Source organism: Glandiceps talaboti, chromosome 4 (assembly GCF_964340395.1).
Source record: "Glandiceps talaboti chromosome 4, keGlaTala1.1, whole genome shotgun sequence".
NCBI classification, from domain to species: domain Eukaryota; kingdom Metazoa; phylum Hemichordata; class Enteropneusta; family Spengelidae; genus Glandiceps; species Glandiceps talaboti.
In genome coordinates, this window is record NC_135552.1 from 23,397,629 (window position 1) to 23,469,717 (window position 72,089).

General features: G+C 35.6%; 1 protein-coding gene across 1 annotated transcript; it reads left to right on the forward strand.

Moving 5' to 3' along the window:
* The first annotated feature begins 10,285 nt into the window (after positions 1–10,285).
* LOC144434351 (G-protein coupled receptor 54-like) lies at positions 10,286–42,240 on the forward strand. Its single transcript, XM_078122802.1, has 3 exons — positions 10,286–10,756; positions 12,052–12,187; positions 41,471–42,240. Exons 1-3 carry the CDS (start codon positions 10,286–10,288, stop codon positions 42,238–42,240), a joined length of 1,377 nt encoding a protein of 458 aa, XP_077978928.1.
* The last annotated feature ends 29,849 nt before the right edge of the window (positions 42,241–72,089 follow it).

Sequence of the window (72,089 nt, forward strand, 5' to 3'; positions counted from 1 at the left end):
GCACTCTTGACCATGAACTTGAACGGTGAGAAAGACTTCAAAATAGCAAGGTTTGAGCCGTGACTAGCACAACACACGCAAAGCTTTAGAAGACTGACAATGAAGTTGAACTTGAAATTCCGAAATCCAACTGTTGACCAAGCAAGAACCATGAGAAGAGAAGAAGAAAAACTTAAGGAATATATCAAAGAAATCGAACGACTGACTATTATTATACGAACACTGAATTATTATGTGAACTCGGAGCTATTTAACTATAATTATATTATCTAACTTATTATGCTATTTTTGTCTATCCAATGACTTTAAAAATACCAAGGTTTGAGCCGGGAGAAGACACACACTGAACCCATGAGGGATTGCCCTCACTGGACTTCTTGAGAGACAAGTGTTTAATATACTTAAAGTAAAGAACTATCCAGTATAAAAAATAAAAGATTATTGATTAAACTTTGAGAAAAATCAACAAATCCACGCTTTTCTCAGAAATCTCGTTGCGTAGTGTTTAGACGAGACTTTTTCTATCTAGACTTTTGCTTTTTATGTTCAATGTACGTGGTCACTTAAATTAGTTGGCTGTCTCTAACTATATCTACCCAATGTATGCTGCTCTATATTACAAAGTGGTTATTTATATGGTTATTTTCCTTTGATATTTGGTCAATAAAACTCTTTTACTATGTTATTTTGCTTGACATATCTATGTGAAACCGCATATACAATGTCCGTATTTGTAACTCAAGTAACTCAAACTCAAACTCAAGTTATCACTACATCATTTTCTGTCTACGCATGGCTCTGTCGCTTCCCCGTTTATTGAAATATCACCATGCATGAATAGTTAGCTTGTGTTTATTTAAGACTAAAAGTTATTAATTGTGAATACCCGTTTTCTTTACAAGTCACTTCTTGTACCTATAACAAACTTGTACGCATTTCCTTTTAGTGTTTAGCAATACTGAGTTACAAGCACGGACTTGGGTTATATTGTTTCACATTCTACTTTCAAGTAGAAAAAAAGAACATAACAAATTTGTTTTAAATAATTTAACACCCACATAATTCCCTTTTCACATTCACATGATAGTGTAATTGTATACTTCTGATTGTGCGCATGCTCTTTGTGACTGGAAATGTTGTCTGCTAAGCCGTGGACGTCCTAAAAACCATTATTTAGTAATACATGCACAGTTGTGCTCCAAGCTAACAGTGTCGAAGAAAAACAATATATTGCTTAAGGAAATAGGTTATTATTGACTAAGAATGAACGTGTACGAGAGGGATTTTAGCAATAACACGTGATGAAATAATCTCATGGGGATTTGTAATGGGTACATGCGTGTTGATGAAAGACAAGCCCAACGGATATATTTAACTGCAATGGCTAGACGAACCTGTATATGTAAGACATGGGATGAACCAACAACATTTTAAAAGCGTGAAACATGAAGAGTGCAATCAAAGTGGATTTATCCTTCTCATAATTTACTAAAAGATACGTTCAGCCAGACACTGTCTGTCGTCAGTCAAAGTCTTTTGACGTATTAGTGTTCTTACTTTGGAATAATTTATAGCGAGGAATCCAAATTTAAATCTGTAGCAATGCAGCAGTTTAAAAGCATTAAACAAGATATATAGTTCATGTGGATCGAACGATAGTCTCTAAAATGTATGCCGCTTTAACAATCAAGTAAAACGTTCAATTCAATACTTGGTTCGAATTTGGCAACACGAAATGCCTCTATGACGTAGTCGTTGTATCTATTCAATGACAACATTAACACTTATTTAGGAGCAATGAACAGAACGTCGTTACTGTAATCGATCAGAATTCTTTACATTGTGACATGTATTTACAGAAGTTTTGCAAGACACTTCGGGATATTCATTTCTTTAGGTTTATCCGTGTTCAATCGTTAGTATATATTGATTGAACACATATTTTACCGAGAAATTAAATAATTTACTATCCTCAAGCAATTATGTAAATTGATTAAGTATGTTGTTGTCATAATGACATGGAATTTCTACTCAAAGATTCCTTGATAGTATAAATTAATGCAATGGTCAGATTGTCTGTACGTTTACACACAAATCAAAATATCGTAAGAGTAGTGTATACCCTGGTTGACTAATACTTGTCGTTACGATTTAGATGAATACGTTGTCAACCTGTCCACTCGCTGATATAACTCGAACGAGAGTAGCGGAGTTACAGATCGAGTAGGTAGGCTAATACTGCATGCAGTGTGATAGAAGTGGTTACGTGAGATTGGTGAATGTCGAAGTTATATGGTAAACAAAATATTGTATATGGATTCCAGATCAGAGCCCTGCCAGTTGCTAAATGCAATTCACGTGTGTTTGGCATATACGACACAAAAAGTGTGTTGGGGGTTGTTATTTTATTTGATAGATGTCAGCACTTTAACTGCTGGGCACAACAGGGTTCTTATAGAAAAAAAATTAATTGACATTAATTCAGTTATTAAGACTTTACTCAAATACAATCCTGTTGTGTTCAGCAGTAAAAGTGATGTTATCTATCGAGTAAAACGTCAGCCACAATTTGCTAAAAGGTCGGCTTTCATCCTTAAAATATTTGTTACATTTCCTTTATAAACCTTTTTATGTTGTTAGAGTATATGAAACGTTGTAACCAACAGAAACCATAATATTTACAGATTCTACTCTTTTACCTATTTCTTTGTTTTGGCGGCGACTAAGCAATCAAATTTTACCCTAGGCTGACATCATGTCGTGTATAAGTCTTTGATAGTGTATAAAACATGTAATATTCCGACGAATAAAGTATAGCGATCCATTTGGCTGTTTCTTTTCCCTCTGGCTAGTAGTGGGTGATAAACTCAGTATATGCATATACAACTGACAAGAAACTCAGTGGAACGTTTATCAACACCAATTATCAAGTGGAATCGGTCTGTAAGCGACGGTATTTAATCATGAGAAAGCAAACAATAACTTACTCTCGAATATATGAATTGCAGCTTGTTTTGTATTGTTTCGCTGGTCCTGTTCAGTAGGCAGTATATTTCAACACCTGCATGTGAGTCAGAGTGTATATGTACATCGCCATGATGAACGACCAATGGAATGATATATCCTACGCATGAGCACATATGTGAATGTGTAATATGTTATTCTCCTATGAGATCCACCTCTTACGGCTTGTAATTTGCAAAAATCTCCATAGCTCGAGTCTGGATTGGTTGCAGAGCAGCCTGTGTAACTTTAGGTAGGATTATTTTCTCTAAAACATGGTACTTTTATGACTTTATTCTTGGCTAAAGTAAGGGAAGAGGCAACAGAACAACAACATCAGTCAAAGAGACGATGCAGTCAAAATAACCACAGACCTTTGCTATCAAAGTAGCTCAGTGTTAAGATATTATTTTGTAAACCAATATCTTTCTTGTATCTTAAAACATGTTTCTACTTTTTTAATTGACAAGTTTAAACAAGCAATGCCCAAACTTGCTTTAACAAAACACGTGTATCTTTTAAGCACGCAATCTTGATTTATATCAAATGAACCACATATCGGAAACAAAGGTAGCATTAAGGTGCACATAATAATAACATTAGTAACATTAGACACGTACAAATCAGATAGATTGCTCCCTTTAATTGTTCTCAACCCTCAGGCGATGATAAGAAACCCCATGTAGCCCATTAATTCCTCGATCAAATGTCTACCCCTAATCTGCTCACCCGGTCAAAGTCAATGACATAAGGGTTACATGTACTTTATGATTACAAATAGTAAGACCATTGGTTTTTTTTTTTATTAGACATTGGTTGAGTTATTACACTTTTCGTACCATTTTATCAGTCGAAGTTTACTTAGTAGTTGATTGGCTTGCTTTGCCTGCCTACTCGCTAAGCTGTTGTCATCATTCCAGTTCTTTTTCCAACACTCACAATCTATTAAAAAGCCCACGCTCGCTGATTAGCATCTGATACACACCTGACCAGATGTTTTGATCTATACAGTACAATGTAACGCACAGCCCTTGCCCTCACATCAGTATATCTCACTTGCAACAGTCATGGCCTTGTTCATCAACATGTACATTAATTTACGATTGAAAGGGTGATGAATGAAGGACATGTTCAACATGCCTCTTTTACCGCACGTTTATAGAGATTATCTTCGGCATAATTAACCTGTCATTGTAATATCATTTGTAATTACAACAAAGCGTGGTTTCCAAACACTCCTATTTACATTTGCTCTGGTAAGTTTTGCCCCATGAAACTAGAAACTTACGATAGCTTCCTGTTGGAATCGTAAAAGTAAATATAGTTCTTTGAATTTTAAATTTGAATTTGAATTTGAATTTATTGGGTAAAAATTTAAACGAGTGCATATTAAAATACAAGGAATAAAAAATCAACGAGAATTAGACAAACAGATTTTTAAAAACACTTATTTCTAATGTGTTCCTCGTAGGGATATTCAAAACGCCGTGGCAACACTGGTATAGAAAATGTATTATAATAGAAATGATAGTAAACAAATAAGAGTTCTGCGACTGCGCTGTATGCACTTGTTGCGCTTTAATAACTTGTTTGCCGCTTGTTTGGCTGCATCTCTTTTGACTGACTGGTAGTTATGTTGAATGTGTGTGTGTGTGTGTGTGTGTGTGTGTGTGTGTGTGTGTGTGTGCATTTGCGCATGTGTTCGGGGATGAGGGTTGAAGAAGGATTTCTTTTTGTAAGTGTGTTGTATTTTTACATTGGTTATTTTTTGATTATTTATCCCTACTCACTTCCAGCAATTGTTAATTGACGAATGTATTCGTGCAAGGCGTTTGTTTTTGCAATTAGTTGTGTTGGGAGATTGATGAATTGATTTTCTAGTTCTTTCTACTACGTGCCCATTTGCCTAATCGATCGATAGACTAGTTGATTTGGCCATAAACGACGTCAACCCTTTGCTAGGAAACGTTGCATTGACGTAATCCGATGTTACATGTTGCCCAGAGGACATGTTGCCAGAACGCTAAGTTTGTTTTAGACTCTCCAAACCCTTGTTGTTGTGTAAATGTTAACATTTGTTGCTACTATGTCGTAGTGTATATGTACATGGCGTTCAACGACCCCCCCCCCCTCTGCTGTTTTGCCGATGTCATTGTTCCTTTTCAAGATATCGGTATTGAATGAACCGACAAATTTCACGGTTTAGCAGAGATCAAATCTCCCTATTTCATGAGACGTAAGTAGGTACTATTTACACGATGTAAATACACATAAATAATTGGGGCAGGATAGGTATTTATGTGAGCTGGTGAATATCGCCTCCATTCGACACGTGCTTCTCGTGTTTGAATTCCAAAAGTAGTGACTTACCCACCGGGTATTAATACTGTCATTTCAACTTGAAACCTGTGATGATTACGGTTTATTCTAATATGGCTGTAATCAGTTAGCTAGGTTTCTCAAAACTTCACCGAATGTTTAAAATCACATTGTATATGGTAGTCGATAGAATAAAATCAATCTATACACACTTATGAAATCTATGGAGTGCCATTGTTTCGCATTTGTCACTATGGTGTTCATATATACATGTGTACGGAAGACGCATACTCAGATCGATGATATCAATATAACGAAAATGAAGCTCTTATTCCAGGATTACTTCGAAGGACGAGAAAAGAATACCTATATAACAACAACGACACGTGTACAGTTTATAAATTCCACTGTGGACGGTCATGCTAACCTGACTGTTTCCTATACGTAACGCTTCCGAAGTCTCATTCTATTCATATAAGGCTGGTCGGTCGACCGGGCAAACTTTCTCTCTACTCAGCCTGTGGACCTTAGTGATTCAATTTAGTATTTTCATTGCTACCTTGAGTAGTCGAGTCACGCAATGCTTATATATTGATTGGGTGCCTATTAAAGTACGTTAATTGTGTCAAGTTACCCTGATGTGACATGTTTGGCTGTCTACACGGTTTTACAACCCATTTCAGTTTACTGTTCAGCTGTTCTGTATGATAAACCACGCAGAAGAAGCCAAAATGAAACTGTACATGCAACACTTTAAGATGGCGAGATTGAATGAATACAGTTTCTTGCGACATTTTGTCTAAATGAAATGACGTAAAGTGCCACTTTGCAGACATCAAATGCAGAAGTGAAAACATTGGCGCCTGTGTGTTTGTGTCTGTGTCTAGTTGTAGTACATTTAAATGGTTTATATCATGATAGATGTATCAAGAAATTACGATCTTGCTATCTTAGTGTAACATGCGGAGTTTCATATTGGTGTCTGCCTGGTTGTATCAAACAGGGGAAGCTTGAAACGGGCTGTACAAATAACTTCGACCATCAACAGCTAATATGCTAATGTTATGCTAATAGTTGCTGATAATACAAAAATACTGCAATTGATAATATAATACCGAGTTCGCAGGCTGAGAGGAGAGGACGTTTGTCAGCTTGACTACGCAGCCCTCTATGAAGGCTATGTATTTTCATCGAGCTTGCAACTGTTTACTGAAAACAAATTTTCCATTAACTGGATTAAGTTTCTAGATGAATAAGCTTAACGGTAATCTCTGTTTAACTGCAAAAAAATGTTAACTCATCAAGGCCTACGATAATGAAATAAATTCAGTCTACTCCCATTCTCATATTCTGTAAATATATTAAGTTTTGTCAACCTGTGAAATATAAAGGCTTCCTTCTTCATCGAATATGTAACATTTTCTTTAATTAATTAATTCAAATAAATAAGTTCATAAAATGCTGACATTTACTCATTTTGCTATTTTAAATTTGCATAAATGAAACGTTTTGAGTGAAATGGCGAAATAAGCGAAATTCAAACTTACAAGTAATTCGCAATGTCAATGTGTCTCTAATCTGTGTAACTTTATTTTTCGACAAGTTTTTGCAAGGTGACGTATTATTTTGTTGTCTAAAATCCCAAACACGTACTGTAGATATCATTTAGTTGCGTGATAAGTGCTTCAGAAACATACAATATAAAATCGAATTGTGAAATACTAAATTGATCACAGGCATTGTCCATGATCACCATAGAAATACATTGATGGCTGAACGACATATGAGATCTAATGAAAACTGAACTGCGGTAGTGAAGGCATAGTTGACTTCTCACCGAATTGAAAGGATTTTAATATCTATGGCTCCAAACATTATTGTGCTCATGTTTATGGAATGACGTTAGATTGTACATCTACACATTACGTCTTTAAAGCGACTTCGCCTCACACGTCGACAATTGCAAATTTGTTAATCGTTTGCATTAGGATATAGCTCTTTATCTACTCGTTGAACTTCTAAATAAGTGTTGAAGTAGACAGCATCCATGATGAATGATTCTCCCGTTTTTGTTGTTGCAATCCCGTTCTGTAAATAGCCCGTCTCAGTTGAAAAATAAAACCTTGCCAATTATAGGCTTATAGGCTCACTATCAAACCATTACACAAATGTAAACACTTATCATTGTTGATGTACTGTGGTACCATGAACCAGTTTGAAACCGGGAGTGATACTGTCTCTAGGTAGCGTTTAGTAAACACTGCAGTTTAATAGATAATATTGGCAAGGAAAGAGTCCTAAAACTCCCAATGGACATCAAGAGGATAAATATTGAAGAACCCCTTCAATAATATGTTCAACTATATGTTACTGACATATCCCGTTTTCATCACTGTCACCTTAGCTAAATTGCAATTTCAGAAAGCATTCACATCTATTAAAAAGTATCTAGACGTGACACTTCCCTTCACAAGACATCAATATTGGTTTTTAAAGCGCACCCATTGTGTTTACACACACGGGATTATCTGACCTTCTCACCCACACGTATTGTATAGCAAGAAGTGACATATTCACAGCGTCCCGGTGCTACTACGTTATTAGCAATTCTTTGCCTACGTTTCGGAATGTGTTAATTTTAGATGAATGAGTACTTTCCATTGGGACTGCACAACAGTGCTATTTTCCATACATTTCGCTGGCTAATTTGCGAATGTATAAGCAGTAAAGTGTGACGCGTTGTACTTGTCTGATCATTGGGGACAAACTTTGATTACTCTTTAAGAAGAAAAGTCTCGTTCGTTGAAGCATTTGAATTCAAGTTGTCATTCAGAGATACAACAAGGTCCTTCTGAGAGACTATTGGCAGCATGAAATACAGAACTTTAGCATTTTAGATATGACTTTGATTAGTCTTGATTGTTTTTTTATAAGTATACTCCATCTACATTAGTAGATACACGCCTTTCTGACATTTTAATTCAATATTTTATCTAATCCGTGTATTCTGGGGAGAGTTCTCGAAGTCAAGAAATTTATGATGACTGTTAATTCTACGGTGAGTGATAACACGTTATAACGAGTATTATTCGTTCTCCATGACAAGCTTATTGCAACCACTTAAAGGGACACAAAGTGAGTTTATACGTTTTGGGATGTATTTTTTGCTGCATATTTAAAATTCATTCTACTGACTAAATCATACGTAACCATCACTTTTTATTGACTGAACTCAAACCTGGTATTAAGATAAAACTGACCAAAGATCCGATGACGTAATTTATGATACGTATTAAAACATGTCGAGTAAATCCTACTATGCAACAAACTGTTCTAATACTGCTAGAAGATAAATTTTACTAATATTGCTACATTTTATCGTCTGCGTCGACAAAATAAAGTGCAACTGATAATCATTGTAAGGGTGCAGATTACCGAAAGATAGCTCACACAAAGAAAAATGTGTTGTCGCGCCAAATGATGAAATTGACGATGAAATGTAGCAGAGTTGGTAAGATATTTTGTTGAGTCAGACGATGTTTTGTTTCCAGTTAACTTGATGCCACTGTAACCTGTATCTTTATAGATGGCAAGTCTAACCCCAGTCTAATAACACTTGACGTAGTAAGTATATGACACGCAAGGCTATTTTTCTTCAATCTTTATCCAGATTGCAACTGTTGACGTCATACATGCGAGAAACCTACTGTAGCTGAGGCTTTTCGCAAACAACCGAGCCGTCCGAAAGTCCCCGGATGTCAGTTATGTCGACGTCATTGCAGCTATTGTTCAGGGATAAAGAGGTAAAATTGTATACTGACATATGTTTTTACTGTAAATGTAATTGTAAACATCATATTTTATGCATTCAATATTTTCCTAAATCCATGACTCTACGGGTAGAGAAAGGGTGAGAGAGGTAACACTCAATGCTTAACAATGTATTTGTTATTACCAATTGTGGCAGTTACTTTGTAGAATATTTGCGACATAAATACTACCATCAGAAATTTTTATCTTCTGTTCATAAAATGCGAAATGTCGTAAAAACGATGAATTCGAACAAGGTAAATATAAATATACAAAAGAGAATTTTTTTATTGAGTTAAAATGGGAACATTTGCTTCAGGAGTGATCACAAACCATATTGTATTGAGTTTAGAATGCAAACATCGTCCGTCCATCCGTAGGTTAATTATTGCGTGTGTATATTTTTTTAGGGTCGAATAGTGTATACTTTACATGCTTTTCTTACGTACTCAAAAGCATCTGTTTCAGTAAGAAAACATACGAAACCCGCTGTTTTATTCAACAGCTCACCACTGTCTCTTTTTTGACAGGTTAGAATAGATGCTGACTACGTTGATAGGATCACTAAATCTTACCTTGCAGTCATAAGAACGGACTACCAACGGCATCGTTTTACTTACGTCGTTTACTGATGACGTTAAAGGTGCAGATAACGAAACCCTATTTTAACATAACTGAGACCATTTGTGATGAAATAAGGGAAATTCTCAAAAATTGAAGACTTTGGTTACGGTGTTTGTTTAGTTTCACTGGCACGCCAAGTATAACAGATAACGCTACAACGTGTACATAATATATCGTGTGCGAGATTTCGAACAGCCAACTATAAACGTTACTGTATGTACGTAACATTCGATTGTGATTTTGGAGACTTATCGATCACGAACAGATGACGGAAGCATCAGGAGATTACTTGAAAAGAGAATTAATATCCAAAAGAAGAAAAAAATGCACTACGAAGAATCAGCCTCTTTAAAATTGATTTCGTCACATTGACTTTCATTTAGACGCTGTCGGTCATAAATCGGAGGATTTTCCAATTTTTCTTCTGTTATCAGCACCACCAACGGCCAAAACTGTGAAGTGGATGTGTACCCTGACTTCATAGACAGACAGCAAGTGCTCGGCACGTCAGTTTAGAGCAGATGAGAACATGGCATTGGTGAATAATACACACAATGCAGAAAACTTAGCCTATCAAGTACACGGCAATATTCCAGACGGGTCGCCACACAACTTTTCTTCGGACTTAAAGACAACTTCTCTTTTGGAAATTGTGAATGGTTTTTACCGAAATATTACCGTTGCCGTGAATGGTACGGAGGTCAATACAACAAACACTACTGCATATCTGCCTACGAGACACCCGTTGTTTGTGGAAACATGGTTACCGCCGCTCATATTTTCTCTTATATTCCTCATTGGAGTTACTGGAAACTTTTTGGTTATTTTCGTGATTTTGAAACATAAACGGATGCGGACAACAACCAATTTCTACATCCTTAGCTTGGCGATATCGGATTTTTCCTTCCTGGTGTGCTGTGTACCGTTCACTGCAACAATCTACACTACCCAGTGGTACTTTGGCAGTTTTATGTGTAAATTCAGTTTGTACCTTATAAATGTAAGTCCTTGATTTATCAGTCTCATATTTTTCCCACAAACATTTTTTTCATGTCAGAATATCATGTTCTGTTTCGACAAGCGTCTATCCATACTTAGACCGTATTACAGGACCATAAAGTCCCAATTACCACACAACCGATTAATTCAAACAGACATCATGAGCACATAAAACATTTATTTTTTACATCCGAGGCCTTATCTTTTTACATTAAACTGTGTATCTAGTGTACCGTCCGTTGTTTTCAAATGTATGAATTAAACGCATATAAGATATACTAATATTTTAATTCCAACATGCAATAAATTATTTTATTTATAATGTGGTTTGTTTAATACCAAGAATAATATATACATAAAACTCACCCATTGTAACACTGCTGGTAGGTACTGTTCCGAACACCTGATGCACCTAGGCCATTAATCATACACTCGGATCGAGCAATACGTTTTAGGAGTTTGACGTCGCGGTATTTTTAGTTTGATTGATAAAACTAAGAGTAAATGAAAAATATAAAATTGATAAAAAGTAACACGACTCTTTTTTTCGAAGGAGCTTATCATCAAACAAATAAATCTTATCCAACGTCTTACACGTTTTTAAAAAAAAAAAAGTTTTGCCCTTGGTATACTCTCACCTTAAACAGGTTTCCATAGTAACGCTTTCCTCTGCCTTTCGAGTGACGAATGCACAGAAATAATTGACTATAATCTTGCAACTGTAAAACCTGAGAAAAATTACAACCGCGCTCTCAAAAATGGTTGAAAGTTAGGGTTTTATGGCTCATCCAATCGAGAGTAATTATCCCTCGGGAAAGACACGTTCTCTTAAAACATCGGTGTGACGAACATATCCCATTACACAAGTAGGTGGAGAAGTAACGCTTTGAGTTGAAGTGTCACAAATATTTGCATCTTAACACTATTTTGTGTGTAATTGCACATTTGACAAGTTCGTGAACTCGAATGTGACTTTGCTATCCAAGTTGTAGGTAAGGCAGTGCAGAAAACGTACTGCAGATACATTTGCTAGTGGAATAAATATCAATTCCTATTTTGTTATATTAAAATAACCGATGTAACCATAACAACTTGTGTCTATTATTTCTATGGTCTACTGAACGTCAAACATTGACAGCAAAATGTAATTTATAGCATAACAGCAATATTCCATGCAATAGCTTTGTGTCGCTTTAATTATAATCAACCTATTCTGTAATACAAAGTGTATGTCTTGTGTGGTTAATTTTGAAGAAAAAATAGATACTTACACTTCAACATCTTCCCTGTTGCTAGGTAACTGTACAAGCGACATGCATCACTTTGACAGCGATGATGGTTGATCGTTACTACGCTATAGCGTATCCATTGAAATCTCTACAGAGTCGAACGCCTAAGGTAGCCTTAATGGTCAGCTCTGGAGTCTGGGTCGGTAAGTCATTTGAGATCGTTTGCATTGTATGTGGGAAGATTTAGAATTGATCGTTAAGGTTTGGACTGATTTGTGTTAACCATTATAGAGCTCTACATTCTCCAGTACATCAGCTTTATTATGGAAGCGTATACACAGTACACAATCGTATACACATTCATTACCAGTTGAAACGAAAACTAGTATTCGATTCGTAACGGTTACACTTGATTACGCCATGTTGGGTTATCATTTACTCTGAGTAATTAGCCACATTTCTTTTCCGAATATCTTTTTACATTTCCAGTTCAGTGAAATGTTGACAATGGCTTTCATACAATTCTTTAGAGCACGACCTTCGCTTGGTTGCATCACTTTCAATAACGTGTCTCTCTACCTCGGTACTTTATTTGTAGCTTTCATCTGACATACCTTGAAAATAAATAAAGGCTTTAACGAACCAGAGTCGTTAACCACGCTCCAGGTAGACAGACGTCGACTTTGATTGGCATGTATTCTCTGTTCAAAAATGCTTTAATTAGGCCAGGTTTTTTTCACGCAGGTACTTGCGTAACTAAATTAGCATGATTAACTAAAATTAACCATGCTAATATTCTTGACAGACTGTTATAGCGAAATATACACGTGTGAAGATAGTTACAACATATTCAAGCTGAGGAAACATGCCAGTTGTTAAACCGTGTATCTGTCCGTATGGGTTTGTGCAGTCGTTATAGTAGTCGTAACAATATGTAACGATAGCTGTCCATATGGTTTGTATCGCGTTTCTATATGACAGCTTTCGAATAGTCCAGCAGCTAATTTTCAAATAAGGCCTACAAATCGGAGCAAAGTGATCATTGAAACACAAAGACATTTTGTAGATGTAATCAAAAGATTGTAAAATATTCTATATCTAACCGATGGTTCTACCAGCAATGGACTCCGAATGATATATAATTGGGAGTGCCTAGCTAATGGTTATGAACTATGAAGTAACGGGAGACCTTTAGATTGTACCCACGATCCCCATGTTGGAATAATCAAGTCAAAAGACTTATGGTTTGCTCGGATTTAGTCTTTTGTGAGTGTTTATTTGGAACCGAAGTGATAAAATTGATGGTAAAATAAATTCACTGCTGCAAAAACTAACAGACATAGTTGTTCGTCACTATAGCAGTACTCAAGCTGCAACGGTTGAAACAGTTACACTGAACGTCAGTTAACTTGAAACAGACCCCCCCCCCCGCCTAGCTCGACAACAGTGTAACAACTAGCATTGTTACATTTTATGGTCTGCCAGATTCAATAACATTTTCAGTACAGTTGTTACATTTTCAATTCCTTTTAAGGGTGGGATCAACTAAATCCAACTCGCGCAAAGGAAATGTAGCATTATGGTAAGAATGTTGTTATTGCAGACGATGACAAGTAGCGATTGACAAGTCTGATGACGTTCTGTTTCAGTATAACTGGCATCTATTGTATGTAAAACTGATTGGTTAATAGCAGCTAAGGTATCAGCAACTTTGGTGGTACCGCCGGTATTGATTTAGAACAAGTTATCAAGTCTTTGCTTACAGATCGGCTTCTGTAGAATATCAAATTTGTTAAATCACTCATAAGTGCGTGATATTTTTTCATTTGTAACCCAATACTTAAAGTACACTGAGTAACCCTCACGTAGCGGTATATATTGCGTGTGATAGATTTTTCATTGAAAACACTTGTCCTTGGACCACCACGTCCACCCATGTATGTAGGGTTAAACACACTCGCTAATATTTAGCAGCATGGTTTAGTTTATCTACATGTTCTATCAGTTCTACCATAAACTGAACTATCAAACCAAGTGAACATTTAATCACACATGCCCAGTCGTGTTACATTAAACCTTGAAGAATGTTTGACTTTTGACCTTGTTATCTCAAATATTTAGTTTGCATACGACTGTCCTAACCAGAATTACCTACAAACTGTGGTCATCATAATTCAATTTCCGTTCGAAAGTGGACGTGTTGAAAACAGATCTGTGTAGATGAGACTGTCAGAAACCTTTTAAGGATGATTTTAAAATTTAAAAACCCTGTTGTTTTATGTTTGGCGATGTGCGTCTCGAAATTTCACTTTTTTTTACAGACGACATTGTAGTGAAGCACGATAATGGCGCCTTATTACCTCAGGTGAGAACAAGTGAAACTACAACAGACATACAAATGAAGCGCCAAGACGTGGGTTCAGTAAATGTCGCTTAAAAATCCCGTTGCTTCTCGTTATTTAAGAAAATACACATGGTAAAATTGGCACAAAACACCTTTTCCCTGGGTTAAAAAGTATTTTCTATACATTTATAAGAGCTCCAGATAAGTAGTTTTACCTGTACAGATCGTTTAGTGGTCGCGCTCCATGTATCACTCTAAATAATACAATGCAATTTATATCTGTATTAATTTGTTGAAACGTAGACAATTTGCGCTTCGAGGTCTGGCGTTGCAATCTCTTAAAACTTAATTTCTGTTTGACACTTAGCATTTGAAATTTGTGAACTTCAAATGCAAAGAATACGACAAACGAGCTTTTTGCCGCCGGGTATTGTTCGATTTAAATCCTAAAGAACTAACATAGCACCTCGAACTGCTACGTGTGTTAAACGGACACGTACGTATTTTCAGTGTGAGCAGTGTACTGTGAATTTTACCTCGATGGATATCATCATTAGTACTCATTTTCACCGCTTCATATATAATTTTTCGAAAAATCAACTTTTCTAGGGTGTTCTAAAAAACTCAAGTCATGCTTGAACGAACATTCCTGATCAAACCCCGTCTGTTATTCACACTTAATGATGCTGAAAGTGTGTTGACCGGTATAGTTATTTCTTATCATGATAAACTGAGTTTCAGGACACATGTCGAAAAGCGAGGATTTTTTTCCATCATAATATTGTTAATAGTCATTATATCCCCATTGGCTGTCTTCTTTTTGTTGACTCCATTTGCATAATGACTACTCTTACCGTTTAAAGAAAAGTCCATTCAGCCTTAATTCTGCCTTTCGTACATTTGTATTGATTACTGCCAACAAGTTATGATTCATGATGATGAAATTGCACCTCAGTAACTTACACAACTTTAAAATGTTTTAAAGAAGTTCTGCTGCACTTAACAGGAGTTCAGCCAACTCTGTAGATTCCTGCAAAGGTTTACGGGAAAACCTCTGACGATTATAGCGTCTCCCCGATGTCTTCGTTTTGACACGCTTTGTATTTGTCAAAACAAGGAGATATATGAGAGTAGTATGAAAGACAAAGACGGTGAACATGATATTTGCACAAGACAAGACTTAATCTTTCAAGATGTTTTTTAGATATGGAGTATGATGACATGTACACATGTCAGTCATCAGGTTGCACTCTTAATACTGTTTTTAATCAAAAACTAAGAATGATTTTTATATGGTCTGACGTTTCAGGCAGTCGTTTAACCTTTTTGCTACTTTCACACTTTCCCACCATTATCAATTGCCAACATTATAAGAATATTTTGACAGTTCAGTACAAAGCTATTTCGTTTTTTGACGAGAGGTTTATGGATTATCGATATCAATTTATGTTTAGTCAAAAGTCAGATCTAACAGTGACTAGATATTTTCTACAGTAACTGGATATGAAATGTAAGTCACCATTAAATTATGGCTGCACACCTTAAAACGATTGATGAAAGCTTCAACTTTCTAGATGAAAGGAGAAGGGTGAAGTAATCACCCGAACTCTTTCTAGCTAACTGTTATTTGATAATGTATATTTGGAATGTGCCATAGCTAATGTATTTGATATCTACAGTGAATTCCATGTCGCTTGAAACATTGTTTGGCTCGACAACAATCTCAGTACCATGACCTGATTGCTACACTTCATTGTCTGGCTCTGCAAAAGTCTTATTAACATACATTTTATTAACATTGCCACATTCCATTATTGTCTGGCTTGACACAAATCTTTCCCAAATTGTTACTTTTTATCGACACAAATCTTACCAACATCATTGCTACATTTCATCTTACTAACATTTTTACATGTTATGGCTGGCTCTCAAAATGTCTTTAATGAGATTGCTACATTTTCTCTTTTTTGTGTGAAATACCATTCTCTTGGCAGACCGTCGCCTAAACATTTACATTGTATCAATTTACAAATATTATGGTAATTCACCCGAAGGAAATGCAGTGATCATTTTGACGTTAGTAAGATTTTCGTCGAACCAGACGATACAATTGATGTGATGCCATCATAACTTTTTGTCAAGCTAAAAGACGCTTACTTTATTGTATTTACTCTCTCTGTTATGAATAATCCCACTAGCAACAACGCATACGGTATAAAGGGTCTGTTTATTGGGGGCTAAGATTTATCAGTGACGTATACGTACGTTGTGGTGATTTTAATATATGCTGATATGCACACTGAAGAGACATTATGGTCCAATTAATCACCAGCACGAAGTCTTTTCTTCCATGCACGCAATACATGCGTATGAGCTGTTTATCCGCCAGATTAAGCCAGGGGTCTAATTTTGAAACCGTCTAGGGGAAGACTGATGTGAAAATCGAAGAAACTGTTGATTCTCCAACAGATTAAATGTCCAGCAATTGTTAATACCTCAATTAAAAACCTAGGAGTACAGTTGCACCCTGATTAATTATGTTAGATGGCGTTTGGGTGAATACAACACTGCGGCAGATGTTGATGGCGGTTGTATAGCGAATGACCTGGAGCGGTAATAACAGTTCACAAAGTCGTAAAGTTGTAGATGAATGGGGAATCCGGAGAGAATATGTCTGACTATATGGCCTACATTGGCAAACCATAAATTGTGAGGTCACTTGCAACCAGACAAGCACAATTTTGATTGAATGTGTATCGAAAATGATACTTTTCTGAAGCAGTGTGACATTTGCGCGATATTTATCTAACCTCCCCGTCAGTACTATAATTTGATACTTAAACCAAAACCGAAATTGAATCAAAATGTCAAATGTTAATTTTTTTCTAAGTAATACAACTAGTATAATCATAATTAAACAAAAATCACTTTTTAGCAAATTGCTGCGTTGTTTGTTCTTTAGTAAAGTCCGGGTCTCTGTATCAACTTCACTGTTATGCTAAAGATAACACACGACAAATTCGGAATCACAGAATAACCTACAACGTGTGTAGTTTACATTGGCACATTCCAAATTTATATCTTCGCTAAGCACTATTGAATATATGCTAATAAATAATAATCTGGTGATAAGATTAAAAACCTTGGAATAAGTATTCTTTGTATGTTTGTTAATCATATTCTAATTACCGTAATACCTGTTATAATGGAATAGTTCACACGACATCTGTTGCATATATGCTGTTTTATTTACGTGTCTACGATCCGTTGAATAGGGAATTTAATTGGATATAGCCCAGTTCGCGTATTTGAAAAGTTATCAATCGGTCTTTTGAGAGTGTACACGTTCAATATTATTTTTAGGTAGTACGTATATCATATTTTACGATTTAGAATTTGGCAGTGTTTAATCCAAGCTCTAAACGAGACAGATTAATGAAGACCTAGGGATGGACTGATTCTGATGTATAATCTATCCATTCATACATTTCGATGAATTGTGGGTAAGTAGCATGAGTTCTAAACCCAGTATGTCATACAGTGAAATCCTTTAGATCTATACTGTCCAGCGGGGTATATCACACATATCGCTATTAAAAATGGATGGAAATGTGCATCATTCACAATGCAGAATACCACCAACCCCTCTAGATCGTTTTGTTTTGTTCCCAGCAATGAATAAGGGTCATCATGTCTACAATAATACATAGGTAATTCATAATTGAATTCTGTACTACTGAAGCCCCACCACAAATTACACTCTAACAAGTGCATTTTCGTTGCCGGCAAGTCCTACGAGTATATTCCAACTTTTAGCTTCCATGACCTTTCACCTCACCCTCGGGTAGATCACGATGTCGAGTACCAAGCAAACAAATTTTACGCATGGCAAGAGTAAAATGCATTCTTTATCTTTACCAATAATGATCTTTCTACCCCGGGGATTGGAATTACCTATTCCGTTCAGCAGGAAATGAATTACATACTATCCTAACTTTTTCACCAAAAGTAAAAAAAGTTTCATTGCTCAGCAAGCGGAAGCTTTTATGTTATAGTGTAGAGTTGACTTGGGGTGTTTTTCGACCTATATCTCAATGCAATCACGATAGCATTCATAGTCTATACCAGCAAGGGACGATTATGAATTGCGAAGTTTTCAAAATTTCAGCTATCGGCTACATACATGTGAGTATGAAACAAATCTTTACAGTAGGCAACATTGCTCTTTCTACGTATACCGTAAAGGAATAGTAAGCATTTAGTAAACATAAAATATATATTCAACATCAATGTTTTCATGTTTTTGAGTACCACTACATTACATATTTATTACATACGACGTTTAAAAGTTGATGAAAGACACCGATAATGTATAGAATCATTGATTGCAAAAGGGGAAGGGGTTATTTCATGACATCAACAAATTGAGACGAGATAGTTGACCTAAACTTTTTAAAGGTATACACATATTTCAAAACTTATTCTTGGGAAAATAGTCACTCTATTTGTAGCTCTTAGTGTATGTGAACGGGAACACAAATGTACCAGTTCTAAATCATCTTCATGGACCAGTCGAACTGAAAAGACAAATGTAACATAAGTTGCTCTATGACATAACCCAGGGGCATATAGGGATTACGTATTGATCGAAAATCCAAAATATCAAAGTTCTAACACGGGATTCACATGTGTATATGAAGCTTTCTAATCATCTGTTTTGCAATTGTATACATGCCTTTGATGTTTCTATACCAAATAATCTTGCTTCTTATCAATCACCTGAGCTTCAGTTCAGGGGTTATAAGGGGCACTTACCAGGCAAAATTACTGATTGGAATCAGAAACTCTAAGTATGTGTGTTTGTGAATGCCAGAGGAAAGTTGTCGACCAGTTCATTTATTTTCTGTCAATCAACCGATCGCAGTGACTAATACATCAGCCCAGCGTGAATCGGCCAGATCCTGTATAAATGTTAAAATAATCGAATTGTGCGACGAGCACTCCTCTAATAGCGGAATGTATAATAGTTTTGCTGTATTCACAAAACCTTTGGATGGAATGAAGCTTATCAGAGACGTACTTACAATCTGAGAGAGTCCTTTATGATCCCGGCAATCAATTACCTGTCTCAACCTGAAAGTACTGGATGGAAGTACAATTCTCCAATTTGACTGAGCTGGTTTAGGTTATTCTCAATACAAAAGAAGTTAAAAATATTTTTATATAGTTGCCTGTAATTATAACAAGCTTAAAACATATTTATTTCCCTTGTATTGTAAGTAATGAAGGTTGCAAGGTTAAGCTGTTATTTTCTCATCAATGAATGAATGAATGAATGAATGAATGAATGAATGAATGAATGAATGAATGAATGAATGAATGGATGGATGGATGGATGGATGAATGAATGAATGAATGAATGAATGAATGAATGAATTAATTAATTAATTAATTAATTGAGCGTAACCAATTAATAAAAATCTATTTTTATTTGTTTGTCATTAGCAGAGGCAGGAATAAAACCGAAATACGTTTAGTCTAAACAAAATACTCAGCTTTAGTTTATATATACTACATTTCATCAAAAGTGAAAAATAGATTGAAATCACTTTTCGAATATTTTTGCGACAGAAAATTATGCTAAATGACTAGAAACACACTTTATACAAAAAGAATGTTGACTGATTTTAAACAAAGCTGAAAAAAACTTAGCCATGAAAGAAACACTATAATTTATAATGTTAACAGCATCGACTAAACCATTGGCGATGACAACGAAAGCCATGCTTGGTAATGATGTCCTTGGTCAAATTATTCCGCAATCGTCAGTGTTGTAATGCGTAAATAATATAAGAAGTTCCTCCCTGGCAATTAATCAGGATTAACATATTAAACCTGGATGTAAAACTGAAACTGCAGACTAATCAGTGAGGTCACTAACAACATTTCAAGTGTCATGGATTATTTTCTAGATTTTTCTCACTTCATCGAATCAGCGTGATGCGTGTAGATGTCGTCAATCTCCCATTGGGGATCAGCTGTTCACATTGTTCAGGCAATTCAATGCATTGGCAAATGTTCAGCCCAGTTACATTAAGACTTAAACATCCATTTGCAATTTTGAACTAGGTAAACTTAGAAAAGCCATTCTGCTCTTCTACACTATAGACCTTTTCGACCTATTGATTCTTTTCTCTCGAGTTACATTCCTTCCACGGGCTCCCCTTCCAAACTCGTACGGTCTTGGCCTATCGGTGAGCGACTACAAATTACTTCAGATCGTCTCCTTCACTCTGCTGGGCAATCCAGCCATGTAAATCGAATTCATGAAAGCTAGTGAGTTTATCAACCTTAAAATGATAGGAAATGAGACGCCGACGGCACTGATTATGTTTTAAAGATGATGATATTGGCATCCGTTTTCATTGAGATAAACTATCATGTTTAGGCATTCTAAAACAAAACCCTGTATAATTTTTGAAAAAACAACATAAACCTTTTCTTATATCACAACTCTACTCAGCTGTGTGCACACAACCATAGTCAAATTGCATGAAAATATATGTAGGTAGTTTGTACACCAGCGGAAAACAACGGCATATGAGATAAAACGAATAGCGATTTTAATCAAAAGCTATCTAGATGCAATGTAAATACGATTATTATCAACGCAAAGAAAATGCTTATCATGCAAATGTATAAAATTTGCATTTAATTTGTAAGTAATATTTATGTCCTGAAATATTAAATTGAGGTTGTCTTATCTCCTTTATGCAATGTACACATTGGCAGATGTGTTTTAGTGATACCTCAATACGGCCAAGCATATGTATTTAGTTACGATGGTTGCTTTGGAAACCCATATTACTGCAGGTGTTACCGTGATGTGATATGTTTAAACGTTTAACAAGTGACTGAAATCGTAGAAGCAAACTCCGGTAAAAACTACACTTAATTTAGCTAAGGGTACTTGAAAACAACACTGTGTTAATGTTTTGTTTAAAGGTTGTATTAGATAAGGATTTCCAGGTGTTTCTTTTTTAACCTTAAGGGAAACTGTGTCAAGATGTCCACGCTGACTGAGATTTCACCACAGTTGAGTTATTTTACTCGAATTACCAAATAGTGTACAGGGGCGTAAATATCAGTGCTAAATTAAGAACAAGAACAAGGCACGAGATTGGAAAGGAAAAGAAAACGGATAGCGATTTGCGGCAGTTAATGAAATGGATTCTGATGAAGTTATAGCTCAAGGGACATTGAAATTATTCACGTATCACGATCTTTGAATCAAATCACCCATTTCTAGATGTCACGATTTTTTTATCCGCATTAGTTTAAAGCGAGGTATAAAAAATTACCGGAGAGGTAACCGATGAAAGATTTCTTGTATGTCAGACATGAATAAATACATAGACCATCCAAATATTAGTTGTTTATGTCATGTAGCTGTTTGTTACCAACAACATTTATCTACGTGATTGTGCAAAGAACAATTCACAGATTTGTCACGTACATACATGTACGTGTACGTACGTACGTACATACATACATACATACATACATACATACATACATACATACATACATACATACATACATACATACGTACATACTTACATACGTACATACGTACATACGTACGTACGTACGTAGGTGCGTGCGTGCGTGTATGCATGCATACATACATACATACATACATAAATACATACATACATACATACATACATACATACATACATACATACATACATACCTACCTACCTACCTACCTACCTACCTACCTACATACATACATACATACATACATACATACATACATACATGCATGCATGCATGCATACATACATACATGCATGCATGCATACATACATACATACATACATACATACATACATACATACATACATACATACATACATACATACGAGAAAAAAGATTTAATTATTCCCGCAAGCAGATTCTCCCCATAACAACAAACCGATTTAGTTTGAAATTTAAAGATAAGATAGCAGATGCTTAAAGCCTTGATATGGCTATCTCATATTATAATTAATACAACATCCAGTTTTACGTATTTACGACACAGTTGCAAAAACACAAGATGTAGACAGGCAAGGTAATACAATCATGACAAGCTGTAATTGCACATGTAACAAGACGCGGTTAAGAAAACCATTATGACAGAGTCAACGTAATTAATACCAAATATTGAATTTTTTTTTTCTTCCTTAGATTATTGATTTCAGATTGTGTGATTGTGAGAGATACGTGATCCAAGACATAACAAACTTGACTATGAATTTTATTCTCCTGAAGTAACATGTAAAATTATATTTACAGTTTCTGATTCCAAAATGATGATAATGTGTAAAAACGTTTGGTTATGGATGACCATCATTTTCCGTTGAGAGCAAGCAGAGATTGGTATTGATCAATCTACCAAGTGACTAGGATCGTGGTGGTTTGCATGATACATCGCAGCAAGGGCATGGTGTATAGTGCCACTGCCACTGTTTGCATGATACATCGCTGCATGCTGTATAGTGCCACTGTTTCGGGAATAGCGAAAATGACCTCATTTTGTAACAAAAATTAACATCTTCTAGATGTTATGAAAAGAAAAGAAGATATATTGTGTATTATTTTTGAAATTGAACGTGAATCAAATACACAGAATACGAGAAGGAATTACCAAAAGTGGCCGAAATGGCTTGGTTGTCGTATCGCTGGGTAGTAAAGTTAGTTCAACGTTTACTAGCCCATGACAGCCAGAACTTTAAGGGGGACATCTCTTTGTTAACTGATTGCATGCTCACATAGCGGAACTGATAATGTTCACAATAATCATTGCATATGCCAACACTTCTATTTCGAAAACGATTGATTCATGAAAAATGTCCAAAAGCTGTTTCTCTACTCGACCAGACGTCGTCCGTTGTTCGTTATTTATTGCCTCCGTGTCATAAGGCGAGAGTCTGATGAGACACAGATGCCGTAATACAGTATTATATGTTACATGTCTGACAACTCAAATTTGAAAGTCAAATTTCCATAGAATCGTGACACTTGACCATGGAATTTTGAAAGAAAATGACAATGAGAACAACAGCAATAACAACATCATATTTTGGTTGCAACAAGTATGGTGACCTTTGACGTTTCAAAATAGCATTTTATATGAAAGATTGCTTTCATTAAAATAATCGAATACTTTATATATTAGAAAATAGCATTGTTCCATATTATCTGTATACTATGTATTTGTCAAGAACATTTCCATGAGCAAATGTAAGGTATTTGTAATAGCCATATTTATTTTCGTCTTCGAAACGTTGTTAAGATAAAAACTAAATTTTCAATCATTCATATCAAGTAGCAAGCGACTCCACATCCTTGAACGAGATCTGATGACTTGGTTTGAAAACTAGGGTTTATCTCTAAACATTTTTAATTTACTTGAAACGATTCACCTACACAGATGAAATGTATGACTATCGAGTAATATTCAGAGATTGCACTTACCGTGCCAACGATCTTAGTGTAAAGTGCATTTGCGTTTAACTTGTAGTATGCAATTATGAAATATTTGCTGATACGCTTTACCTCCAACAAAGCTAAGTGCATTGTTCGCAGGAATGTCTATATCCTCTTTCGTATACATTGTGCGTTGACTGTAATTTTACCACTATTATGCACACAGCATGTGACAAACCAACACATTTACTGGCACTTATATCAATGAAAGCCAACAATATGAAACTTCCCGAAAACCGAGTGCAATTATTTCACCAAAGAGCATTTATTTTCCGAAAATAATGTATGGAGGTTACTTGATTTTGATTTATGCCGTTTCCGTGCACTCAATCCCTGTAAAAGCATCGTATTAAGTATACATTTATGCAATACAATTGGCCCTTACATTTAGTTTTCTTGCACCACGTATCAAATTTGAAATGCCGAGAATTCCGCCTACTAACTAGTATGCATTATCACCGCTGGCTAGGTCTTTAAAACGTCTTTATAAACTTTTAGTTTTGAATATTATCTTCATCAAATATTGATCCAAGCGACACGCAAACATTATTGTATATATTTGTCCGAATCTGAGTGGGTATGTTTGTTAAAGGATGTAAATGTCGCAGTGATGAGGATTTTCAATAATTCATTGCTTGGAAGAAGCCGTCTATCAATGCTAGCTGGGTCAAAACACTAAGTGCAACTAAATTGTCACCAATGCATTATGTATTATGATTGCTCTTATGTTTAATAATGTAGAATGCAATGTAATGTAATGTAAAACTTAGTACATTGGTAGAACAAAGACAAACCGTTTGATCTAGACATCTGGCATACGAGAGAGAGAGAGAGAGAGAGAGAGAGAGAGAGAGAGAGAGAGAGAGAGAGAGAGAGAGAGAGAGAGAGAGAGAGAGAGAGAGAGAGGAGAGAGGAGAGAGGAGAGAGAGAGAGAGGGAGAGTGAGAGGAGAGGGTGTGGAGAGAGAGAGAGAGAGAGAGAGAGAGAGAGAGAGAGAGAGAGAGAGAGAGAGAGAGAGAGAGAGAGAGAGAGAGAGACGGATGCAAAGTACAAAAATTATAACAAAGATACTAAATAAGCAGGAAATACATATGTAAAGCGTCTGTTAAGAAAAAAATAGAGGAACTGGCCTTAATCATCCGAAAATGGTAAAAGCATCTGGCTGCGCAAGATTGGCATCTTTTAATAACCAACAAGAGTGCAATATAGAGCACGTCCGTTTGTTTTCAAATGGATTTATTACTAATGAGTTTCTAGGGCTGATAACTTCACAAACATGTACCTGGTCATTCCTGGTTATATTGCGGTGCTTCAAGGACTGACAGGTAGATTTAATAAAGCTAGACTGACACTAATCATGATTTGGTGTGTTTGCTGCAATGTATACAGCTCTACAGTAGGTAGTATGGACCTAAATATTCTACCACAAAATTTGTTCGATGATAAATACATATTTAAGTAATAGTTAAGTTATGTCCTCTTCTCTGTCGGACAACTTGTTTCTTACGACGGGTGGATGTCGTACAGTGAAAAATGCATAAGTGACATTTAGAGCGACAACCTAGTAGCAAGGATTCAGTAATTTGAAGAACATAAAATCCAATCTCTAAAAACATACAATGTTAAGCTATGTTAAAATCTTCTAATAAAGAGGTGATTGAATCTTTGGCAAGTTGTATACACCACAGTATATACAAAGAGTGTAAATTGTTCAGATTCGAACACTTAAACGCACACAATAATGTTACTTCGAAAATCATAAATTACATTCTCTTCTTGACAGTTACGGGAACTTCTATATAACCACACTTTGAAAGAATTACTGCCGTTTTGATGTCTTTTAATCTTGTGAGACTGTTATTGAATTAGTGTGTAAAGAAAACCTACGTCATTTTGTTAGCTATTAGAAGTCGACGGTTTTGTTTGCTGTTTTGATTGGAAACTATCAAACTTAGGAAACTGTAGAGCTTGCATTTCTCTGACATTTCACGATTGTAATATAGTTAGAGTATTCAGATACGCTAATACAAATAAGTGACCAAACGACATTGCTATAAATAGGGCTGATATTTTGTCCATCTAGTGTATTACTTTCACATAGACATGTAAGTTATTCCTCCAGTCTTTCTGTAAACTGAATCAAGAAACTGTACTTGAATGCAATGTAGGATCCTAAGGGCACTTCTATTTTCAGTTGCACCTACACCCTTGGAAATACTCTGACATTTGATGGGCTTGATGAATATAAGTCTCATTTTCAGCTGTTGTTTTTCAAGTACCTTTGAACATACAGCTTTATCTCCTTTCAGGTATAAAACAGATACGCGTAAGTCTCTCACAATCCGTATAATATGTTGAGCAGTAAGCTAATAAAGTTAAGAGTTCAGTCATAACGAGGAATCGTGTACAGATACTGGATTTTTATGGTGATAGTCTTTGCGTTCGTTTTTACGTATGTCTGTCTGTCCGTTCGTTCGTGCGTGCGTGCGTGATTGTTTTTGTTTGAATGTGGTATGTTGTTACTGGTTGGAATCACATGATCACTATAGGCTTGGCACAATTTTCTGTTTGTTTTGATGGCATCGTTAATAACAATATTCAAGTTACGCATACACACGTGAAATTATTATATAAAATATAATTATGATATAGAATTCATAAATAGACTGATTCATACTTATAGATGGCTATAATGGATAGAATAGATTATAGAAATATCACGAACTACTTATTTTATGTTAGCAGTTTGTTTCTCATCTCACGACTTAAAAGAAATATTCCAGACAGACCGACTTTAGTAGTTGTATTGATTATAGCTATCAACTTAAATTTGATTTTGCGTGATGAGATAGTAGCACCTCGGTAGCTTTCTCAATTTTAAAATTTTGTAAAGAAACTCTAATGCACTTGATATGTGTTAAGTCATTTTGAGACAATGGAAAGCTCGTAAGCCATGGTACATTGTGGCCAATCAAATAATCAATTGAAATTGCAATAGAGTGAATTGAAATTAGGCTAATTGTCAAATTTGAAATGATTGCATCACAAAGATTATTAGCTGTTTTGCTATATTCCTATGTTGAATAATTCATTTGATATTGAAAGTTTAGGAAATACTTTTATTTGTCTGTGAGGATGGTTGAATCCGTTACCTTTCTCATTCACCTTGTGTTCGATTATAGAAAAATGGTATATTGTAATGTTGATTTTACTCTGTGGATTAATTGTGGAGTAATATTCATTCATACGTATTGAATACTTAATACGCCAACCATACATTAACAAAGCCGATATGGGTAATTTTGATTGTTTGATTTTACAGCCACCGATTCGATTATAGAAAAGTGGTATATTTTGATGTTGATTTGCTCAATTAAAAATAGAAATAATAGGTGGAAGAGAAAGGTAACGGATAATCCTCACAGACAAATAAACGTATTTCCTCAACTTCCAATATCAGAATGAATTATCAATAGCAAAAAAGGTTATAACCTTTGTGACCAAATCATTTCAAATTTGACAATTAGCCTTATTTCAATTCACAATATTGCATTTTCCATTTGATTATTTGATTGACCAGAGTGTGCCACGGATATCTTTCTGAATATGACATCACATATACCTTAATTTCTTTGCGTTTTTCAAGCCATTGATAGTCACTTGTGTAAAGAATAGATAAATCTCAGTGGACGTTTCATTTAAGATTTGTCTACACTTACTTCTCAGCACGTTAAATAGGCGAATAGGTTATAACCCAAAACCTATAGTTATCAATAACATGTATGAAGGACGATATATTCTTTATCTATGAATTGACATGTTTGCCCAATATGTTTCCTATTAATTTTCAAATTATAGTTATATTATTTCCTATTTTAAGCCTAATATAGAAAGGATAGACGTACTTCAAGATAAAAGCAAAGAATTGAAAAAGTACCCTAATCCTATCTCTAACTGCAGTAACCATAACCTTTCATGACTTAAAAGTCTACCTGTACGTGATAGTCTACGAGACATTGGTATAAAGACATAGTAATTACACGGACAAATTCAAGTAGGACTTCCTCTATGAATCTTGCGGTTTAGGCAAGTACAATATCGTGGTTGTTAGAAGAACAAGCCGACCATAAATTGCGAAAACAAACTCCCTTCTTTTAAGACCTAAAACGCCGTGTTTTAGTAGAAACAAATACCCTAAGTAACTTAAAGTAAGCATTAATCAGTTTCTAGGAGACATTCAGTACCGGCCATTGATAGTCATCAATCTATAAGGTATGTACTGCATGTAGGAAGGAAAGATGCGTTATCCTTAATTATAAGCCCCTGTGCTCTTTATTACAGCAAAACACACTATAGTTTAATTTTGAGACACTAAAATTCTTGGTTGTTTAATAGAATAATCTTGTCAAGGATTGTTGATAGCTTCCAGACATACTGCTTAAGGTTTAAAGAACGTGTATACATTAACATGTGACAAGGGTGTCTTTTTACAAAGTAATCTTTCAACATAAAGTGGATTTTATCCACTAACCATTTGTCAATGAGATTTTAAACATAAAACATTCTTCTGATGAGATGATCCTAAGACATGTCTGTCTGTCTATCTATCTATCTGTCTGTCTGTCTGTCTGTCTGTCTGTCTGTCTGTCTGTCTGTCTGTCTGTCTGTCTGTCTGTCTGTCTGTCTGTCTGTCCGTCTGTCTGTCTGTCCACCCGCCCGTCCATCTGTATGTCTGTCTGCCTGCCTGCCTGCCTGCTTGGACGGACTCCGCCCGCCCGCCCGTCTATCTATCTATCTATCTATCTATCTATCTATCTATCTATCTATCTATCTATCTATCTATCTATCTATCTATCTATCTATCTATCTATCTATCTATCTACCTACCTTCCTACCTACCTGTCTGTCTGACTGTCTGTCTGTCTGTCTGTCTGTCTGTCTGTCTGTCTGTCTGTCTGTCTGAGTGCCTGTATTTGCTTTTGCTTACTATGCTGCATGCCAGTCTGTCCAATTTATAGAAGTTGTTGTCGTTTAAAGCAGGTTCTTAATTCCTCTCTCCTGTTCTCTATCCATAATATGTAAATAACTATCACGTTTGTACCCCATGGCAGTCAATTTAGAAACATGAAAAAAAATAAAACAAACTCGGCAGGATAGATTCTGTTCATGTAGAGCCTAGAGCATCCATTTACAGTATATGATATCGTTTTGTATCTTCACTGAATTAGTTGCAATATTAAGATACATCAATGTGTCTTTTCACGAATCTCTGCTTGGTGTATAATTGTCCAGTATAACCATGATTGAGGAATATTTGTCGTCACATCTACATAATGATATTCATTGGACCCATGTGATCAGAATAATTATGAGCATTAGAGAAATACATGTTCATGTAAAACGTGTTGTCAAGAAAATGATTGCATTACTCCTTTTACTACTATTCTGGGGAATAAGTCTTAGTTTAGTATTTTCACGATTGTTATCAAAATTAAAAGTATGGAGTAACTGTTGTAAATAATAATCACGATTTGGCGGATGTTATAACCATTAGGGAAATTTTAGTAGGACAGCTTGACATCCCGATAAAGGTAACATGTTTACATCTGACCGTTTCAAATAACAATCAGTTTGTTACACCCTATATTACGACCTTTCTCAACCTGCCTAAGAAACACTCAGATCATACAACTATCGAAGTCATTGAACGTGTCTTATACACATATTTCAATTGATGTGGATGACATGGCCTGACCTTGTTGAGTATAGGTGTTGACAGCCAATTACACAGAAAGTCCTGACTTTTGATGATGTTAATTTTCCATACAAATGAACTGCAGTGGACCTGCAAATCTCAGTGTTGATTCTCTTTAGAGTTTTTTTTGCACATTCAATCCCCAGTGGGGATGATCCTTTTACTCTCTCGCTCTTTGTTGTTGGCATTTCTATCGTGTTGCGTGTTTTTTTTGAAGATTAAACAATTAACAATTTAACGATGATCTAAAATTAGCTAAAATTACCAAATAAGACGATTCGCTGAAAAAAATACGATGGCTTAATCAAGTTGATGAAAGTGGTAGTGGTAGATATAGTCTTAAAATAGAAATTGGCAAGTGTAAAGTAACATTTGCACTTTCATTAAAAATGATATACATGTATCCATTATTTTAGAGGTAATCTTTTCAATACAAGTTGCATGTGTTGCGATAGTTTTGATTGTCGATAGGCGACAGTCCTACAGGTGTGTCATACGAGTGTTTACTACGTATTAAATAACAGCGAATGAAGAATAAAATTACCCTGTGTACATCAACAGTACCCGAAGCCATTCCTCTTAGTATGTTTTTTCTTCATTTCGTCTGAGAATAGACATGAATTTCAGAGAGCTAGCAGCGACTGATTAAATTGGGAGGGAAATGAATACCACGTGCTGCGATTACTTTTTACCAATTCTTTAAGCTTTCTGTGTTGTTTCTCATTTGTATTAAAGTAGCAGCTCCATCAGTTGACTTCTATACAGCACCTATTCGACGCATGGAATATCTGAAGTTTTCTGTGTACGTGTATATTCGACTCTACATCATCAACAAACAAACCTTGACACGATATGCGATCACGAAAATGATGTCTGAAAACACTACAGTCGTATTCATAAGATTCCTTCATGCATGTAATATCGTTCCATGAATAAATTTATATATTCAAGGACTGCTCACCACAAGCTGTCGATAGGCATTATTTGGATTTTCCCGAGTATTTCTATAAACAGGCTTATCAACATTTGTTTCTGACCTTCGCAGAAAATGGAGAGAGAGAGAGAAATACAATTGATCATTTATAGTTTTCAGTCTAGTTTTACGTGATGATGTTTGAAAAATCACAGAAAATTATTTTGTAAGACATAGCTATGGTAAATTGACTGGGAAAGGGTCATGTTCAGTACAAACTATTTGTTACATTTCTTGCAGATATAGGGAAAACTTGGCTATTGTTCTAGAAAACCGAAAAAGGTAAATTGCCGTATGCATTAACCTGTACTAAACTTAACATGTATTGGTTCTACGTTGCCATGGATACTATATAAACTTTACGCGGACTGATAACTAATCACACTATACGTTCTATTGTTGGTATCGCGGTATCTTTCAATGAACATGAATAAACTTCGGTATCTTTACGTAATTACATCGGAGAATGACGCTCACATAAGAATCAAAGTAAGAACATTTACATCACACTTCCTATGGCGTTAAAAGTTGTTTACACTGGACTTTTTTTTACGATGGCGTTTACCAATAAAAGACTTCATCGTTTGAAAAAAAATCAATTGAATTTCTGATTGATTTTTATCGGAAAATAAATTAGTTCCATACTTCAACAACATTGGAATGACTTTTCTGACGTGCAAGAGTAGATACTCCTCACGGCGGCATTGCAGGCTACACACTGGGGTCTCTTTTCCCCCAATGCAATTGTCTAGTCTAACATATACGTATATTCGCAATTCCTTTCAAATCATTTATATTGATGTGAAAGATCTTCCCTGTTAATAACAGCTATGAACACCTTTTTCTATTTTTAAAGGGTAAAATATCAAACTTTTCAACCGTTGCATGAATTGAACAAAGCGTGTATTTGATAGGTAATATTATAATCTTATAAATTCCTCAAATGTCATTGTATGGACAAAATGTAGTCGATTTTGCCTGAAGTCTTTTAACATAAAATATGTCACAAAGATATTTTACAGCACTCTATCCCTTGTAACATTTGTTAAGGCGGCCTGAAGATAACGACCTTTAGTTTGTATGTTCATTGATGAAACCGGATACTCTCTGAAGAGCCGTGGGTTTCTAACAAACATCGTTCTATGTATCTATGTGTTGTGATTTGATTACTATGATTTTCGTTTATACAGCTATACCACACTCTGCGACACATTCATACGTGTTGTACTCTCCTACCCAACTTCGTAACTTTACAAATATGTGTTCAGTTGTCAATCAAACTCAGACAGTATGCACACTTTGGCACCGAGAAAGAACTATAAAACACCCGGGCATATAAGAACCCGTGTTATAATCTGAAAGTCTGCAAGCAGGTTAGAAAATTCAGCGTGTGATTCAGAATTCGATGAATAAGCAATGAAATTCAGTGCACGACATACTCTCAAATTGGACGCGTGTGACAACTATTCAAAATCAGATATTTGGGTACGGGTATCCAAATGATAAGGTGAAGCAATGTTCGATATTTGGAACAGGTGTGGATTGCAGATCGACTCATTACAAGATGTGTTCGTCACTGCGTCAATTCACACTTCACCTCCCCAAAGAGATATCGCCAATAAATATGCGATGTTTCGCCTTCATCACATTTCTACTCGTTCTGTTGAGACGCCAGGCAATCAGCTGACGTATAAACGACGACGTGATTGCATATAAACGTGTTACATGCTTCCATTATATCCAGGAGAAAACGTAATTACGGAATGGTGCTTAAATTTCTCCTTTTACGCGAGTATGTAATCAGGGAACACAGCTGGAGTCGCTTACTACCTTTGATGTAACAAGTATTCATTTGTAATTTTGTTGCTGGGTTCACGACTAAAATGTTACTTGTCAACGGCTTTATTCTTATGAAATTTAACTTATTTTGTGCTATGAATAGTACGACTCGTTTATATTCACCGCGCATACCAGTTTGTAACATATGCCTCTGTTAATCGAAGTATACCGCATACATGTTCATCGCAGCTGAATGCGTACAAAAATTGGTTAGAATGATACGAAGTCAGTCATCAATCGATGTTTCCCTCTCAACGTGAGATTCGTGTTACTAATCTTTCTATTATTTTTATATGACATTGCTGTTGATATAGATTGATCAGTAACTAGCTTACCAGGATATCTTATTTCTTGTAATATAATATATATAATATATATTATAATGAATAGTTTAATCTACAATATTATACATTTATTCTAATATTCTTATGTTTATGTACAATATTCATTTATTATATCATACCAGTATATTGATGGTGCAAATCGAGAGTTATGATTAGTCAAGACATCTAAATAGCAAAAATAGTGATATATGCGTAGTTAGAGCTACTCTGAGCGGCCCTGAATGAGAATAGTATACTCATATTTTGATCGCTGTGGTCTGCATCTATCATGGCCACCGTATTCGTACCGTCGATCATCTGCACACAACACTAAGCCCTTCATGCCGAACGTTATAATGTTTTCCCTAGCTGGGGGAAATGAATAAGATGTCCAAAGTCCTAGAACTGTCCGATGTTTACTCAAAACCATCACCTTAGAGCGGCTCAGCATAAGCCTACATCGTCTTTCTTAGCCCTCTTAAAGTGCAGACACGGTGAGGCAAAACGAATTTAATTTAAGTAAATCAGACTAGTCACATGTGAACTTGCGAACTTGCCATTTACAAACCAAGCAAACACACACACACACACACACACACACACACATATATATATATATATATATACACACACATACATACATACATACATACACACACACATACATACATACATACATACATACATACATACATACATACATACATACATACATACATTGCACAATATTAAACTATTCATCGTTTAAGTATACATTTAGTGATGCTGTCCTTGACTTCATATCGTGAGATCGTCCCTGTAAAGTAAGGAATCGGAAGTTGAAATTCAACAGATAATCAGGTTCTCGGGCCGATCTAAACCTGCACTTCATTTTCATTCGAAAGTGTAGTTTGTTTTACCGGGTTTTTTAAAGTTACGTTGCAAATATCAATATACTGGTATAATATAATAACAATAAACCACCCCTGGGTAGAGGTAGAGAGAGAGAGAGAGAGAGAGAGAGAGAGAGAGAGAGAGAGAGAGAGAGAGAGAGAGAGAGAGAGAGAGAGAGAGAGAGAGAGAGAGATAACACTGTATAATATTCCAGCTACTATAGACGTTTCGAAAATAGACCACATTTCTGGCCGTGTTTAATGTTTGGTTTATCATATACTGTCACATGATTACAATGACAGTAATGATTTTCAAAGCCTTCATCGCTTTCATCACCTTATCATTATACCGAACCGAACGTGCTCTGAAGGCTACGAAAATGTCTTTTTTAGAATCATCGCCGAATGCAAATGTTAGACTTGAGTTATCACCTTTCATCTTGGTTCCCCAGACGTGCCGACAGAAACGGCTAAATATTGATGAGTAATCAGAAAGAACGTGTAATTCTGTAAGAACAGCGATACATTACATTATTAAATATTCACCAAACGACAAAGTATAACATAACTATACAGACATTTGTTCTAGATTTAATGAACGATGTCATAAAAATCAAGTACCGAAAATTAAAATTTATATTGCATGCCCAAATTCATATGCCTCAGTTCATTTGTCAAGGTGAAATAGATCACTGAATTCTGTTCTGACAGTTCGTCATTTGATTAATGTAAATTCTTTACACTCAGGAAAGACATGCTGTTCGAGTAATTGCTATGTTTCAAATTATGTATCAATCAGATGGGATTTTGCACTGCAATGCCTCATACTACATCACCATACACAGCTGGTAACAGGGATAAATGAACTGGCTTTCATAAAACAAATGTCATGTCGATTTACATGGTTGTGTAAATACACCAATGTGTGCTTTGTGTCTGTCTGTCATTCAAGCGCTAAATGAAGTAGAATGACAATGTGTCTAACAAGCAAAAATAATATGACCTAGAAAGGGTTAGAGTTTCTTCCATTTCCTGTTTTGGCAATGGCTATCAAAGTAAGAAAATTGTCATTGCAGATTTTAAAAAAAATGCACAGGTCAACATCGTCCCTGTCCTTCATGTTTTTATTCGAAACATCACCAACACTAACAATACATCTCCTACTAAAGAAAGTTTGCTTCTCCTTATAAACACCGGTGCGTAAGTTGGAGTTGAATAGCTGGATAACATAAAGCGACTTGGATAATTATATAAATGATCATTTCATGTTGTTGGCGACATCTGTTGGACATATACCTATAAATGTGTGGTAACAGGAACACACATGTATATATAGAAAAGTGAACAGAGAATTAAATAGCCACATACATACATACATACATACATACATACATACATACATCGTAAATAGGAAACCAACGTGTAACAACCAAACGATGCCTGCACACCTTCGCCCCCTGCACCGACGAAGCTTACATCCGGGTTTACATATAGCGAAAATGGGAGGGAAAAGAAAACTCATTTCAAACGAAGGTATTTATATTAATTAAATTTCACCATTATTTATTGCAATGCACAGCTTCCACGACTATGTTTAGACTAATAACCCATTAGGATGCCAGTGTGAATCCGATTCCATCACTTTATAGCCGTGACCTTATCCTCAAAGGTGACTCGGTACATCTTCCCGTCCATGCTTATCAACACATGCTGTGTTAATAAATTCTAACAAATTTAAACTCGTTCCAGCTAAATGTGCAATTCAAAGCTATCTAAGTTTAGATCCAGACTCTTCTTCGTATCTCACTTTTAATATCATGAGAATAGATTCTTTTCATTATGAGTTATAAAATTGAAGTAAAACGTTCCCTTATATTGCATCATCTAAACTCTCCCCGCCTCTGATAAAGGAAATAAACGAAACGTTTTGCCAGAAGAGAATTGGCAATGCTGGCACTTAGCGAGGTTGATTTATTAGAGATGTAGAAAATGGAGTGGTAAAAGGCCGAGATGGAAAGCCTTCGGCACATAAATATATAGATCATAAAATACTAGTTACTCAGATAGCTACCTACTCATATTAAGATATTTATGTTTCTTTGGAAATGTCAAATTTACAACAATAGCCATTTTCATTAGGGTTTAGGCCTCCAAATAGGAACTGTTTCTGGTCAGCGCACGCATCACTTAAATACCCTCGTGTCGGTCTGTGTGTGTGTGTGTGTGTGTGTGTGTGTGTGTGTGTGTGTGTGTGTTTGGTTGTTTGTCCAGCCCATGCAGTCTGCAGATCCGAGGGAAACACAAAAATAACCCTCCCTACTTCAGTGAAGACAACTGCAGAACCAGTCATGAACAAGCAAATGACACGTCCCACATACAAACTTGCTAAATAAAAAGATCAGTAACTGTCATGAATAGTAGACTCAGTGACATGTTTGTTGAGAATAAAAAATAAAAAAATAAAAAAATCGCGTCGTCGCACCGTTTTAGACAAACTGTACTGACATTTTTTTTGCCTTAAAAAGTGTTTTGTTAGGTAGTATAATTTACCAGTAATATCAACAGTATTTAATAACCTGTGGATAAACATATTTTGTAGCTGTACACGATAAATGAAATCCAATCGATTTTTGGGTCCACACCCACAAATCATTGCCTTCAACGGCGATTACGATTTCAACCTGTTTCTGTACTGCTTGTGGATAATGACGACCACTAATTAACATATACATATACAATGTCGAATTATTGGCATTTTAACAATTTTCAGAGAATATATTGTGGTTGTCCGATCTAAAATGATACTCCAGTTACACCAGTACAGTTTTAACGTGGTGAAATTTAAAGATTCAAAACCAACCTTTCGCTCAAAATTAAACATGCTACCACACTACCTACAAACAATATTGACATTAAATTAACATATACAATGTCTTTTGTTTAAAATATATAACTGACCAAGTTCTAGTGAATATATCTTTGGGTATTTGATCCCAGTTGCAGGTTTAATGTCAATTTTTAACAATGATTATTTTCTCAGATGGTTCTCATTGTCAAGATGCTCCTAAGATGCTCCGAAAATCTCATTCAAAGACTACGATACCTGTGACAATTCAATTTATTATACAGAAAATCTTACGACAAACGTGGTTATGTTTGTTTTTTCCTATCACCGAGTCACGATCGCGAATCCTAGTCGCTGTAGCTATGGATTACCGCTAAGCCATGAACTATTCCCTAGCTAGCACCAAAACCTAATCAACACAAGACGCGGTTAAAATTATGAACTGGGGGGGGGGGGGGGGGGCATTGAAAAAAAGCACAATAAAAATGTATAAATAGCATAATGGTACCGCTATTCCGGTGTTTCGTAGACATATGGCAAAGCAATAAAAAACACAATAATTGTAATAAATATAGGTACAGATTATGAAATGAAACAGAGATGGTGGCGTCCATTGCAGTCGGCTATTCAATCTGAAAAGACGTAATGAAATAAGCGAAAAGATGAGCTACACATACGTTGAGACAAATTAAATGTTACAGAAGAGCGATTCAATAACTTATCCCTAAATGAACCTACAATTCGATTCATTAAATTGTAGTCATCTAAACAGACCAATAACATTTTGAGTAAAGTACTAGTTGTCAGCTCTCTTTTTATTCAGAGAGATTACGTTGTATTTTTTTTGTCTGGTTCGCTGGGACTTTATGGTTGGTACTGATCTGCCCTTCAAAGTCACGTAGTAAACTTAATCGTTACAAACGCTATCGTGCACTTCCAGTAATTTGCGGAATACATGAGAAATAATGAGCGTGATAATGTCTTCAGTATGAGACTGAAATCCACGTTTGTTACTCCTTCATCTGATACACTTGACGCCAGTTAACCTGAACCATTACGTCGTGTGGCTCAACAGAAAGCTTACTAAATGTGTTACATTGTATCGATTGGTTCGTAAGAAAACTGACGAACATTGCTACATTGTATCAATTGGGCTCGACAGACATCTTTTTACTGACATTGCTAAATTGTATCAATTGGCTCGACTGATATCGTTTTACTAGCATTGCTAAATTGTATCTTTTTGCCTGAGAAAAAACTTTTGCTATATTTTACTGTCTGGTTCGACACCAATTGTTACATTTTAATCCTTTAATGATGTAGATCATATAACGATAGCTCATAGGCAAGACAATGTAAAAAGTGAAAGTTGGCAATTTAGCGATGTTTCTACAGTAAGTAGTTTGTCGAGTGAGGCCGCATTTTGTTCGAGGTTATAAGAATGGCCTTAATAGGTGGCCTAAATTGTAAATACACCAGTGTGTATAGAAACAGACATTTGACGCATCTTTAGTAATGACCATCTATCTTTACCCAATGAAAAAACCCATAGCTTTAAGTCAAAAACTGTGATTCAAATACAGTTATAAGCCTGTCGTCAATATATGAATGCTGTCTGACGATGATAGATGGGTACTGTTATATTTTCAAACGTCAGATCTTTTTAATCTTAGTTAAGTATTGGTTTTTGTTTTGTTACATGTTCAATTTTGAACGACAACGGTGCCTACTGTGTTTTCACAAGTAATCAATTAATGAACATTTAAGTGGTTGTTGATGACGTAAACAAGTCCAAGCCTTAGAGCTCTTAATTCCCATTTCTTTCTGTCTGGACTGGAGTTTATAAGTGCCGGCTTTTGGAATAATTTATGAGGGTGTATGGACAGGAAACGATTCAGTCTAGAAGAAAATTATTCTAACATGATTATATTAATTGTGTCAAAATTGGCGCCCGTAACCAAATGTTCTAAAATGTAGCTATTTATCAGAATTGATTTTCAATGTTGACTGACTAGTCACCTGTTATCAACAATTATCAAAGGGCCACTACTGGCAAATGCTTGGCCAAACAGAAGTTAACGGAACTTAAGAGCTACAACGATGGTAAATCGCCATGCATTCCAACGCCATTACAAATGTCAACTTTTGCAACCAAGGGTTTATAAAGAAGAATCCATCGCGGCCCCCTATCTCTATATGATTATGTGTCTACCTTTTATAGGTCAAGACTCAGACATCGTAAACGTCACTGTCGGAGTGCTCTAATTTTTGTATTTCAATACGATTTTAGAGAAAAAAAATATTGCTATAGAGAGTACCGTGGACCTTGACTATGTCCTGAAAGCATTCTTTTCAGTTCGACAACTAATCGAAACATTTCCATTATCATGCAAGACAATAAAACCACAGTTTACGTAGACTTTTACCATCAAATCAAGTGGAGCGTGGACAACCGTTTGCTTTGCATCACACATTTAATGTCATTTGTCTCCAATTGGAAACGACAGTGGCTTTTAACTTCTCTTTTTCGCAACTTCTCAACAAAAATACCCGGATGTTGTAAAAAAAACAAGGCGGCTATTTGTCAGAAAGGTATCGCACTACATTGCTTAATAGCATATATCTTTTTAGCATGTAGTGTCAAGAAAGTTGCCCTTTATTTTTGACATTGCAGGTTACCGACTTAAACTACGTATTGTGTATGTAACCTTTTTATAGATTCTATATTTAAACTTGAAGAACCAGCAGTGATTCCCCCAAAATTAGCATATTCTATTTTCTAATTTTACTTTCAAATGAAACACACGCAGCACATTTCGCTGTATGAGTACCACCAACTTTGTTTGAGATGTTCCGAAATGTCATAAGCAAACAGAGCATTGACCGAATACTGAAATATCGTTCAAATTAATTATCGAACCATTGAAATTCCTACCACATACGGGTTTTCTTATTAGCAAATAATATACACAGTGGGTATATACAGAGCTCCTTTCAGAGATTATATTATTAACTCTAACTCTATATGAACATATTTTGTAACCAGACCATAATTTCCGGATCGTCGCCAAAAATATGATTTATTTTTTATTTTAGATTTATTATAATAGGGAATTCTGCATTTATACTATCAGAGCGTGACTGGGCAACTGTAATGTGTTTGTTCTCAATCATAACACTCTCTAATCTAGCGAAATGTGGGTGAATTCTGTCAAATATCAGCAATAAACTCTTCCATGTCCTACGGTCAGAAATATGATTGTTCAAATAACAAGAATATGGTAATATATATGAACTAAAAAGTACAAGGGGCTTATTGAAATCGATATAGGATTAATATAAAATAAGCTTTCCAAATATTATGTATTTATATTTGAGTAGTGTAATTTATTTTTACTCAAAATATGTAATTTGATATTCATTCTGTAATTTCACCTTCTATGATTCATGAAATTGGTTTACATTTTATATAATCCATTGCCGGATCTCTACAATGCAAATGATGTGTTTCGACTTGCTTTCCTTGTCACATGGTTCGTTACTAAACTATTATCCATTTGTGTTCGTACACTTTATTTTATATTCATATTAAAATTAGTGTTCATTCCATGTGAAATAAAATAGTGTTCATTTCATGTTCCATTTATCCATTCACAGTGAACAGTGATTTGAATGTGATAGCGTTAGTGCAAATATAGATGTGATTAACATCTCACCTCTTTACCATGTACGATCTCTGAAATGTACACATACACCGAACCTGTGCAACAAATTAGGTTTTTCACGCTTGGTTAGAGTCAGAAATTGACATCTAAATGTAAACGAACTGGGAGAATTAAATGAAACGTGATTTCTATACGGATGTAATATGAACTTTCGTACAAAACAAGAAAACTTTATGGTGTGCATGAGCTTACAATGTTGTAGTATGGGTAAGAAATGTGTATTCATGTCGGATCTGAAACAAAAAATAGAAAACAACATAGACCAATACATAGATGTTATTTGACATAGCTAGTCCGAATATTTGTCTAGCCTCGATTTACGTCAATGGCTGAATTATTTCGCTTTGTGTTAACGTCACGTGACTGATCGCATGGATGTGAAAGCTGCTTCCTCCTTTCCGGCTTATGGTAGGTTTCTCCTTCCATACACTAATTACCTCTCGTCACTTTCTGTGTAAATCCATTGTCTCTTTACACACTAATTGGTACCCATCAATGTACACTTAATGTCCCTCTGGTCTATTCATGTTCTGCCACTGCTGATTTCTGATTTCACGCTCTTTCCCCCAAGCGATTTCCTCTAGCATGGTTTTTAGTTGTCTCCCACTTTCTCCATTGCAGGATGCATCGTAGTCTTTACACTTAATTATACAGATGCCGCCACACATGTATTCCCAACGGGTTTTGTCTTTTGGGGGACACCACCAAGTTCCTGAGGGCGTTGTAGGTGCATTGACACCAACTGAATTTTGTGCCTGTTATGCATTCTGGCAAATTGTTCACAAAGACCGTTGGGCACAGGGGAGCAAAGCCATACAAGAGAACCATGCCTTTTGCATGGATACGATCAATCTATCATTTCAGAAGTATTTGTCAACAACCACTTGACGCCATTAACGTCAAGTCCAGTCTGTGTGAGTGTCGTCTGTTACTTCCCCGTATATTTGGACAAGGTATCTCCTTGCATAATAGTTTGATGTAATATGTTTACTTAATGATTAAAAGTGACCAATACTGTTTTCCCAGTTTGCTTACAATTCACTTCCGGTGCGTACACTAATACACGTTCTACCCTGAGATAATCCATAGACTTTCGTGTAGGGGCTATGGTTTACGGTAGGGAGTGGGTTACAAATAATGAAGCCGTGTGGTAGGCAAACATGGTGAAATTGTTTTATTATAAATACGTCACCCATTTCCCATTCACATTACCACGTCAATAAATAGCTAGGTCACAATAGTAACATATCGATTTTTCTTTTTCTTTTTTCTAGCATCACTGCTATCCTGTATTCCAGTTGCGTGGTATCGACAGCTGCAGTACATGGAATGGTATGGACTTCGACCATTTTGTATTGAGGCATGGCCGTCTGCACAATGGAACATCGGTTGGTATCTCTACATGTTCCTTGCTGCATATCTAGCTCCCCTGCTGATCATCTCGGTATGCATGGCAATGATTCTCCGCCTTGTCTGGAATTCGTCAACTTTATTCAAAACTACTCAATCGAAAGCACAGCGAGCTCGACAGCGTCAGAAAATCCGCAAGACTCGCATGGTGTGCGTTGTTATTCTTATTTTTGCTGTTTGTTGGTTACCGGTTCACATAATGAATATCTTGGTAATTGTTGCGAATATAAGCCCAGACAACCTAACAATATATGCGTTCCAGCTGTTCGGAAACTGTTTATCGTACGCGAATTCGTGCGTGAACCCAATTGTCTATGCCTTCATGAGTGAAAACTTTCGACGTCGTTTTCTAGAAGCCTTCTCGTGTTGTTTACCGCAAAGGGAACGACAGACACTATCAAGGAGTCGTGGAACTATCATCATCGCAATGACTGATGGGAAGTCCATTTATACTCGGAGAAGTCATTCATCAGCGAAAAGAATGCCATCGAGTATTGACCATTGTGAAGTTACTGTTAGTGAGTCAGCTAATTGTAACCATTTCACTAGTGATTCCGAAGATAGCTTAGGAGCAGATAGTCCGTGTATGAGACGTAATGGCAGACACTATCGACAGCGTGCAGCACGTCTTTGAAAGATTTCTATCTCTTAAAAGGAACAGAAAACCCCAATAATTGCGTCAATATTTCAATAAGCATCAACTCGACTGACAGGAAATGGATGATAATCAGTGAACAGCGATTTGTCATGTACTTATTCTGGATTTGACTGATATCACAGACCCTTCAAGTGAAAACCGTCGCCATAGTAATCATTCTTGAAATGTTGCAATTACCATTTTTAGAGAAATAGAACGAAATTATATGTCTTGATAACCGCTCACTTTTAATTCTTCTGTAGTATTTGCGTTTCACCAATTTTCGTATTATAAAATATTACAATAATTTCCTTTTCTTACTTCACAAACATTTCTTGGTGACCATGAATTAATGTACACTGTACATACGTCTGTCTAATAATCTGTTATGTGAATTCGTGCTTTGAAGTAAAAAAAATAAATCCACGTTTTTTGAGTGAATGATAAAAATAATCAATACAAGGCCTAAAACAATTGTTTGGTTCCGGTTACCCGACCCCACCCAGTTTTTCACTGCCGACCTTAAACATTTTTTATGTATTCGAGAAAAACAAATCGCGAAAATTGAGAAGTCTAGCGAGATATAGTGGATGTGGAAACTGACATCAGCTTAAAAAGACAATATAAAACTGTTCTTCCATTTTGTATTGGATGTACATCTGATGGGAACAAACCAACACCACAGAGACCATATGGAAAGCAACGGAAAACATACGTACCTGAACGAGACACTCACATATGGCAAAAGAAAACAAATCAACAAATCTACCTACCCACCTATTCTAAAATTGAACGTAATCGGAACCATGCATTGTTTAGGCCCAATCACGGCATGTAATTACTTTCTTTCTTTTTTTATACAAACTGTTATTAAATCACACAAATAGACAGTTGATAAATTCATCAGCAAACAATAGCTATGGCATTTAACTTTCATAGTAGTAGTAGTAGTAGTAGTAGTAGTAGTAGTAGTAGTAGTAGTAGTAGTAGTAGTAATACTATGGTATTTAATACATAAACTAGGTCATCTCTGTGTTTTAATAATTTCAGGCTTAAAGTAACCATGTGGATGACAAACAGGTATCTATGTTGGATTTTTTATTCATAGAACAACTCTGCTATGTTTTTATACTTGAAAACGAATGTGAAACAACATATACCAAGTCCTTTTTTTTATAACTCAATAAATTGCAAAAAAAAGCTAGCAAGTGTCTGAAAAAGGGTGTTATTGTACGTACACTAACAAACATTCTACAAGTTTGTTTTTCAGTTTTGGCAATTTATTGAGTTAGAAACCAGGATTTAGTATAATTATGTTGTTTCACATATTCTTTTTCAAGTATACAAACATAGTAGAGTTGTTTTACGAATAAAAATCCGAAATAAATACCGATTTGTTATCCATATCCATGGTCACTTAATTTACTTCTGAATCAAAGTCCAGAAGAAGAGTAATGGTGAACTATCACGTCTGGCAAAGAAAAGAAAAAAAAAGAATTCTAATCTCTTGTTTATACTAGAAGAACTCTTAAAGTACATCAAACCTAGTTTACATCACTTTTGTAGTTCCATTCTTTGTAAAGTTTCGATTCATTAAGAGCTCGATCAAATATAGTCTTAGCATAGAAATCATTTTTAGGAGGTTGTTTCGCTTCCAAAATATTTTTTACAAATTCACATGATTGTGCTTAGTAAATTTCTGACACACCAATTATACAGTGAGATTGCAGACTGTCATATTTGTTGTTCTTATTACAGCTTGTGTGTTACGTAATGCTAATTTCTTAGGCACGTTTAGTTATTTGTTTACTACGTACCAGGGGAGCTCATAACTGGTCTAAGAAATAAGGTATGGACAATTCATTCTTAAGATATAGGTCAGGTAGTCTATGATATATTGTATATGGATGACAAATGACATATTTCTAAATAGCTAACGACAATTAGATATTTTGAAGCAGATCGATTATATCGGATTTAAGTATAAAACTAAGATAAGAAAGGTTGTCAAAAAAGATTTATTATAGGTGAAGGTTTTCAGGAAAGTACAATGATCTATTTGCTAGATATATTCTAGATGTGAAGACCGATAGCCCTACTCACAGACCTAACTTCTGTCAATACACTTTTCTAAGAACACACGTGACATTTCTCTGCACAATACAGTCTAGAAAATGAGACAGTAACCGCTCTTAGACTTAAAAAAAAGAACATTGCGAATAAGCCATGTAATTATTTGTTGAGATATGATTTTCACACACAAAATATTATTCACGTTGTAAATGCTATCAGCCATTAAATATGATTATCACGCTTTTTGAGATTCCGTATTGTATGTATGTATGTATGTATGTATGTATGTATGTATGTATGTATGTATGTATGCATGTTGTTGTTGTTGTTGTTGTTGTTGTTGTTGCTGTTGCTGTTGTTGTTGTTGTTGTTGTTGTTGTCGAGATACATCCAAAGTCGAAGTCATTAGGTCGCAGTAATTCGCATCTAAGTGCTTCTTACAAGGTTGAGATCAGTACTTCCATCATATGCTGTCTGACTGTGACGACATAAGGTTCTATTCCGGTCTTAAGCCCCCCCCCCCCACCCCACCAACCTCTATCTTTCCCTGCTTGTACTGATACTTTTCTTCATGGTTTTCTTAATGCAGTCAATGAAAATACGGGTCACCTAAGGGACCCTGTCGCTACGAGTTGACAAACGAGTAGAGACAAAACATTTTAGTCACCAGTATTTTTTTTCCTGCTGGATAAAGCATTGTATTTGTGAATAAGATAATTAATCTCCGCAAGCATAATTAAAAAAGGAAGAAAAACAAGTGGAAAAATAAGTGCGTTTTGAACGTCCTTTTCTTGTATATTGAGCACCTCGGGACCAATTAGACACGCTTTGTGACGTAGAACATCTAGGTATAAATTCCATATTTTGTATTAGAACGCGTTCAATTTATGATCTTATGATATCTCGCATACAACACATTTCGCAGTCAACGTACATGTCGTCGTGTATATTTGAGTCAGCTGGAGCCGTACGGTCTACATATCTTTATTGTTTCAATTACTGAGAGACGTCCTTATCGTTCCAACGTCAGTCTGGTCAATATTCTTTCATTACTTTCCCCCGCTGTCATCTCCAGTTTCTCCTAGATGCAACAACATCGTGTTGAAAACAGAATTCTCTTTTTGTAACATGTCATACGGTATGGCTTTCACGTCGACATCCATTCCACTTACTTTGTCGAGTACGGTCTTCTTGGTAATCGAATTCACAAACTAATAGGAAGATTAAAATTCCATTGACCACCGGGTCAAACCAATCATAGTACTGCAAATCGTCCCCTATCTTCTCTAATATAGGATTGATACTGTTATCGCATTTGTTTATCATGTACATGATTTGAATTTTACAGCAAATCCAAACGTTAAATGAACGATGGTATATGTTCATTCAAAACAACTTTTTGATGTTTTATAGTTTGAGCTATAGTTGGTGTCATTACAAATCTAGTTTACAGGCTTTGCGTTTGTTAGCTTTAGGTACCATCCCTATTCCATCATTCCTATACTTTGCTGAATGCAAAGGCGGTGTGAATTATTTCCTTTGACGAGTTATAAAAATAGGAGGTCAAAAAGCATTCCAAACATTTCAACTATATTTGGGATAATTGGATTTCAAAAAACCTGTAAGAAATGTCTTTGAATTCTTAGAACGATTTCTTTAACAAAATAAATTGTATGTGCTTATGTCTGTTTTATGTAAATAATCAAGAGAAATAACAGTCACACGAAGTGTCAGACTTTATACATATTATCTCTTTTAAATAACCTTTATGCAATTAGGACTCCATAAATGGCATACAATATAAGAAGGGAACTTGGTCCAGGGTCAAAAGATTGACGCCCCTACAAACTGGTACATGGTCAACTGAGTTTAACTCTTAGAACTATGAGCATGATCAAACGAACTGTGTCTCTCTAAAATGTGGGAGAGTCAAATTATTTTTTGCCCTAGAACTAGGTATAGGGTCAACATAGTTGTATCCCTAGAACTTGGAACAAGAACTATCGATTTGTATTTAAAAACTTGATTATGAAAAACGTTTCCTTGCCCCCTCGTATCATCTTTCCTACTTATACAATGTTTTAGCTGAGTCATTCGATTTTAACTTATTTATTTCATGGATGCACTCTATGCTATGTACGAACAGGAATATGTTCAGTTAAATTGGTCAAACTCGTGTCAATCAATAGATTGGCGCCAATGATATCCATTCTTTTTATCGTATCCGTTCTCTACAGAATTATTCATCAGTTGTCTATCTTAATTGTGAAATGGAGCAATGAAACCAAGGGTTACGTATTTGTTTATTGTTACATGCACATCACATCCCTTGAGTAGTAGCAACATTAGTTTCTATAAATGTATTTAAGATTGGAGAAAAGATAGTTTTCATTTAACGTTTACGGTGTCTGTTATGTAGAGATGTTACAACACATTTAACTATTTCATAACATTACAAGCCCGAGTATGTTTTAGAAGATTATAAGTATAACTATATAATAGTATAATATGTATACTAAATTGGCAATTCTAAAATCCTTATCATTGCAACTTTTTGATTTTGATATTACATGTCTAGCAATACCGTTTCATTTAACCAGGTTTTCCGTGTATGTAATATATGTTATCCCTTAAGCCATCACAATGACCACAAATGCCCTTTTCTAAAAGTCCCAAAGTCCCATTTCACTGACATTTCCCGAATGTTACCCGGGCAATTTTAAGAACTAAGTACCCTAAATTCCCTAGCCCTTTATTGAAGCTTAAATGGGGAAGGGGGTTCGAAGGTAATGTCAATGCTAAATGGGCAATTAGTTTAGAACAAATGGAAACTTCTGTTTGCTGCAACTTGAAAGTCATCATCACATGAATAGATATTTCATAGAGGCAGGATATTAGGTAAGTAGACCATGCAAGTTTTGGGGAATATAGGAATAACTTGGGTAAACATGTACACTATTCAATTTATACCTTGTGTGTTTTAAGAGAAGGAAACATCCGGTGTTTTAATCTTAATGTTGGATTAACATTCCTGAAAAGGGATTAAAAGCTTAAAATCTGCTCTTTTCAATTTCTGGAACGAATGTATGTCACCCTTCACTGGGCAGGAGTTAACATGTGTTATGTGATAGCACTAAAATGTGTCAAAGTTGAAAATTTCAAGATTTGGGTGATTGTACGTCTACAGTTAAAGAGGACACAGATGCTAGGATGAAAATCAAACACGGTTTACCCTCAGCACTGTACATCCGGCAATGTGACATATGGCGGTAACGTCTTATCCTGAGTTTTGAACCGAACTACGCACTTCCTGGAAAGGGAAACATTCGTGCATACATATCCACTCCCCAGATTCAGCTATATGGAAAGTTTATTGGTAAGTTAATGAAAATGCTTTTATTTCACTGATCGCTGTGACGTTGATGTCGTCTTCAAAAATGTAAAATAAGTAACTAAATACATCGAACTTTTAACCACATTTACACGCAATAGTGATAAAGGCTACACTAATGTGAACTGTGACTTGACAATGGGATATCATATACAAATAACAGCGGCATTGCAAAGATTTATAACTTTAGTCCTCCATTCAATCATTTTGTTTGCTCGTTTCATGTGAGGTATTATACCTCTCCTCAAATTGATAACACTAGTAGGATACGCCACGTCTATCGATCGTTCCACTTACCGTGAGACCTGACAAGGCAGTCGCTGACTGAAGAGTCACCTTTCCGATTTAATCGTGACTTACAGGGCATGTAATCTTCTCACCCCTATCGACTCCATCTACTGGAGTTGGTAATTTGCTCATCTGAAAACACCAATCAATTAGCAGATGACTGATTGGAGCTTTTCTTGGCCATGTAGTACCGCCACACTTGAAGTATTTAGTGCCAAGCTACCCATTACAGACGTGCTGGGTGATGATGCTTTGCAAGCTATTTTCATCAATGAAGACACTTTGGCTGGCTCAAAATTGCCCTGCATGGAGTCTGTTCGTGTGTTGTGTACGCGGTATGTACGCGAGATGAGAGCCGCCAGAGAAATTGGTTACGATTGCAGTGCAGTGACATCAATCATCTCATGTTAAACTTTAATCGGTGCACAACAAATGTTCAATTTTAGCCTTCTATCCGTATTATTAATATAGTGCATCACTAGGTTTACAGGTGATGTAATACGGTGCATCACTCGTGAATATGACACTGAACTATCGTGGGGATACGCATGTGTACCGAATCATAATTTGTCACTATGACCAGCAGAGACAATACAATCATTCCAAAATTGAAATTATTAATATAGAGTGATCATTTAGTGTAATATTTGTTACAGTAGGCAAACATATTCTTGGAATGTTCACAGTCTATAACTTTCAGAGTAAGAACAGACTGAGACGAAGTTGATAGTAAGGACTGTTTCTCACGCACGCATCACATTAAGGAAGAATCGCCGTAAATTGAAAGCCTATTTTAAGAAGTTGGCGTGACTTGACTATTTACGCTGGTCAATCTCGGTGGCAAACTGAATTGATGAAAAACGTAATTGATAGGGCAAATAGAGTCATTGTTATCAGATTTTAGATACATTGATTGTCTTCATCGAAAGGTCTATCTCTTAAAACCAACAGCGCCCCCTATTAGTGGCATAGACGAACTGTCTCGGTCCAGCAGTTTCTTTCTTCTTTTTTTAATAGAACAAGTCGATAAGGTCGTTACAAACGTGTATGTGTTTTATAATGAACATGTTGAATGTTGTGTGGAGCGTTTACGAGGAAAGTCTTGAAGCTAATTTAACTGCCGAGCGTAGAATGACCCTGAAAAAAGTACTACTACAAAATGGCCGACAGCTTTGTCATAATTTGACTGATGTATAATGATGTGAAGACAAAATGTTATATCCAGGCATGTCGCATACATAGATTAGAGGTCCACTGTTTCTTCTCAATCCAAAGTAAGAGTGATATTTTTAGTGAACTGGTTGTTGTAATATAACAAACAGACAAAGGATATCACAGGAAGGCACATGATGTAGACCTGTCTGCATAGATTGTGTAATTTTTATCACGGTCATCTTAAAGCTGGACAGAAAAGGCTGTTTTCCTAGTAAAATAATGATACGTTTTTCAGCGTTCCATTTTTAATATTTAATCGATGTTACGTTCCTGCTATACATTACCTGTAGAGGGCGCTAAAAATCAAAAGGTCTGTTGTCAATTGAGCTGCCATACACATGTTACCTGCCTTCAAAGTCTAAGCAGCGATACCTAGAAATGTGTTTTCAATTTTGAGACCAGGTCGTCACATCTCTTCTTTACTAAAACTGCTTAAGGAATATTTTGAGACTTATGATGCCAACTTAGAACTACTTTCTACTTGGATTTAGTTAAAATATACTCGTACAATAACATAAATTCCAAACATGTTCTAAAATTGTTCTGCCACTCCTGTGATCAAATTAGTTCTCTTGAACGTATTTGATCGGTGTATGTACAAGTTTGATGGGACTGATAAATATAACAATCATATATTTAGATATATAAAATATAAAGTGAATTCATTTTAGCGCCAGTTTCAGACTATAAGGTGTCATAATATGTTATCGCTGAAAATCCACAAACAATGATCTCAGGTTTATGTAACAACATTAACTTTCATGATGTTTTGATTATATTTTTTGAATTATTAATTCACATATATCTAATTATATTAACTTTATAAATATTAATCATACGTTGAATAAATATTTTAAAAATGAATATTGAAGATTTATTTTATAAATTACGGTTCATTGTTTTATTGATTTTGTTTAGATAGTAGACGCATTTTGGTGGCATCAACTCACATATTAGCTCTAGTTCTTCTTGAAAAATAACTCACGGTGTAATGTTGAATCAGTATGGATGTAATCGTCTTACTGGGATACAATTAAGTAGCCTATAAGAATGCAAGCCATGATCTCAGAGAGAGGGTATGATTTACTAATCAACTCCCTCGACATGCATCGTAAAATCTTATTGTAATATCCAAATCGACATGGAGAAGTTCGTAATTTGTGATACATTTGAAATTTGAACAATATTACACGGTTTTCATTAAATTTCCAAAATTGTTATTTTTGATAATGACAGCAAGGGTTATAGACATTATTTTAAATATCTTGCCAGGTTAGCTAAAATCAATAGTAGTTTTCAGTTTTGAGAGGATATATTGACGCGACTGAATACTGCACAGGGAGGACATATTGCGTTTGAATTCCTGCGTGCAGACGACACAATGCGGTCACAGTATTATGACAAGATTAGCTCAACAAAACAAAAATTGCCAATTTTTTTCAAGATTGCCTCTGGGGATAACATAGCGGACGACACAGTCACAGGTGACAACAGTACATCAACACGCATACATAAATGGATATATCGGGAACAAATCAGGACACGTAACATTTGCTTTGTACTTTTCAGGTGTTCATGCTGATTACGTACCACATTAAGAAAAATGAGATAGACCCCCTTTTATAAGCTAGAAGCAGGTGATTACTAAGATATCGATGAAGGCTGTTCTGTTGACACGTCACATCTGCTTCCCCTGATTTGTTTAGATTGATCGACTGCAAAGTTTAGTGCACAGAGAATTGATTCAAATTAGAGTGGGAAATGTTTAGGTCTTTGACATGGACACGTCAATGCACTTACTGTCAGACAAATAGGTATTGGTAACACAGAACACGTTCTTTGCGGATCTCAATTTTAAATCTGATGGCAACTGAAGTACAAAAACAACGAATGACACTCCTTGGGTTGTTTTGAAAGAGGTTCAAATATCTAGACATCCTCGTCTCGACGCGTCAACCGTCCTACAATGCTTTCTGATGTATCAACCCCAATGAAAAGTACAGGCAACACTTGTTTAGTTCGTAATAATGAAAAAATACATGTCGGGTGGAGAGCAGTAGAAACAATCGATTTAGAATAATTACGCCTTCGAGGATTTCGCAACTTACGGGCCATAAAATATTGAGTGAAACAACCATTGTTAAGTATGCCAATGTCCTCGAAGGGAATAGTTCTATATGTAATATTATACTGAAAAATTAATTTGATGTTCTAAAACGTGACGATAACACCGGAAACATAAATAATTAATTTTGCACAGTTGGGTCCAAAGGCATGCTTCATAGATTACAATGTAAGCTTACCTGACAAAATATTTCATTAATTTTTGTTGCTAAGGGAAAAAAGGCGTTGATGACAGACCACCGACAGCACTAAATCGTTAATAATTTGTGCGTGTGCCTGTACGTGTTTGTGTGCGTGTAGCTGCCTGCCTGCATGTATATCTGTATATATGTATGTATGTATGTATGTATGTATGTATGTATGTATGTATGTATGTGTGTGCATGTATGTATGTATGTATGTATGTATGTATGTATGTATGTATGTATGTATGTATGTATGTATGTATGTATGTATGTATGTATGTATGTGTGTGTGTGTGTGTGTGTGGGGGGGGGGTGTATGTATGTATGTATGTATGTATGTATGTATGTATGTATGTATGTATGTGGGTGGGTGGGTGTGTGTGTATGTATGTATGTATGTATGTGTGTGTGTGGGTGGGTGTGTGTGTGGATGTATGTATGTCTGTCTGTCTGTCTGTCTGTCTGTCTGTCTGTCTGTCTGTCTGCGTGCATGCGTGCGTGCGTGCGTGCGTGTGTGTGTGTGTGTGTGTTTGAATCTCACGGTATATGCCTGTATAGCGTCTCTGTCAATATACGTAGACGAACTTGCATCTTTAATCCATGCCAATATGTCAACAATAACAATCACGCCATCAGTGGCAGTAGTGACACACTGGCTGTACTGAATGCTTTCCTTCTGATAATCTATCATTTGAATTGTAAACAAGTCTTTTCCAGTAATCTCTTACATCAATCATTACATCATGCAAAGCACAGCAGATCAAATACACTTTACAGATTTTCCATCACATAACAAAATACATGTACGAAGAAGTGCACTCGCACGTAACCCTATTCCTTCCCAAATGACAATGTCTTTATTTCCAAATGACTTGGATTGAAACTAAATATAAAATAGAATTAGAGCTAGTGCATGACTATTAACCTGTGAAAGACAGCGTGTTATGTATCAGCGGGAAAAAAACCCCCACACCATACGGGTAATGTCGTGAGTTGGGTTCATTTTTACATATAGTCAGCATATGTCACAAGCTTAAACGTACTATTGTAGGCAAGGGCATTTGTTTTAAGGGCGCATAGCATCTCTTTGATACAATGTTTTATGGACACCGACAGACGTATTGATTGATAATTGAAACGGCCTTTATTATAATCAGTTTGACCCAAGATCATATCTATTCAGGCAAATCATGTCTACTGAAAAGGTCTTACACTCAACACACCTGTCGAGCTCGCATAAATTAACTGATAGTTATAGGGCAAGTCAGAGGCTATTAACTGTTATTAACAGGACACCTTTGGCAACCCTCTGTTATTTTGTTTGAGGCACAGCCTCGGACAGTATTTCCGTTTTTACCCTCCCGTGACTCTGTTACTAACCTTGATGCTGAATTAGGTGTGGTAGAACACAGTGTTAATTAGGCAAGGCAGCACATATGATTGCATTGTAACAGTTGACAAGTTAGGGTACAGTTCCATAGAAATGATTAACAAACAGTTTCATTCATGGGTTTAAAGTGTTAGCGGACAGTTCCTTTCATGGATTAACGGTATGCAGACACTTTCTTTGTGTAAAAAGTGTCCCTTTAACTGAAAAATTGACTGCTCAGTGAAATTAAGAGCAGTGTTGAAAAAATGGGGACGAGTCAGTGAGAAGTAAAACATATAAATTTAATATCACACGGAACAGATGGTAAGTTCGAATGTGCCCAATACATAAATGTCATGAATGTTCTGGTAGATAATGTTAATATTTAGACCTGAAGCAGAGGATTCATTAATATCTGCACTTAATATCTTCTTATATTTCTGCAAAAGCTTAAAAATATGAGAAAGGAACCTTCGGCCATTATCTGGCTTAGTTTGGGATTTAGGAAAAGCTATATCAATATATTACCTACGGTGGTATTACGTAAATCACCACAGTGGGTACTTGAAATGTGCGTTTCTTTCGCAATGTTAATATAAATAAGGAAGATTTCATTGCCCAGCAACTCTAAGTATTTGGAGCTAGCAACTTAATGTATTCTTACTTGAAGGGACGGGTGAAAAAACCAAGTAAATCAAAATATCATGTAAACAGCATCAACACCCACACCAACAATTATAATATTTTCAAGGTCTAGATGGCAAGGCAATGTTCGTAAAAGGGAATATGGTGTGGTGACATATTTGAATCAACGTTTGAATAATTTGAAATACTGCCTATTTGTAAAATCATTTGACAGGTTTTTGAAGAGTGAGAAAAACTGTTTACGTTTGTAGATAATCACCTATCTACATATTATATTTCAAGATGTAAAGTTGGTTTCGATATTTAAAGAAGACGAGATATACAAACCATAATGATTCAATTAATATAACAATTTTATTTTTTATACCATTGATAACAAATATTTTTCTTGCTATCCCAAATCTTCTTTATTTAACCCTCTCTTTACTGTTGCATCTTTGGACTGCCTCATTTCGCCACCGCCCCATCCCCCTCTCACTCTCTTTCTCTTTCACGTCAATAATTTGCGATGTAGATTTTTTCCCATAGCTATCAACGACATGTTTTGAATTACAAATCTTATTTTTTGGAAACATTCATCATCATGATAAAATGTACTTAACTGTACATGAAGTACACTACATATCATAACTTATTGCTTCGTAGGCTCCTAATATTCTTTACAATCCAAAACGACATCTTTATTCCCGCAAGGAATAGCGTTCCTTTCTTTCCCTTGGGCTTCAAATAGAGAAGTCCTTTTCAGCGTTATTAAAATATTGTCAGGACTTTCTGCAGTATGGATGACCATATGTCAACGAGAACACAGTACACGCAGATTAGTTTTGTCTAATTTATATGATATATTGTCCGAAAATACATAAGTTCATAAGATGCATGATGCATACAGCAATTCCACTGTGACCAGTATCATCAACCTATAACATCATTACTGTCAAGCTGAAACTGATCATTTGACGTGTTTCACCAACACCTGGTCTTAGTACATCCACTATGATTGATGTGGATAGGTTTTAAGTAAGTTACATGTACGATATTACTCTCTTTTATTTCAATAGAAATCTTTCGCACGTGTTTTCTCCAGGGGAACATGTTATTTGATAATGTACGCTGTCACTTCTTAACACTAATAGGTACAAAAGTACTTGTCTCATAAAAAGGTGTTACGTGAGCATCAAAAAAATCTGATGACGGACATACGATTAAACTATCACAGCGCCATCTACCGACATGCTGTTATTACTGCCAAGCTCAGGTTTTTCCATAATTAAGAAAGAGTCACAGCGCCATCTATGTACTTGACACTACTGGTCGGAAAAACCTACTGTGTGCGCCAGCTATTGAAATTTACTGTACAGACACATGTACATAGACAAGCAGACACATGTAGAAACTCATACATTCACATCAAGACTGACGCACAGAGACACAAAGACAGGGAGACATTTATATGTGTATAGAAGTCATTATGTATTCAAAATTGCCAGATATCTGTTATTTCAAATAATATAAACTTTACTTCAAGCATGCTGTGGTATCATTTCCCTTTTCGCTCGTCATCTTGTTAGTCTGACTATAAGAACGTTGTCAGTGTACGCGATTCTGCTATGGACATGTTGTTCAGTATTTCATCTAACCCATCAAAAATGTAAACAATAAATATTGCTCACTCTAAACATCTATGGTTGCTGCACTCTGAAACAATGCGTTTCATTGTTGTTCATATTGACATTTATGACAAGTTTATAAACGAAAGTGAGAAATAAAAAGTCTGATGGTGACGAATTGAGTTCTACACATTTGGTAACCTAGTAATTAATTAATGACTATCACAGTCCTATCCTTGCTCGGTTCATTGATTCTCTCCTTGAAAATTTCAGCTATTATATTCTAATTTTAGGTTCTCGAAAGGAGACGTCATGAAATACTATAACGGATGTTTTACAGTCAATGTATCCACTCGTACGTTGATATCCATGGGATTTACACCAGCCACCAATCAAGCATTTAGGCCACGCATGGAATGATTTATTAACACTAAACTTGTTATTGCTAAAATTACATGTGGAATAGTTCAATGAACACTTGGCTATCAGCAGGGAATCGTTATTACTAGCTGACGGAAGAAAAACATCTGGAAACGACCTTTACTTGATATTCAAGAATCGTTAGGCTTTTCACCAAGTAGTAAAGTAGAAGCAACAAGCAAGCAAGCAAGCAAACGAACAAACAAACAAACAAACAAACAAACAAACAAACATACATACATACATACATACATACATACATACATACATACATACATACATACATACATACATACATACATACATACATACAAACAAACAAACAAACAAACAAACCAAACCAAACAAACAACAAACAAAGACAAAGATGTATGTATGTATGCATACATACATACATACATACATACATACATACATACATACATACAAACAAACAAACAAACAAACAACCATGCAGGCATCCTTACCTGCATGTCTGCCTGCTTACCTACCTACCTTCCTACCTACCTACTGACGTACGTATACACACATACATAATACATACATACACATACATACATACATACATACATACATACATACACACACACACACTCATACATACATACATACATACATACATACATACATACATACATACATACATACTGAAAAACAAGCAGGAAACGACAAATAAACAGACTGACAGCAAGATTACGTTCAATTTAGTTAAACACTTGGTAATTAAAAAAAAAACATTCAGAACATGGTAGGATAAAGTATACACTTTGGCCTCTGTGATTCCACGCATGCTCAGAATTGTACACATGGTGAAACAAGATCGAAATGTCCCTCGTTGTAATGTTGAAAATAATTATACAATCAGTCTCGTCATATACAAGTAGAGATGAGGTCACTCTTAACAATATTAACGAAGAATCGAACCATATACCTTGGGAGTTGTAATGTTTCCTCATCAATTATCATTTGGTCAGGAGTATGTATGAAATCAATCATTTAGTCACTGATTAAACGGTGAGATGAAATAGTTTGGTAAGCATTATAATAAATGATATCAAAACTTGTAACTATAAAACAACGTATACCTTAAGGTAAATGTAAAACAGTCATTTTCGAAAATGATGTCCACTTTGTAATATTCCATCATCACGCAGTTACTCTGCATTCTCTCGACACAATCACTTAGTAAGTGGTGTATGTCAATCTAAAGATGAATGGTTAATGTTCATCTTGTCGAAAGAATCCCTACCAGCGACTTGCAAGAGGAACAATATTACCTATTCACTTTTCTGATTGTTTTTTTGTACATAGAATTTTATCAAAGGCGCTTTCCTCTAAATCGTATCTAGGTTCAAAATACATGCTTATTTCCCGACGATTATACCGAACACTGGCAACTAAATGGACCTCCACAACAATACTGCCATTTGAGTTTAGCAATTTAAAAACATAAAGCACTATGACGTCATTATATTACCATGGTAACTAATATTAAACTTCGAAAGAAAGTAGATGGCAAATTGCCTCAATGAATATCATTTGATCCCTCAACAAAGAATGTCACTCGAGTAGTCCACACACTTCATCAAACATATGCCATTAAGAATAAGAAAATGGGCTTATTCAGCTCAACACTCAAGGTGCATAAACATTGGAAAGTTTCGTAAAATCGAACGTGATAGAATGTCGTGATGGTCCCCTTGGCTCTAAAATTTGAATATTCGCGTTTGCTCATGTGTTTAATCATCGGGAATGGTAGATAAACTGGGATAATTGGAATCTCCCCTCCTCTTATATACCCACGTGGCTTAATCTGTCAAGTAACTCCCTGAGTCCGCCTAAAATCTTTAAATCCAAGCTTTCAATTGATAAAATGATTTGCTATAACTATGAATCAATTGTGCATGAGACGTTTGTAACTTTCAAGATAAAATCAATAGTTTGACAACACTTTTGGCAACATATGCTTCTTAAGATGTGGTTTGAAATGGAAGGGCAACGCAAAGTAACCACATGGAAAGGATGCTTATGAATGAAGGCATTGATTAGTGTTTGGTTTTCACTATCTACACCAAGTGTGTAAACCAGTGATGTAATCAGTTATTTTCAGTAACCATCCGCTGGGAAAACTTTAGGGAAGCTGATTCGTCTAAACACACAGTTTCAAACATCGCAATGCTATTTTGTATAACCAGCTGTACTAACCAATAACAGAGATTGTATACTATGATTACTATTATAATCCTAAATGCATTATGTAAGACGACTAAAGCAGAGTAGGGCCGATGACCGTAGACAAGTAAGCGAACTGCTGTCAGAAGTTCGCTTGTAAAGAGATCATTCTTACAACAAAGATGAAATTTAAATGCATTTGTTGTGTTCCTTGGGGTACGTCTGATTGAGAGTACCCTGGGTTGAGTCTACTCAAGGTTGTGTACCTCACAAAAACGAGGCTGTGCTGACGTGTTTCGATTTGATAAATCTTATTGTCCCGAATTTCAAATCACTCTCGCTAACCTACGTGACCGGGCAAACCAATATCGATTGATCTACTTATTTTACGTAAAATGACCTCGACATTGACATGAATGCTTTAAGTTCGTACAACCTTGGCTTATATTAACATTTCAATATTTTACTTTTCATCGGTCTTGTTACTTGTATTTGAAAAAAGGTCAATTATTTGAACATAATGATATACTCCCCGTGTTCGCTCTAAACGTGCATACTAAATTGCATCATGAGTTTTGCTGCAACAGACTGTTATATTAATATAATGCTCTACACGCTATTTCACATTTTATAGGCTTTTGGCGCCTGGAAAAAATATTGTAAGAATACATAATCATCTTAGACGCTTCAGTGCTTTGAACATCATAGAGATTTCATATTCAGAGTGAGATTTCATTGGCGTTCTTTGCGATGAAATATATGGTTAGCTGTCTTATTGAAATTCTCTTACGACTTGTTTCAATACCTCTGTGGTCTATATTAGGCGATACTTAAATAAATTTTTAATAATAAGGGCGATGATTCGTCTTCCGTAATGAGTTTGCGTTGTGTTTTTGTACCGCCATACAAATCACTACTGACTTTCAATTACTCTCGAGGGATGGTAAATGTGAATTGCTTTTAATTTGACGAATAGTTTATTTCTCTAAAAGAAGGGGTTTTCTTGTGAAATGGGTGTCTTTTAACATCTGTGGATCCAAGATAAATTGACATCCATCATTTATAACGTCATAGTTGGCATGCATTCTGTCTCACACATTACATTACAGACCCTTTTATCCAGGCTTGTAATTAATATGAAAGTGTAGAGAATAAAAGGGATGTTGATATATCGATAATTTAAGTGAAACAGATTTGCTAATCAAAACAGTGGGATCTTTTTCTATTAAGCTCTAACACGTTCCGATGTTACGGCTAAATAAAGAAAATTGACATGTCGATCCTTATCAGTCATGCCTGCTGTAGCTGTAGTGATGGATAGACGTTTTGAAGATGAAGAGTGGGGGAGGTTGAGGGGGTAAAACTTTGTTGTATAAGATATTAATTAACTTAACCATCGTTTTGTTCATTTTAGCAAACGCATATATATTTTAGCTGAAGTACAATTATTTTTACATTTTGAGTTTAGTGTGGCTAATAAACACCATTTGACCAAGTTTACTTACATCTAATTTGTAAATTAATATAAGGATTCTTCTTTGAGAATTCTGCCTTTGTCATTTTACTCACAATATACCATTGAAAGTGATTCCACTTTGACGCCATTTCTATTGGCGCAATTATTTTTCCAGCTGAATAAGCTAAAAGAAGTTTAAGAGCTAAATACATACATATGCAGTCTGAACTGGCAATATGCTGTACGGTAGGTTTGAGGCAAAATAAGATCACAAAATGAGCGGGCTTTCACCTATGGAAAATATAGGCCTACACAGTCTTTATTGTATTAAGATTTCATATTTAGACCCTCAAAGCTACACGATTTAAAATTACTATGATTAGCGTTATCTCCCAACATGAACCTTCAACAATATCAGTCGGATAATCTAACCGAAGTTACCCCGGGGGAGAAAGAAGAATACAGCGTATAATTTACGGGAAATGAAATTAGAGTTTTAAGATTCACAGGAAAAAAGACATTTGGAAAACCAGGGAACCTCATCCACCCTTGAGGTCTTTGCAATCAAATATTGAATCACCAAAAAAGTAACTGCATCTGACACAAATTACGATGCAATACAGTTTTCTCTACATGGCTTTAAGGGGTATATGTTAATCACGGATTTCTGTATGGATGTCATTGATAATTTTGTAATAGTAAAAAATGAAAGATTCTATAAACACCAGTCTCCTTTTAGTACCAGACTTACTCGTACTCTCTTGATAAAATTCAACGATGTAGCGATTTTGACATCATATAGGCATCGTATGTCAGACTACCAAGTAACGTTTACAAGTCATTGTAACAACGAACTATAACATAATAGCAAACAAAATATCCATTATCTTTATCAATGATAACAATTTGCTCGACTTTTGCTTAGTCCTCGTTAAAACTGTTAAGCAACGGTACAATAACAGAGACTGCAATCTGAACCAGACAGGGCGGTAACCAATTCTGCTGCAGGTCTCCTTCATGGTATGAACAATATACGAATATGCATAGGTCGTAACAATGTTATGGTTGCTTTATGAAGCGTGATAATGTTTTATTCATGCATATTTCTCAATAAAAGTTGTAATGATTTTCCAATATAGTGACAGAACACAGCAGAATACGTGAATCTTATATCTCCTCTCGAGTTCTTTCGGGAATCATAACCGGAAGCCCCTGATTAGCGAGAATCGTAATCTTACAAAGTTATAATCATAAGCCTATTATTAACAGGAAATGTATGTCCACTGAATGACACAACACTTTTTTTACATTGCGTATAAAATGGTATTCCTGATACTTTAGATAAAAACCAATTACGTTAATATTATACTACACAAAATTCTACTAAAAATCTACGTTTCATCTTACAGTGCAGACGTCTACTTACGCTTTCCGATTCCGCAAGTAGCTTGAAGCCCTGTCTGGCGCTCAAATGATCCTAGATCGAGCCTGCGATACGAAAAATGCTTACTCTTTTGTATCCCTTAAAAGTACAATGAACTCTTACTGTCCTGCACAAAGTTCTCAAGCTCGCTATCGTGTCGATATTGCATATTGAAGGTATTTGACGAAATAACATCAGCTGCACCAATGTTCCATAATTAATGCAGACATCAAAACTCACACAGAGTAATGACAGGCTTCAATTATTCATTTATTTATTCAATACTCACAAATGTTCATTTAGTATAAACTTATCAGGTGATGTGGTTATGGCTTTGCAAGTGTGTCTTTGTTCTTAAACCGTAACATATGTTTTACCGGGTAGTATGATTAAGTTTATGCCATCCTTTCTGTTCACGTGACATTATCCTCGCCACCCAATGTGTTGATAATTTCGCTTTTGATTGATTCAAGATGACACCTGCTGCGTTAAGGGGGGCGGCTTAAGAATAACAAAACAATAATGCAACAGCTCCACTGAATACCAGTCCCGGAGATCAATGTTCACTTGGTCCCCTGTTGATCTCCAGCCTCCCAGTAAATATAACTCTCAAAAACGATCACTGTACCTAGAAAATATGTATTTAGTTCAGTGTAATACTGCACATACGTAGAAGATACATTATCTCAAATCAATATTACACTTAACGCAGTGAGAACATTTTATGTTCCTGGCCTTCGAGTGTAGTATCACATCACCATAACGTGTAATCTTATCTATATATGTTTACAGTCATAATATTACATCACCAAAGCATTGAAAAATGGCCTTACCAAGGATATCATTTCATACATTACACTTTCTTATAATGATTATTTCTTATGAAAATGAATTTAGTTCAACGAGTCCTTGTTTCTAATTCATCTCTAACATTTCACTATATTTGTAGTGAGAGAAGGAAGATTGATTCAAGAACAGAACATCCTTAAAGGATTTAGGTTCTGACAAACCATCAAGAAATATACTTAATTTTGATATTACAACTTTGCATCATTAAATTTATCTCTAGAAAAGGATTGTTTTGATTATTTTTCAAGGACAGTTTCACATGACCTTCCTCAATTTACGATACTGTGGATTACCTGCAGACATTTGCTCTCGTATTATTTGTTTGTGGCGTCATTAAAGCGTCTCCTTATATCATTGGTTAAAGGCACATGGTTCAATCCAAGGTCATCGCATTACAAAGATTGCTCTGAATTGTCCATGCGTGGGTGTAGTTTTCAAGATGGCGGCACCATAAACCAGAAGTCTTCAGCTGCCAAGTGTTATTTGTCACATTTTACAAACCTGTTCTTGGGGGGAGGGTCATATTTTGCATTACAATGTTTTGGGGAGGGTCACATTTTACAATCCATAGTTTTGTGACCAAATTGAAGATTATATTATTGTCAATTTGTTTTGTGTGTTTTGAGATGTAAAAGTGTATGAAAGCCAATAGGGATATTTACAGGATCAAAAAAAAAAAATTCTCGAGATAGTGATATACTTTCTCGTTATCTCGAGAAATTATCTCATTATCTCGAGAAACTTTCTCGTTATCTCGACATAATTTCTCGTTATCTCGATATATATATATGTATATATAATATATATATCAAAATCATTTAATTTGTATGTATACATATAATGGGAAGATTAATTAACATTCAGTATATGTAATTGTCATGGGGAGGGTCATGTTTTACACTTTTTACAAATGGAGAATGGGGGTGAGGGTCATGTTTTACTTAATATACCATGTTTGATTTCCTCCGGCCCTCCCTCCTTGTAAATACCGAGCTCCCTTAAGTGCTTGCATATTCTACAGAAATACGAAAATACCTAATCAACAAGGCATTGTATTTAAACCACGACTATTGATGTCGCTCAAAGTAAGAACCAATGGACCCAATGGGTTTATAAAGAAAATGGGAGTTCTAGCTAGAGTCACGTCTTATGTGAGAAATCACAATCTACCTCCAAGTTCATTCAGGAATCATCTCAAGATTGTCCTAGCCTCTCTCAAACTTGTTATTCGACCATGTGTGAAGTCACATATATGTACATGTACATGAGTTGTCTCTTATTATTTCTAGAAGAGGCAAACACTTTGCAATTATTAGTGCAATCTGTACAATATCGTCTTTAGGCATAACAGTTAGACTATTACACTCACTTCAATCTTCACTGATGATACCACATTAGGAGAAATACTGATACCCTGAAGGAAACGTTACTAACTCAACCCATAGGAATGCTCAATTTTTCTTATATTTTGGTCAATGTTATCAGGTGTGTCCTAAAGCAGGTCGTCACTTATGATAGAGTTCCATCTATTATAGAACAATTTGATATCTCAATGTGTTCAATGAGAGAGAGAGAGAGAGAGAGAGAGAGAGAGAGAGAGAGAGAGAGAGAGAGAGAGAGAGAGAGAGAGAGAGAGAGAGAGAGAGAGGGAGAGAGAGAGAGGAGAGAGAGAGAGAGAGAGAGAGAGAGAGAGAGAGAGAGAGAGAGAGAGAGAGAGAGAGAGAGAGAGAGAGAGAGAGAGAGAGAGAGAGAGAGAGAGAGAGAGAGAGAGAGAGAGAGAGAGAGAGAGAGAGAGTAGTAAGCGTGTGAAGTTTTGGCTCGTTTTCAAAATTTTATATTAAAGCTTATAACTTGAAATGTAAAATTCTAATTACAACACCTGATCCATGAATTATGGCCACCTTAATTACTGATATTAAATAATTTATTTGGAAAGTCACTTAGGATGTTTCATAATTGAGGTTAACATTAATTACATCTGAATCTACCCTTGGAGAGATAGGTTTCGATGACAGAATTTACCTCTTTTAAGCAAAATATTAATAGAAAATTCACCATACTGTAGTGTCAAAGATTAACGTAGCATTGTGATGCACACAGTTCGAATGGTGTCTATGGAAATTTCTCCTACCTGCTTGCCACATCTAAACTGTATTGCTATTACAAGAAAAATCACAAATGTACCACTGGATCAGAGTTATATACTATGCGACATATTACAATAAGGGTTTCAATTAATGTTCTCCTCGTTGCAGCAAGCTATCCGTAGAGTTAACTATGCTGGATACACGTACGTAATTTGTTGGTTATGTAGTTAAATTGTTGAAATAAGGGTAAGGGATGGTGAATAAAAGAAGTTGCATATCTCAGCATAGACTGAAAACCTTTCAGTCAACACTGCTGCATATGGTATGCAAGAAACTAATGGAATATACTGGCAGACTTCATAAAAGTGAACCTGTAATATCAAATTGCCGAACACGTAGGAATGAAATCACGTCGTTCAAACAAATCCTTTGCCCGATGCAATATTCTCGGAATTATATCTTTGGCATCAGAATACTTTTGTAATGGCGACGTTACTTATAGAGCAGTCGTTGGTTATAAATTATTAAACCATGTTATATAAACTGACATTTTTGTTGACGTCACTGAAACCCTTTTTCAATTCTGTGGATTGTAAGCTGTCTTGGTATTTAATGCATTTTCCAATAAAGCCAATGCGTTCTGTGACTTCCTTTCCACTACAAAGTCAAAACATTCAGAAGGTTATTTCGGAAATGTAAGAAAAAGTCCAGTGAATTCCCACAGATAGAGAACGGAAATTACGTTCAGAGTGTTGACCTGTGACGGGGGATTTATCAATTTTAAATGAATTGGTTGGGTTGTTGGAGAACGAGCCTTGGATATGAATACAAATATCAAGCAAATGCGTGGAAAATGTGATCTTAATCTTAATTTATCTTTGAAACGTAAACTTCCGGCCCGATACTTCCTCGGAAATTAATGTGATAAACAAATTCGGCTAAGAAGTGTCCGTTATTAATATATTGTTAACACTCAAAACATAACACGAAACTTATATTATAAAATTACAAACATCTGTGTCCACAGTACTTCATTTGTATTTTTTCTGATATTAAAAGAAACCTTTCAGCTATTTGTTAAATAAACATATCACCGTACTTTTTTCAGAAGAACATAATTGACCTCGCAATAAAAGCCCAAATGCAATTGGTTTCTTATTATATGTAGTTTTGAACACTGAACGAAAAAATAAAGAGAGTCCAATAAATAACTTTCTTAGATATATTTCTAAAAAGTATAATCGTACATTTAGCAAAATGTTTAATTTGCTAATCGCCACAATTTTATTACAATATTATTACAATAAAGAACTATTATTGCTTAGCATGTGTTTTTCGAAAACAACTAAACCAGGTAAAGTTTGTCAAAGTAGTACAACTAAACACCAAACATTTATAGAAAGGTACACGGAATAATCAATGGCATATACTCTAAGATAATGTTACAGTAGAAAACTGTCTTTCGCAAGAAAACTAATACTCTGACAACAACAACAACAACAACAACAACAACAACAATAATAACAATAATAATAATAATAATAACAATATGATAATAATAATAATAATAATAATAATAATAATAATAATAATAATAATAATAATAATAATAATAATAATAATAATAATAATAATAATAATAATAAAGAATGTATTCCAAGTACGGGGAGGGGCGGGGGAGACATATACTACAATAACATGTTAAATGTCGTTTACGTACTGATCGCGGATATATACATGCTATCGCTTGATGTGTATATACAACATAAACATGTCACAAAGATGTCTCTATACATAAATGTTTAAGGCGTCGTTGTTTTTCACTTAATGTATTTGTTCTTCTCTCATTCACGTGATGTACAGTATTTCCGATAGGTGTGCGTCAACATTAGTCACTACAAATCCACTGGGGGACTCGGCGTTATGGAAGAAGACGAACTCTGTTAACCTTTCAACATGCGTTATTCCAAAAGTATATGCTACTTTTGTGGACATATAATGTAAAAGAAAATACAGTTAGATTCGCATGATTAGAATTACTCATGTCTAAGTTCCGTATGTAACAAAAGTTTCAATAACACATATTGCTCTTATTAACATTTGGTACCCTTTGGTATCAAACGAAGCGAGACAGATACATAACGTCATTGGCATGTTGTAGTAATAACGAACAGCAATTCAAAATAATTATTTCACACGTGAGTAGTCAAATATCCATATACTACACTCTAGTACCGAGTAAAAAGTTATTCTCAGATTACGCTCTTTTTATAATCTCAATTCAACAGGATACTAAGTCAGCATGTAAGCAGTTTACGGGTTACTTTGCTTGATGTACTGAATGTAATCAATGTATAGTAATTTTCCGTGGGTCAAAGGTTCATATTCGTACATATATATCTACCATAATATGATACTTTGACGATGTAATGCTTAATCGAAACTGCTGAATATATATCACTTTGATTGGAACCTATATGTAGCACGTATGACAATACCAGTTAATGCATCCATGTACGGTCATTTTCATCTAAACGTACGTCACCCAACGAAAACGACACAACATTTTATGACACAACTTAACTAACTAATCTAAGGGTACTTCAAACTAATCAAATATTACTCTTACGTATATTCGGTTCATAAACATTTTTTTTATATAGATTTCGTAATCGACACATCGCAATATGAATCCTTTTCCAAAAGCAAAAGTTGATCACATAAAACCGTAATGACACATCTAGCATTTTGTCTCCTAAAATTTTATCATTTACTCAAAGTCATTAAGGGAGCTAGATGAACACTTTTAGAAATGTCAATGATACAGTAAATCTGACATTATAGGTTGCGTAAGCGGACGGTAAGCTTCTAATGTGCTTTTCTAATCATGTGCGACAATATATCGTAAACTCTTGAGTGCAATAAACCTCATAGATGATTGCATATACGGTAAACACGCATAAATCTCTCACTCACTCATGCGCTCGCACACACACGCGCACGCTCTTCTTAATTATTTGTCTTGTCTTGTCTTGTCTTGTCTTGTCTTGTCTTGTCCTGTTTTCTCTCCTGTCCTCTCCTCTTCTCTTCTCTTCTCTTCTCTTCTCTTCTCTTCTCTTCTCTTCTCTTCCCTTCCCTTCCCTTCCCTTCCCTTCCCTTCCCTTCCCTTCCCTTCTCTTCTCTTCTCTTCTCTTCTCTTCTCTTCTCTTCTCTTCTCTTCTCTTCTCTTCTCTTCTCTTCTCTTCTCTTCTCTTCTCTTCTCTTCTCTTCTCTTCTCTTCTCTTCTCTTCTCTTCTCCAGCATCCTCGAGGTCATCCGTCAACTGTCCCTACCTCCGTTTCTACTCCCACTCTCTAGGATTCTCTCCCTCTATCCCTGTCTCTCCTTTCTCCTCTCCCACCCTCTCTCATCATTAATATGGTTTCAGACAATGATGTGAACTCCTGTGCAGTAATTATCAAAATGCGGCAATACGTAAAAAGGCTCGGAAACATCCGGCAAAACGTTTTCCTTATTTCAATGGTAGTTAGTCAATACAAACGTATCGTGATAGGAAATGACATACCGTTTGACGTATGAAATATGGCGCATACTACAAGTGATATATTGTGTCAGGATATACTTTCTTACTGTTAGTGGCATTAAGTTCCGTAAGGTCAATTTTCAACTACTTAATCTAAACGCCTGATACATTTTTTGTATAGCAGATTTTGGGGAGTGGAACTTCTTATTAGATACCGCCATGGCCAAACAAAACATCCATTAGACCCCTCATACGTTTTACTTTCGTTGATCGCCACTTTATATATTGTATATGGTTCCATTAAACAGATAATTGCTTCAAGCTGTTTGTCGATAATTGACCAGAAAAAAATTGCAAAAAACGCCAGGGAAATGAGATACAGTCGACCTTGACCTTGACCTTTGGTCTATAATGAACAGCCCATTGCATTGATTGTAATGATAGTTGATAAACTCAATTTATCAAATAAGTCGAAGGAACGAAACCACAGCGAAATAATGAAAGCGCTGTACTCTTTTTCAAGACGTAATTCTAATAGTCAGAGCTAGAAATGACTTTGACAAGCTTCACATTTTCCCGAAAAGTTTCAGTGTGAGATTACAGGGATACATGCTGCCAACTTAGCTTACGTGTGAATCTTTATCGATAAACCCATGCGATTTCGATAATATTGTGTATTTTCTGAATGAAGCTTTTTTTTGATCAAAAAATATTAATTAGTCACCAACCTACGTTAGTACTTAATATTGTGAAAATATTTATTTGATAATTTTATCATTGTCATATGATGCAGATTGGGCACAAACATGCTTATTTTGTGATGAAAATTTCTATGATTTTGGATAACCCGTTTGTTCACATCTTTGTTCTAGCACGTTAGCGTCTCTATAGCCGTACTCAGTGGATATACTACAAAACTGGACACACTGTTAGGGTGTCAATTGGAAGGTACGATTTTTCTCCCCACAACGTTTTATTACAAATGAAATAAAACAAAATACAGACACTGACCATAAAATAATACATTTTATCTCACTATGAACACAAGTCAACATCACTGTCGGATGGGACAAGGAAAATTCAAACACAAAACTGTTTATTTGAGTTAACAGTGATATAAAATGTAACATGTTATGTTTGTGCGCTCGTTATCAGCGTCTGTAATTTTGTTTGCGAAAACAAGCATGCTGCGTAATTGAAACTCTATAGCCACTCTGGTTTTGTAGTAAGTGGATAGAAGGCAATCCAATACTGGAGTAAACAATGTCACTCATAGCTCTACTTTTAGATCATAGGAGGTTATTTTGTAAAACAATAATATTATACGTTCCTATATATCTCACCATGAAAGTAGAAACACTGTAATTCGTACATCTCATTTTGTTGAAGGGTCCCATAATGATCAATTTAATCATAATAGCCGGGAGGTAAATAGGATCTTATAAAACACACCACGAAATTGGAAATATCTTTCAAAGATTGTGCATATTTTATTAACTAGTTTATTCTATCGATATCCAAGGGCGATAAGTTTGCTTTTATGTCACACAAAAAGAGGTCCGTGACATTATAACTGGTAACATTTCTTTCCAATGATAATAGAATTAGCTGGAGGTTATACATTTACAGCGCAGTAGAAAGCTCATGAAGTTTTATGCATTGTCAACAATGAACTAGATTATGTGGGTAATAAAGGAAAATTTCGACTGTTTGGCATTCAATTCAAATGTATGATTTTGTCAACTATCGGTTGATTTAGTAGCATAACTGTTTTATAATACAATGCCCGTGAAGCTCTGCTGCAATAATGTCACCACGTGACGGTACGAGATTTTGAAGCTACGATTAGACCGGTGTGGAGGATCTATGTCCTGCTATTGATAATTATATCATGCAAAATTTGAGATGTTTCTTCTTTGGATCAAAATCAAGAAGAAACATGTTTTGAAAAGTTGGGCAATTATCGTCTGTGCCTATACTTTACGATACGTTTAGTCGAAACCTGCTTTCTGTTAATCAAATAGTAATTAGTATAAAATCACGAAGTTTAATACGGCATCTTACGAAAGTTAGAAGTTTCGTGTTACCTATTACCAGTCAGTATGTACAGTTACTGAAAAAAAGACAGATGGCAAGCTCTTAGACTAGTATACAGCTTTAGGCAAATTACTCCTCGGATGTTTTTCGTTCTCAACACACCATTCCATGAGACAGGAAACCGAAGGTCTATTGTTGAAATCAATTGCTTTCACCGTTTGTTCCTAGCCTGCAGACGAATGCTTAAAATTAATTCACTGATGGAAACGACGAAATAAATTGTCCCCTTCTCACGAATTTCTGAAAAACATTTCATGACCATGTGAATTGTTCAATGACGCTGATTAATATGGTTGCTGAGTTGTCATTATTCAATAGATTCTGAAGTAAAAAAAAAAAGTGTCAAATACAAAATCTCACTTTTGCAACAAACATGCGACCTTGACCTGGCATGTTATCGTTACTACGTTTTAGATAAGTTGGTTACTAGGTGCCTACATGCCGTCTAAACTCACTCGTAGTTTGAAATTTTGTACTGTATTCCTCAACAAGAAAAGCTCTTACGTATTATTGGTTTTATTCATGCTGCATACAACATAACTTACTGTGATATAGCCTGTGTGATAACAATTACAGTTAGATGAGATACTTGAAACCCAATTATTCTTCCGTACGTGCAAGATATGTTTTGTAACGTATGATTGGGAAAGCTTACATTCGTTTAGTAAATTTGAGGAAATGCAACCACCACCACTCAACGTCGTAAATCACATGCCTCTTTACGGCACTTCCACAACGTACCTGCTATGTGCTCTGACTTGCGAAGATGCTACAACTTAACGAATTGCATATGAGGTTAAAGCGGCGTAGTTTGATATCCATAGCAAATTATACTTACACAGCTTTAATTAGCATAATGGCTGACTTTTCTTTTACTCGGTTCGATAAAACTTTTGATGTATGTTCTTAAAGGAACTTTGGCACGAAGCCACTTAGCGTCAATATATACTAATCATTTCGTCAAACTAAAAACGTTTAATCTCAGGACCATGTAGAAAACAGATACACAATAAAACCTTTTGTTGCCATAGTGATCTGACTGGTCTTTCATTCCATTACAAATATGGTAAGTTTGGGCTTAGCTAATAACTTCCGGAAGCCTGACTAAAATCAGAACCACTGTTTATTCCTGCCCACCAGAGAGTGTTGCTTACTGCAGTAGGTGTTCCAGAGGAAAACCCAAATGTACACATTTATGTGTCTGTCGTGTTCATTCCCGGCCCGATATGGTTCGCAAGAAATAAAGCTACGGCATTTGTTCTCGTATATATACCTAAATATAGTTTAACCCCCTCCCCCCCCCCTCCGACTCCATGAAATAATTGTACACGTAGACCAACCTCCTTTTTGGCTGGAGCTAATTTTATCAAAGTCTTATTGAATTTCATATGTGCAAATATCTAATTTCTCAGCAACTACATACTCCAGCAAAAGCAACAATCAAGCTTTGATAAGATAGTAGAATATTTACAGTCAACGATTTGATTGACAAGGAGACAGCCATTGTTGTTTGATTTATCAAGAGTTTGCACTTGGCCGATGTCACTTTATTATACGGATTTTGGAGACATGAATAATTAAATGCAATTTCCGTGTAATGTTCCATTACCGATATGATGGTTACCAATTACAGTGTACTAAAATGCTGGTTATATAGTCACCAAGGACGAATAAATTGAATTGTATGGAATGTATGAACCATAGCTGTCAGACGCGACCTTGATGTTGATGACACAGTCCTGGAAAAGAGCAAATATGAATGATTATTCAAAGTATAGAGTGTTAACGTGGTTTTTAAGGAGATGTGTATTGTCAAGGGACGGAGACAAGACACATCTTTTCGTCGACCTTCGATAAATGGAGAACGAGTAGAAAGAATACATTTTTATAAGTCCTCGTAAAATGTTAGATTTCATTCTAAGTTTTATCGTCCAAGTGGATTTTGATCTAGAAAGGTACAGAAAAGATTCCGGAAATTCAGAAGTTTTGAAGCCACTAATGTAATTATAGCTTCCGTTTGTCGTTTACTTATTGAAGAGTATGACTGATCGTTAGCTCAATTCAAACAAATGCAACTCTCTGAATCCTGCCACCAATCACGCAAAGAAAGATAAGCATAAGACCAGAGTGTCACTTCTAATCAGTTGTATATAGTGTGTTTGGTTTTTTCTTTATCTTCTGTGTGAGTGTGTGAGTTTAGAATTGGTTCGTAAGAATGTGTTGGAAAAGTAAAATACCGCTTTTTATGTTTCATTACTGGAAAATAAAGTTCCCACATTGATGGTAATAGTTAGATGAGTCATCTTCTCCAAAGATCGTATGGCAGTTAAACATTCCGAAGTGTTAACTTGTGCATCTCCTTATAAACAACAACAACAACAACAACAACAAAACAGCCAAACAGCCAGTCAACCAAACGAACGAACAAACAAACAAACAAACAAACAAACAAACAAACACACAAGACAAACAAACGAAACAGGATTATGTCAATGTTTACAAATATATGCGCTGCTTAAAAAAGAGGGCACCTCATAGACTAATTTTCAAACCATTTTCACCTCTATTTCAAAACTTGGTAGAGTCATCCCCGTTTTTATTGAGTTTAACTGACAATGGACTAGTTTTCTAGATGAAGTAATAATATTTCGGCAAAGGTTTAAAATAATTTATCAGTGCATACAGCGTTAAATATTGCGAGATATATATTCAAGAACTTCCGGGACATTAGTCTTTACAAGGCATGTCATCCACAAAGAGTTTTTCAATATAGAGTTCAAAGTATTATTTTGCTGTACTGGCATTTATAATGATTACATTCGAGTGATGAATGTTTTGAACATGGCAGTATCTGGATCTAAATTATTCATTAACCCGTCTCTTGCATGTATGAATCGTCAAAGCCCTAATTATGGCAATTCG

Bases quoted from the DNA above. Each gene is read 5' to 3' on its own strand.
- LOC144434351 (XM_078122802.1), top strand. From the start codon at position 10,286: ATGGCATTGGTGAATAATACACACAATGCAGAAAACTTAGCCTATCAA. The intron at 10,757-12,051 runs GTAAGTCCTTGA...CCCTGTTGCTAG, and splicing joins TCAGTTTGTACCTTATAAAT to GTAACTGTACAAGCGACATG. The intron at 12,188-41,470 runs GTAAGTCATTTG...TCTTTTTTCTAG, and splicing joins CAGCTCTGGAGTCTGGGTCG to CATCACTGCTATCCTGTATT.